The 72,089-nt window shown below is 36.3% G+C and overlaps 1 protein-coding gene across 1 annotated transcript; it reads right to left on the bottom strand.

Annotated features, from left to right (window-relative positions):
- Window positions 1-12,043: 12,043 nt before the first annotated feature.
- LOC142349242 (RNA-binding protein 39-like) lies at window positions 12,044-60,683 on the bottom strand. Its single transcript, XM_075400676.1, has 10 exons — window positions 60,603-60,683; window positions 60,250-60,402; window positions 59,980-60,141; window positions 49,607-49,727; window positions 39,338-39,430; window positions 38,219-38,506; window positions 31,857-32,061; window positions 26,733-27,009; window positions 26,003-26,187; window positions 12,044-12,313 (listed from the first exon to the last, which is right to left on the bottom strand). The coding sequence occupies exons 1-10, from the start codon at window positions 60,665-60,667 to the stop codon at window positions 12,201-12,203; spliced, it is 1,662 nt and encodes a 553-aa protein (XP_075256791.1). The 5' UTR covers window positions 60,668-60,683; the 3' UTR covers window positions 12,044-12,200.
- Between the last annotated feature and the right edge of the window lie 11,406 nt (window positions 60,684-72,089).

Raw genomic sequence — 72,089 nt, 5'->3', positions numbered from 1 at the left:
CCGACAAGCCCGATTCAATTTATTCGGTTGGTGCGCAGTGGTTAGGTGATAAAATTTAAAACAGCGATGAAATCTTGCATGCAGCTAGAAACTGTGTTGACACAGACACCGCAGACCCTGGCAAAGACACAGTATGTGTGGTCATTAATCTTAAAGCCATTCTAGAAGAATACTTTTAGGCTGAACGTCGTCAACCGTTTCTAGCCGGCGTAAACATCAGTTTCTCATAGAACAACTTAAGCCTGCAGAGGCTAAGAAACAAGAGCAAGCTGCCATGGTTGATGTCAAACAAAAACCCGAAATTGACATGCCAAAAGAGCTTGAAATACAAATCGATCAAATGGCATTTCGGGAATTAGAGGAAGGTCACCGCCAGCGCGGTAACGCAGCTAAGCTAAACGGAGCCGAGTTGGTGAACAATGGTTTTATTGTTAAATCCCCACTAAGGTAAACTAAATTTACTATGCAGAACTTAAGTGGACTAAGGTGAACTAAAGAGGGGTTCTAATAGAAGTCAGAAACGTTTAGGGCAATAAGCAAATTCGCTTCCTCCAGGTGAATCTTTGACTGACACAAATGAACCCTGATTGTCGCGTCTTTCTTCAGTAGCTGTCGAACCTCCCGTATAAGATTCTCAGGAGAAAGATATTATCGGTTAATCGAAAACCACAGTACAAACAATGAACTAATCTTCCCAGTTATCTTCAGAATCGGATAACAATTGTGCACAGACCAAAAACTAAAGTAAAGTTGCCGGTATTATAAATTATCTCGATATGGCACCTCAGTAAACACCAGGAGATGCAGTTTCTACTGCTCAGAGAGAAGCTCTGTATCAGGAATACCTCTATTCTTAACTGCAGCAATCTGAAAATGACCAAAGGGTGGAGCAGAAAAAAAGTCTATAATACAGCGGTGTTGAGAATCCAGGGAACCAAGTTCACACCGCCGTGCAAAATATTGCACCTCCGCCACTTCTGCCCCCTGTGCACGACGGCCGGCCTCCAACTCCTTTTATGGCATCGCCGAACGCCAACATTTTTGAACCAGACTTTCAAAAAAAATGCACAAGTGAATCAAATGAAGGGTCAACTCGCCAAACACTTAAGAGCGAGAAGCTCTAGTATGCCCAGTCAGTTGCATCTGCCAATTCCTCATGTTTCACCAAAACAAAATACACTTTAACGTAATTTTCAAAACGTATTAACTCCTACCTCATCCATTAGTAAATCCTCAAAATCCCGTTTTTTCATTTGCTATGCAAAGTGCAGCTATCAGTTTTCGTAAACGTTGACAAGATGGCTGCAGCATTTCCGATAAGACCGTACTCCATGGGTTTGAAAGGGTCTTTCCAGCTACACCCTCAACAAGCAACATCAAAAAATCAAAGTCAAATGCTGGTAGCGCTAAACCATTACTTTTCAACAGCAACCCAGCAAAACCACCACTTTGTCTTCTTTCACAGATGTCAGAGGCCTCCTTGAGGTGACACTAGTGCAATTGACTAATTATCCTGGTACGAATAATACGGCATTTGTTTTAAGCGATACCGCTTGCAGTAATTTTTTGGTGTCCATTAGTCTTGCAATTAGACTCGGTTTGCGGGGTATCGCCTGCAAAATGACAGCCAGAAGTATAAATAAGGAAGAACTCAAAATCACATAATTGGTTCAATTGTTTGTCACACCTCACACTCTTAAAGGTTAAGATTTTGAAGCTTTGACTGTACGTGCATATGTGAGGGACAAACTAAACGTAGGTTCCGACATCATTGATGTAAAGCCCAAGCAAGAAACTCACCCACATCTAGACAACTTAACCACATCCATTATGATACAGCTATGGAGACATTAAGACAAAACCTCAGCAGGAAATGTGCCAACTGCTTGCCAATAGGTTGGTTTCTAAGCAACCCACTTCCTTCAAGTTCAAGTTTTGTCTCAATGTGTTTCAGTGCCAATATTGAACAAGGTTTTAAATTGGCTCGTCATGTTAAGTTTTGACAGAAAATGGAATTGTAGGGCGCATAGAAGCCAGCTGACCCACGATCCGCAGCGGATGCTCTAGTGTTTGAAACACTTGAAACAACAGCCAATCATAATGACCAGAGATACGATGTGGGTATTTGCTGGGCTGAAGATGACATAAAGCTCCCGAATAAGTAATTTCTGTCATCGCTAAAGCCTATGTTTCTCTGAAGTGACTCTCGCGAGACACAATATTGAAAAAAAGTTTTTTAAAAACCATCAGCGGAAAACTTTGATAAAAATTGCGTAATAACAGTTCCTGGTGGCCAAATAAGCAAAGGTACCCACCATATCATCCTGTAATCAACGCGATCAGACCTGGGAAAACGCATACAGTCTAAATTGATGCAGCAGAAATCACTGGCACTGCATTGAACAAATCCTTGCACATTGTCACCAACTTGCTCAAGAACTTAATACATATGCTAACAAGATTCCGTCAACATCAATTTGCTGTGTTCGCAGATATCGAGTGTTTGCTCCTCCAGGTTGTTTTTCCCTGACTGTGACCAATCATCTGTGCACTTTTTGTGTGGGAGTTGGACCCCACAACAAATGGTACAGTGCATAATTTCACGAGCAAGATTTTTAAGGCTGAACATTTGCCCGCATGTGCTAATTATGCACTAGAATGCACGGCCAGAGACATAAAAACCAGTACCCTGAAGCAATCAAAACTGCCCTAGAAAACGTCAAATTTAACAATTACTTGGATTCGGTAGAGTCCCCTGAGAGGGCTCTGAAAAGATTGAAGGAATTGGTGCATCCAGGTGAGCTCAAGCTTACTAATTTTGAAAGCAATGATCAGGACTTTGATGATGAATTTGATGGGTCACCTCAATCTGCCGAACCCAAGGTAATTGCGTCATCTAAGGAGGAATCTTTGCTCGCGCTTGGGTTGAAATGGGATCACAACAATTATACTCTAGCTTTGATTCGGGGACTTCTGGTACGGCAACTAAGTCAAAGACAACTTCTGGTACGTAGCCTAGTGTTGATTGTCTTGGTCTAGTGGCAGCGTTTAAAATTGGTGCTCGACTGTTAGTAAAGTACAAATGGCATGTCAGTGGGCACCACTGAGAAGAAGAATAATCAAAAGGCACTATTGAAAGAATTCTCGACTCTAGCGAATTACTACCCAAGCTTGACGAAATCACTATACCGAGGAGCTTCTCTTCTGGAACCCTTAAACACCTGGAACAACACATGTCTGAGGATGGGTGGCATGAAGTGATAAGTACAAGTGTATTTCGCCGAGCTCAAGTATCTATTTCGAGTGGCCTCCCAAAAGGAGCTTGCATCTGTCTTAAGACATTGTAGCACCTATGAAGCTGATAAAATCCGACGCTTGAACTGCAAGCTGTCGTACAAGCCGCTCGGTTGAAACGAGATATATGTTGAGGCCTTACAGTGCATGTCAACAAGGTTTTAATGTGGACCGACGGTAGTATTGTCTTGCAATGGCTCAACTCTAAGCAATGGACAACTGTTTATTGCCAATCGTGCATGCAAGATTTTGGAACACACAATCGTTGACAAATACAACCACGTTGCCTCGAGCGACAACCCTCAAAACTCTGCTATTCGTTTTATGTCCGCCGAGTTTTTGCAATCAATTAGCAGTCTGAGGGTTCCAGGATTCTAAAGAACCAAACAATTTCCGTTCAAACCAAGCACCGAATCAGCATTAATTTTGGTGTAGTAACCAAAGAAAGTGACGGAACTTATCCTTCATTGGCCGCATCCGTAAATCAACAAAAGAACCACCCCCTCAATTAATTCCCTTCGATAGATTGGGCTCTAATCAAAAATTGCTACGAAGAACAGAATACAGACCAGAAGCTGCTACGCTCTCATGATTGTTACCATTGCGGCAAGGGTATTTTAATAGATCCCACTGAGCTTGATGAAGCCGAGCGTCATCTTCAGAATCCTTTTCAAGGAGTCTTTTAGTTCCAGAAGATAGAATCGCGAAAACAATTCTTTTAAACAGATGAGCCGCATTACTTCCCTCTCTTCCCTTGTCGGACGAAATAATGGCCTATTCTAATCGCATGGCTCCATCAAACGATTGATTGAAGTTGATTTTGATGCAAAAAATCCTATCAATCTAGACAAACGCCACGTATTTGTAAAACTTTTTCTTTTACAGACCCAGGTAAAAAAAATATCATCAAGGCATTGACTACCTACGGGTTAAAGTGTAGGAACGCTATGTACTCAAACTACAACATTCAAAGCGTTCAATCGATTCTAAATTTGTTACGAGCAGATTGTTCTGAGCTGCCATTATTCAGCCCATCATGGCCGACCTCCATGTAGAAGTACTTGTTTGCCATTCTCTTCCATTTACCATTTTTTGGTCAATTACATTGTCCCATTTTACGGCACTCTTGGTAGAAACACCGAGAAGAGTTGGCAAATCCTCTCCACATGTTTAGCTACTCGTGTGTAACAGGAATAGATTGGTTTATCTCCCGGCGGGGTACTCCTGGCATTATCTGTTCGAATAATGGTACTAAATTAGCCTGTACGGAAAAAGATCTCCACGAGAACATCCAAAAATGAAAACCAACAATATTGCTGCTGAACTTGCGCACAAAAGCATTAAGTGGAGATTCAGTCGCCCAGAAAGCTACACCAAGGTGGCATCTGAGGAAAGCTTGTTTGCAGTTTCGAGCGCGTTCTTTACACTATCTTTGGATTGCGGTGCCTCATGGATGAACTTTCAAGTACTCATTTTTGTCTGGTAGATAAAGCAATAAATTAAGGTCCGTTAACGACATTAAATGTCGACCTGCCCAACCTAGACGCCCTAACAACTAATCAGATTGTACTTGGTAACCAAGCAAGCGCAATTCCTTCAATCGCCTGCATTGAAGAGTTCGATCACCGTAAGCGGTACGCCCGCGCAAACTCTTACGCTAAGGCTACTTGATAGAATTGGACCAAAAAATATATCCTGGCGCTGAACCGACGTCCTGATTGGCAGGCGCCCATCGAGCAACGCCTACGGACCTGTGACTTGTTCCGGGTAATTTGAGACTACAGTAAGGTTACTACAGTACTGCTGGGATCACCGAACTGCATTTGTTTTCCGCTTGTCCTCTGAACCGCTCGTCCTCTCGCTTGTAAAATGTGCCCCCAATCTCCCAACATCTTTTTCTGGGCCAGTAGATGTTACTGAAGAAACAAATGTACGATTGCGTAATTTTTCTGGGCCAATCTGGCGAGGAGATAAAGTTGTTTCAATTTACGAGAAGTGTTAATTAACCTAAGGATGAGTAAAAAGTACCACGATATGTAAAATCATAAAGTGTTTTGTTTGTCATAATATGTCTTAATTGTTTTGTGTTCCCCAGAATATTGTTGACCAATTGTGAACCGATTTCGAAAACAGTATTAGACAAAAAGCCGGTTAAAGAGCATCAAAAACGTTGCCGTCTATGATCTCACTTGTTACTAGATACATAGGGATGTTAAAACATTGTGAACTATGCATCCGTTATCATCGCGATAAGTTTCAAATTTAACCCAGTTAATTGAGAATAAGTTTGAATGAAATGAATTTTCGAAAGATTGTTTCACTTTTAAATGGCGCCGCGATCCTCAATCTCAGTTTGTAAATTTTACGTTTGTGCCCCCGTTTATTGGGTGTATGGTTTTTTTCAACTCCAAGATGGACGTGCCCTAACTTTACATAATAGTTTTTTATGTAATGGCGCGGGGGTGCATAGTATACAGTTCAACTGGCCCTCCCTCGCGCCTCTGCCTGTTTAGTCTCGAGAAGCACGTTAGACGCTCTCCACAATTGTTTATCTACATTCGCCCCATACTCCACTGTTTGGTAACCACCCACTTTGCTTATCGGCGGCTTAATTATAAGTTGTTGCTCGGTATAAATCTCACTCCCAACACGTGCCATAGATTTCAACGCCCAGATGCACGTGCCATAACGTTCCATAATTTTTTAATATGTTATGGCGCGTGATCTGTAATTGAGGGATGCATAATGTATTGGAGTGGCGGCAGATGGAAAAGATCCGTCATTTTATATGCCGATGAGAGCACTGAACTTTATTATGGAATTAATTTGATACAAAATTTACCGATTAAATACAGTAATTGATTGAAAAACTGAAAGTATTCATAAGTTAGTTTTCGTTTGAAAAAATGGCTAACTTTTTCAAAATGTTTTTCAATAGGGGTATGTACAATCGATAATTTAATATGCTGCACTTTAATTCTAAACGGTGCGTAGAACCGCGCTATGGTCCACTGAACCAAAATTGAGGCATTTGAATAAATTTATGCTCAGTTTATGCTCAGCCAATGGTTTGTATAACTTTAAAGTATGTAAAGTTATACAAACCATTGGGTCCTTACAAACCTTTAGCAAATTTCTTAGGCAAAACAAACTTCCTTCTCTACTGAAGTTGGCAAATATTACAACTATCCACAAAAAGGAGACACTGAAAATCCGCTGAATTATAGGCCTATTTCTATAACGCCTGCTTTGTCAAAACTTCCTGAGATATTAAACAAAGATCAAATTGAGGAACACCTATCAAAATACAACCTCCTATCGAAAGCACAGTTTGGATTCAGAAAAAATTTTTCAACAATTGATGCTCTTGTTTATCAGACAGAAACTGTAAGACAGAAACTTTATGAAAAAAAAGTAGTCACTGCAGCGTTTTTAGATTTATCAAAAGCTTTTGATTCAATTGACCACTCGCTTTTACTAGAAAAACTTAAACACCTTGGTTTCTGTTCTTCGGCTATCCTTTTCATTAAGAGTTACCTCAGTAACCGACATCAACGATTAGTGATACCGGAAGCAGAATCTAACTGGCCAGAGGTCAGCCAAGGAGTTCCACAAGGCACAGTTTTAGGATCACTCCTTTTCAACCTATATGTAAACCATATATCAAATTTCATCAACTGGAGTTTAATGCAATACGCGGACGATGCAGTTATACTTTCGGCGAAAAATTAATGATTGCAAGCCACATTTGGAGAAATCAATTTCTTCTCTTGTTGACTGTTTTTCATACCATTCTTTAAAACTGAATTAAGAAAAAACTGAATTATAATAAAAGAAGCTGAGAATGTGAAATATCTCGGTGTAATTTTGGACAAAAAGTTGTTGTACCAACAACAAATTAAGCAAATTCTCAGCAAGATGACGCAAGGAGTAAAAACACTTTATGTCCTTAGAAACATAGTACCATACCATATGCGCAAAATTCTACTGAATTCTCTTGTAATTAGTCATCTCCAGTACTCAGCAGTTTTGCTTTCGTCCATTTCAAAAAACCTTCTGAAAACCTTAGAAAAGCAACTCAATTAGGCAGTAAAAGCCTGTTATTTTCATCGATTTAACAATTCTTCAGTTAGTATCAAACTAGATAATTATACACTGCCAATTAAACAATTGCTTGAGTACAGAACAGCACTGTATGTCAATCAACTCTCGACATTTAAGAAACCTGCCTTTCGGAGAATAACAGGACTTAGGTTGCCAACCTAAAAGTTTTCCAGACATTCAAGAACGAAAACTACTTTTCTTGAAGAGAGGTCAAAAACATCATGACTGGACAAAGTATCATCCGAAGAGGCTTATCATTTAATAATTGTATCAAGAAGAGCTTAAAAGGGAATGAGTCAAACAGGTGGGTTAAAAAAGTCTTCAAAAAATACTTTTTCCAACCATTTCAAAAGGACCCAATGGGAAACATTGTCGGCAATGTTTCTTGGAAAGCTTTTAAGTTTAACTAACGCTTCATTTTTGAGTTAGTGTCCTCACATGGGAGCTTAGAATTTGTTTCTTCTACCTATAGAAGAAAATCTTTTATCTGTTACTTATAATTTATGTTATATCTTTACATTGCCATTTGTGTTATTTTTAAGTTCCTAGACCTATTTATACTCATTTGGAAATTCAGTGTTTTTTTTCAGAAAACACAACTCAATTCATGCTGTGAGAGCGGAACAATCAGAACTTAACTGTGAAGAACTGGTTTTGAGGTAAACTTTGAATTTATTTGACAAAATTTTAAGGAGAGAGAGAGAGAGAGCCTATTGGAGGAACCTAGTTCTATAAATACCTGTCTCGAACTTGAGAAGCTGTCGAAGTAAAGAAACTGTAGGTACATCAAGCCATCAAATAACGAATGTGTTTGTAGTTCTTAGTCTGGTAGCGCAAGGGTATTGAAATTCGTTGACATCATGCTCAAGTACAGCCCTGACCTTCAAAAATGAATTAAATTTATGGACAGATAAATTTTGGAAGAATTTGTTTCGAGGTATGTTCAATGTTACATTCAGGGTATTGCGGACTTAATTTCAAAATTTTACTTTAAGGAAAATTTTTTTCAAAATCTATCTTTTTTTCTGTAACTGTTTTGATTTTTCCAAAAACTTTTTGTCAAGTCTTGGAAAATTGTTAAGTTTGAAGGAGGATTCTTGGTCAAGTATCTTTTAACTGCTTGAATTTATCACTTGCCTAGGCATCTTTGAAACCTATTGACAACCTGCAAGTTCTGAGTTGTGCTTGTAAAGAGTGAATAACAACTTTAGATCTTGAAAACCCACTAATTTTAAATAATTTGCGAGTAACCTGCCATTGAGAACTTTAAAAGAAGCTTTCTAGTCATGACAGTTTTAAGAAGAAAAATGTAGCCAACTTTGGCGCATTTTTGAGGTTTAAATAGTTAACAGCCACCAATACCGTATTCCATATTCACGTCTCCAATCAGCTACAAGCACTGACACTGAAAAAAGCAAAAAATTAGGTGCTGACAACAAAAAAGCAACTACCATCCCGAACAACAGCGGACGGGTTGGCTTTGGTTGTAGCTAGCTTAAACTATTGGAGGCCGGCTGCACTAAATATAGTTGGAGTGGGGTCAAACCTTAAAAAACCAGAATTACACGTAAAATTAAAACTGAAAACACACCCGTCACATTGTAGAAATAACAGTCATTGATTCCACAACCCCTATTGAGACTGAAAGAGCAGAAAAAAGAAAATTGTTTTTTGTAAAAAAAAATTGTACGACCAAAATTGATGGAATTTTATAGTTGGACATACTCCTGTTTCTTAACGAAGATCCATGGGCTGGAATCAATACCGATAAACAAGAGATGGTCATTTAAACCTTTAAGAACCAAACTCTAAAAAATTCTAAGAAAAAACTCTAAAAAAAACTCTACAAAATAGAGAGACTTTAAAATTAGAGTGAAAAAATTTCACGCAGCAAAACCACTCGCTTTTTCGCTCCACTTCTTGTTTCGGCGTGACCAAAATCACTACTCCAATTTGACTTCAAAAATCATGAAGATATGTGAACATTTAGAAATCATGAAGACGTGTAAACAGATCTTTAAAAAAAGACAGCGGCCCAATACAATTCAAATTCTTTGAATTGTAAAAACATAGCAGGACAAGTCCTGAAACACAATCCAAGTAATTGAATGAAAGACAGACCTTATGAACCTGACCAGCTGATCAATTGAACAATCCCAGCCAACAAGACAAAATCTCAAAAGTTGAGAAACTAAAAGAATCAAACAAACTAACCAAAAACGATCATTGCTAAAACCCTTGAAGCTTTTAGATTGAAGGCCATATATGACTCATTTCAAAATATTCATTAACTCACGCAAAAATCTTGAAAGAGACGAATCTGCCACTAAAAGTAGATAAACTGGACAAATATGACAAAATGCATCAGGAAACTGAGAAAAAATTTAAAATTTCCAAAAACAGGGCTATAAAAAAAGTCAAAACGTTCTTTTGAGTTTGGAGTTCTGTTTTGTAAACCGTCTACAACATTTAAAAATATTCGTTGGCCAGTAAAGATAGTTAAACTCAGAGAATGACAAAAAAATCGAAAAATTTTAAAACAATCGAAAATTTTAAATTGCAAGCTTTAAGTAAAAAATTCCCCTCAAAAGCAAAATTAAAAAATTGGAAACTATTTTATTGCCCCTAGAAACTATGTAGTAACATGCTAGCAAACCCTATAGGAGGTTCCCTGGCCACTGAATAAAAATTTCAAAAAATTAAAAAAAATTGCACCTTTATCAAAAAATTGGTAAAAGATTAAAATGTTGAATGCCATTCCATGGCCAAAAAATATTCTCAGTAAACTGTTAGCAAATCCTAGATGAGGCTTTCTGCCACCTGGGGCTGGAAAAGTTGAATAATGACAATAAATGTCAGAAAATTTGAAAAAAAACCGAGTTTGATTTAGAAATTTGGTAAAATTCACGAAGTTAAAATGTTTAAAACCACTTCAGTACCACTAGAAACTTTGGAATGACCTATTATTAAACCCCAGAGGAGCTTTTGTGACATCAAAGTATGAAACATCTCAAAAATGAAAAAAAAACAAACAATTTGAAAAAATTAGTATAAATTACCGTGTTTATGTTTCGAGTAGCAATAGATATACCGCTTAAAGTGGCCGTAAAAAGCAATTACGTCTTGCAAAGGACCTTTATCTACTTTAATAAAACTCTATTTCAGACTGCTCTAACAAAAATCCAAAAAATGACGAAAGTGCTAAAAATTTCATTATTTTAGGCTCAAAAACTCCCAAAAATGACCTTTTAACCTTGAATTACGGCCTTCCCAGTAGCTTCACCACTCTGAGTACTTGAGGGACTACTAAACGCGGGCCTATAATGAAACTTGATGCCCGCTGAGCTTTACCTGTTTATCCCGTTTTGAAAGCTCAAAGTCATGAAAACAGGTGTGAAAACATCTTACAAAAATAAAAACAGCTGGCAGATTGCCAGAAAATAGCCGCAATAGATTCGTAGATCGGCAGTCTAAAAAACAGTAAAAAAGACAGACCAAAAAAATTCGTCTTTTCATTGAAGGCTGATCTGTTATATTTTGATTAAAAATCTGTATAAGTTGCCTCTATTAGCTGATCTCAAATCCTTATCTCTTTGAATTAAAGTAAAAAAAAGTCAATTTCAAAGTGAGGAAGTCATTTTTGAGTGAGGTAAGTCAAATGTGACCAAAAATTTAATCACGCTCATGAAAAAAAACTCGCTCCACTAAGAGCGAAAAATGACGTCACACATGCAATTCAGTTGAAATTGCATGAACGAATGAACAACAAGTGGCTGTGACGTCATATGATCGTAACAAAAATCATGACGACGAAATAAAAAAAACCAAGAGAAGGCCAATAATAGCCCCAGCTATCGCTGTGCGGCTATTAAAAAAGACAGAGCACCAATACAATCCAATTCTTGGATTGTAAAAAATAGGAGCGCTATAATAGCCGGCTGAGAAGATGAGGGCGGCTATTAATAAAACTAACCTAGAGAAGTCAAAGATTTCAAGTAAAATGTTGAACCAGTTATAAACTACGGTTTAGTGAAATAAAATTTGTTCGACGAAGTACAAAAAATAGGCGCGCTATAATAGCTGAAAAGCATGAGCGTCATTAGAGGTTATTATAAACCACTATCAAGATTTAAAGTGAAAAAATGGCTTCAAGAGGTTACTATTTATACCACTAATAAATTTGGAATGAAAAAATGTACGCCAATTTCAGCGCACTTTTCATTGCACTTTTAGTAGCGAAATTCCAACACTTTGAGTTTAACTGCTGACACTTGTGAATGAGAGAAATTTAGACCACTCAAAACGAAGTCAAGGGCGAAAAAAATTACTCGAAAAGTCAGAACAAAGATTTTGCATTGAAAAGACCAAAACCAATGCTTCAAACTTCAAGAACACCATGAAATACTGCTTCCTCACTAGCTTCCATGGAGCGTACATTTAGGGATTACAGAAGCTCCAGCGAGAGATAGAGCTACAGCGGGATAAATGATATTTACCCCGTTTTTGACAAGTTAACTCCCTCAAGGCGAAAATTTTGCATAAAAGACGCACATGGCTAAATTGATTGCTTCAAACTTCGTTCGATTGAGAGCAATTACAAACAAAGTTCACATTTATTAATCTATAAAACTGCGTTGAAAACCAATGGATAAATAATTTGATATTGAATAAAAAGGCAGCGGTATAGTTACAATTAGATTGAATATGATAGCTAAACAAACCACACAGAGGTAAAAAAATTATCAGGAATTAGCATCAAAAGAAAATCTTGGTCAGTTTCAAAAAATTGTTAGTTTGAGTGATCATCGGTAGCTGGAGTCTCTCTTAATGAGGAGTGTATCTGTTGCACTTACTGATTGTGGGAATATTTTACCATAATTCACAAGGGGAATGTACGCAGCCTTCACCTGACGACCTAAACACAACAGGCACACAGGTTAGTTAAATATCAAAGACAAAAAATTGGTCTTCGTTTTTAAGTCTACTGTCCATTTTCAGCGCTTCGAGTTACTAAATTAACTTCCCACCCTAATTTGTTTGGTCAGACTAAAATTATATGAACTGACATATATAATTCGCACAAAGTAAGTAAAGTCAGTCAGCCATGGAGCGTCATAAAAACCTTACGCGAGAAGCTCACACTAAAAAATCAAGTGACTTCAGAAGAAGAAAAGTACGCAGCACTAAGTTTTACAGCACCGAGAATCAAAGTGTCGAAAAAAATCGATGTTTAATTACAGCCATATGGGGGGGGGGGGGGGGGGGGTGGAAGGAGGGGGTTTAAATTGGAGGGGGGTCAGACTGTAAGATCCACCCTTCACACCTTGAATTTATGTCTCTTTAAGTTTCGGTAAATCGCTTACTTAGATACTTATTAACTAGTGAGCCGTAAATAACTAGTGAGCCGTAAGGCTTTAGGAGATTATGTTAGACGAAAAAATGCTCATTGGTAAAAGTTGCTGAAAAATTGCAAAAACGACTAGCAGGACTAATATAATGGCTACAAACTTCGTTTGAGAGCATTTAGTCGTGAAATTATACATCCTCCGCAGTTTAGGTGAAAGGTATACTTAAGAGACTAGTAGAACTCAAAGAGCACCGAATAGAACTTATTGCCCTTGTGCTTTACCAGCTTATTCAGTTGAAGACAAGAAGTCAAACACGTCCAACGAAAAAAATAGCCGGCAGACTGCCGGAATATAGCCGCGACAGACGCTTGTGGCCTTCCATGGAATTGAAACAACTAAAGAAATAAGATAGACAGATCGCACACCAGTGCTTGAAAAGACCATTAGGCTTTTTGGGTTAGATTCAGACTGTCATTTTTATGAGACAAAAACGGTCTATAAGGAAAAAGCCCTAATAGAGCTTTTTCGAAACTAATATTCGAAATAAAAAACTCAAGACTAACACTCAAGAATTAGGGCATATACGTTTGGCACTACTTAGATGCACACTATTGATCTTTAACTCGAAAATGTTAAAAAAATAAAAGTTCATTATATGAGTTCAAAAAACATTTTTTCAGTGAGATAAGTCACGAAATTGACCTAAAAGCAGAACAATTGACGTCACGCACACAAACTTTAACTGCAAAGCAGTAGAAGTAACTGATATTGAAAAAATCAAAGGTCGCAAGAATCATCGATGGAGACAACAAATTAAAAACACATAGCAGGACAAGTCCTGAAACACAATCCAAAGAATTGAATCGAAAGTTAAGAATTATTGTAGCTGACCGGCAGGACAATTGAATAAACCCAGCCAAAAAGACAATATCAAAAGTTGAGAAATAAAATAATAAAACAAACCAAACAAATAATTATTGCTAAAACTCTTGAGCCTTTGCCCTGAAGGGCAAACATGAGACAACTCAATGAACGCAATAACTCAAGCAGAGGCTTTGAAAGAGATTCATTATCCACGAAAGGCAGATAAACTCGAAAAATCTTTCATATGTTTCACACTGAAAATTGCAAACAAAGAAAGTTTCCAAAATTTCGCAAAAGTTAAACAATTTCATTCTCGAGAGTTCTGTTATGTAACCGATCTGCAAGGCTTGATAAAGTTTTATTGGCCAGTAGAGATTGTTAGCTCAGAAAAGAACGAAAGACTTCAATTTAAAAACATTCGCATATTTTAATAAAATCTTGCTAAAATTCGTGATATTAATATCTCCAGAACCATTTCATTGTCTCCAGGAACCATCTAGTATTCCTACTTTAAGCCTTAATTAGTTTAATTGGCTCATAAGGCTCGTTGAATTCGGATCATGACAATAATTTCCAAACTTTGAAAAAAAAATTTTATCAAAAAATTGCTAAAACTCGTGTTAATAAAATATTGATAACTAGTCCATTACCTCTAGCTACAATGGAATATCTTATTATCAAACCCTGGAGGAGATTCCTGGGCACATTGTGTCGAAAAAACCCACTGTTTGAAAATTTTCGAAAAGCTTGCATAAAATACAAGTTTTATATAAAAAAGGCTAAAATTCGTGACATTAAAAATTGAAAACTTTTCCATCGCCACTAGCTGTGCAGTAAACAATTATCAAATCCTAGAGAAGTTTCCTAGGCCCTTAAGTCTGGAGAAGCCTAAAAATTGACAAATTTAAACCTATTATCAAATTCGTTGGGAGGTTTCTTGGCACCTGGGGCTGGAAAAATTTAAAAATGACAATGTCGAGAAATTTGAAATTGCAAGTTTTTGTCAAAAAATTGCTGATACTCGTGATGTTAAAATGTTGAAAACAATTCTATTTACACTAGAAACAATGCAGTAATAATCAAACCTTATGAGGTTTCTTGACACCTAGGGCTGAAAAACTCTAAAGAACACAAAAAACATTAAAAAATGTAAATAAAGCCGCCAATTGCCGCAATAGCTGCAAAAGAACAAACCAAACCACCGTGCCGTATAATAGAGATAGAAACAGATACAGGTATAAGTTGAAAAAGTTATCGTCGCCGCCTAAAAAGCTTTGTAAAAAATTAAGCGATAAATAAATAAAGCTTGTTAACATTCATTGCGCAGCCTTTTCATTAGGGACCTTTTTTTACACATATGAGTTTCTTTAAACTAAGCCTTAAATTAATTCCTCTAAACTAGTACCCTAAACTAAATCAAAGCAAACTTAAACTTTAAAGTGCAGAAGTAGTCGTATTGAGTGAGGTAAGTCAGTTATGATCAAAATCTAATCATGCAGAAAACATTTACTAGAGAGAGTGAGAAATGACGTCACGCGAGCAAAAGCCATTAGTTAGAGGAAAACGTCATTCAGAAAATTTGACTTTTTCAGCTTTGCTGTGTGAACAAATGTAAAAGGAAAAAGAGCGTCAGACGACGAAACAAAAAAAACCAAGAGCACCGCAACATAGCTCCGCTCAGCTTACAACTTTGCAGCTAAAACAATATATGAAAAATTGCGTGTTTGTTTTTTAGTACCAAAACATATAACTCGTAAAATGCCCGTAGAAAAAAGATAATTCTTGACAAAGGCCGTTATCAACTTTTACAAACCACAATTCAACAAGAAAAATTGAAAAATGACGAAAAAACTCAAAAATTTGCAACATTTTGGGCTCAAAAACTCCTAAAAATGAACTTTTAACCTTGAATTGAGGTCTTCCCAGTAGCTTAACCGCTCTAAGCACTTGAAGTACTACTAAACGCGGCTAAGGGTCTCTAATGAAACTTGATGCCCGCTGAGCCTTACCCGTTTATCCCGTTTTGAAAGCTCAAAGTCATGAAAAAAGGTGTGAAAACATCTTACAAAAATAAAAAAAAGACAGAGCACCAATACAATCCAATTCTTGGATTGTAAAAAAAACTTCGATGTCCCCGATAATATCCGCTATCGCTTCGCGGCTATTAAAAACCTTGAAATAAAAAAAAGAGAACAACTTCAAAAAATTTGGGTCAAAACGTTTTTTGTCCTACAAAGCCAGAGACAACACCCAGGGGAAGGTGAGGACTAATAAAAGATCCATACATGCAGTTTTCGTTTGAAAAATAACTAGTCATTGTGCTTTACAAAAACAGAATTGCGCTTCTCAAAAAGAGCCGATAGATCGCCAAGAAAACCAACTCGCGTCAAAAGAATTGATCTGGAACTACTGATGGGGCTCCTTATCTGTTGTAGCATGCTTCATGACGTTATTACATGTTATTATAGACCACTAATAAGAAAAAAGTGGGAAAATAAAACCAGAGACACTTTCAACTGACAAGTAGTAAACTGCTCCCGATTGAGTTCAACTGCTCAAAATTGGTAATAACCGTGATAATAATAGCCGGCAGATTGTCGGAATAACTGCAAAATGAATAGACTCGCGTGCCGTATAATACAGATAGAAACAGATACAGATATAAATTGAAGAAATCGACGCCGCTCAAAAAGCTAGGTAAAAAACATTCAGCGATAAAATAATAAAGCTTGTTGAAATTCATTCCGCAGAAACCTTTTATTAGGGACTTTTACTGCACATATGAGTTCCTTTGACCTTAAACTAATTCAAATTAAACTTAAGTTTTAAAGTAAAAAAGTCATTTTATTCAGTGAGGTAAGTCAGGTATGATCAAAATCTAATCACGCAAATGCCTTTTTCTAGAGAGAGTGAGAAATGACGTCACGCGCGCAAACGCTGTTAGCGAGAGGTAGATGTCATTCAGAAAATTTGACGTTTTCAGCTTTGATGTGTGATCAAATGTAAAACGAAAAAGAGCGTCAGACGACGAAACAAAAAAGCATACCAGGACAAGTCCTGAAACACAGTACTCTACCTTGCCAGCAGAAAAATTGAGAAACTAAAATAAAACAAACTAAACAAAAATATACTCATTGCTAAAACTCTTGAAGCTTTTACTCTAAAGGCAAAAATTGATCCCTTTTACCTATTTCAAAAATATGTTCACAACCAATTTTTGTTTCTGAAATCGGTCCAGTATTATTTCTGCAAGACCTGAAAAAAATTCATTGGCCATTGAAGATCGATTAACTCAAAAATGACCAGAAATTTTTTTCAAAAAAATGAAAAACATACCCGGCAGATTGCCGGAAAATAGCCGCCGTTGATTCCAATAAGCATGATTGGGATTGAAATAACAGAAGATATTGAAAAAAAAAGATTTTTGTACAAAAACATTTTTTTAAGTCCGATTTATTTTGATGGCATTTCATAGTTGAACATACCTCTGTTTCTTAGAGCGAGGCTACAGGGGCTACTATCAATAACAAAAAGCATTAGAGATGGTAAAAAAGACTTATAGGAACGAGGTTCAAATAGCGGGCATCTAAAATTAGGCTTTATGGGTTTATCCCGTTTCTATTTCTGACATCCATTTTTGTACTAACTCTGTTCATTTTGAATTGCTTTGCTGAGCAACTGATGTTCAAAATCACTTTTCGCAGAATGAGAGAAGAGAGAAACTAGCCTAGAGAAGTCAAAAAGATTTCACGCAAAAATGTTGAAAAGGCGGCAAAATGAGGTAAAGCGAAACATTTTTTTATTCGACGAAGTAAAAAAACATTGCAGGACAAGTCCTGACGTACAATTCAAAAAATTTTCATTGACTAAACAGAAAACTAGACCTAGAACGGACTATGAATGGATTGGGAAAACCATTTAGAAAAAAATCCGATCTAAAAAATCGAAAAACAGTAAAAATCAAAGTGAAATTGCCGCATGTGAACAAAAAACCACCAGCGAGAAGGCGAATTTTTGTTCAAACACCGTTTTCTAACTACTTTAAATTTAGAGCGAAAAAATTTCACGCCGCAAAACCACTCGCTTTTTCGCTCCACTTACTTTTTCGGCGTGACCAAAATCACTTCTCCAATTTGACTTCAGAATCATGAAAATGTGTGAACAGATCTCAAAAAAAAGACAGCGCCCCAATACAATTCAAATTCTTTGAATTGTAAAAAATAGGAGCGCTATAATAGCCGGCTGAGAAGATGAGGGCGGCTATTAATAATTGTAAAATTTAATGAAATATTGCTGAACATTGCGATTTTAATATCATCAGAACCATTTCTTTGTCTCTAGAGGCTATCCGCTAACCCAATTCCAAGCCTCCAGAAATTCATTGGCTCAAAGATCGATAGGCAATAATCTTTAGAAAAAATTTCAGACTTCAAAAAAAACAGAAATTCGTGCTATTAAAGTGTTGAAAACTATCATACTACCAAACCTTGCATGAGGTTATCTGGCTACTGAGACAAGAAAAACTGAATAAAACAAATGTTTTGAAAAAACTTGAAATTTGAAATTTTATCAAAAAAAATTTTAAAATTCGAAAAGCTAAATTGTTGAAACTAATCCATTGAAACTAACGAATCCATTGAAACCAACAACGATGCAGTAAATTTTTTTTATCAGAACGTGGAATAGCTTTTCTGGCATTTGAGAATGGACAAATATCAAAATTGACAAAAAATTTGAAAAACCCTAAATTGCAGACTTTATCAAAAAATGCTTTAATTCGAGACATTAAAATGTTGAAAACCAATCCATTGTTACTGGAAACTATACAGTGCCCTATTATCAAACCTTAAAGGAGATTAACTGGTCCCTGAAGCCGGAAAAACTCACAAAAATTTTCAAAACATTTGAAAAAAAAATGGCAAAAATTAGAATCATTTTGGGTGTTTGTAGTACCAACACATATAGCGCATTAAATGGTCATAACAAGTAATTTTGTCTCACAAAAGGCCTTCATCAACTTTTAAAAACTTCAACCTAGAACTCGTCAAACAAAAGACTGAAAAAAATCGCAAAAACATGTAAAATTGCACCATTTTGAGCCCAAAAACTACTAAAAATGACCTTTTGACCTTAAATTAAGGCCATCACAGCAGCTGCACCACTCTAAGCACTTGAAGGACTACTAAACACCATTTTGGGTCTCTATTGAAACTTAATGCCCGCTGGGCTTTACCTGTTTATCCCTTTTTGAAAGATCAAAGTCATTGAAATATGTGTGAACACATCTAACACAGCGCCCCAATACAATTCAAATTATATAAATTGTAAAAAAACCAAGAGCACCGCAATATAGCTCCGCTCAGCTTACAGCTTTGCAGCTATAAAAAGAACAATTTAGACCACGCAAAAGTCAAAATGACCAGAAATAAAACAGCATAAGACACACATGTTTACTATAATTGCTTCCAACTTATATTTTGGGAGCAATCAAATACAATTGGAAATTCACATATCCTTGCTCTGATATCAAGGTATCGAAGTTTGCTAGCTCAATTGCTCAAATAATAGGTTCAGAATCACACAATAAGTTCAGATGCACTCAATTTAGCTTTAATTAGTGCGTATTTCAAGGTAAAACTAATCATCAGAGGGCAGAACTAATTCTCTCGAGACAAAAATCAAACAGATGATTAGACTAACAGCTTCCGTTATGCGGCTATGAATCAATGATGAAAAACCACACGCAATCTTTATTGTCAAAGCTGACCGCAAACCTGGGTCAGAATTAAACATCTAAGGATCAAAAGGTATAAATTATCAGACTTTACTGCAAAACATAACCGGAATTACTGCAAAAATAGAATGAACCAAAATTTATTAGAGACAAAAAAAATGCTGAGACATTTTTTGAACTTGCGAAAAAACTTCTACAGTTTTCGGAATAGAAACTTTATCGGAAAGCATCTCATAATTTCGGAACTAATACGATTAAGAAAATCGTCTCATCATCCACATAATGACTTTGGCTTTGACAGAAGGCGCAATTGAATATAAAATTTAAAGTAAAGGCTTTGTCACTGTTTTCTAGGAACATTGATTGATTCTATTTTAAAAATTTACCTGTATTTGTCGTTCTTTTTGTAGTCGTATGACATATTCTCGATACAGAAAGGTCTCAATGGTTTCCTCTGAAGGTACAAATAAAGTTATTTAACAATATCAGTTGATAACTAATGGTTTTAATGACTTTGAAACCGTTCTCGAAAATACAAACTAATTTTTGAACATCTCGTTCTTCTTTTTGTCAGCTTGTTACTTAGTCTCATTAATCACAGGTCCCATCCACCTTCTTTTGAAGCAAACAATAATCTCTATCGGTTTCAGGTCCTAATTGTTGGTTTTATGGCTTGACATTGATTTTACAGAAATATTGTGAGTTCTTGATACGTAGCAGCATTTGTAGTTATTTTATTGTCTGCTTCAGGTAATCCCTTTGAAAATATCACCCATTGATAATCAAATGAAACTTAAATGGATATTTATACTTTTTTCGGGTAAATATCTTATGGTTTAAAGGGCTTCAGCACTGGTTTCGTATTTGGTTTCAAAAAATTCCATGGCTTTTTGAACTCTTACCCTTTTCTTCTTGTTGTCTCATGGTTAACTAATCTCTTCGATGACAGGTTCCATCTGCTCTTTAGCGAAACATAAACCGAATAATGTTGGAAGAATTGCTCTCGAACGACAGGCGGGTGGAAAAACATTCGACCCCGCCGGGATTTGAACCACTGACCTCCCGCTCCATAAGCAGAAGCACTAATCACTCGGCTATCCGTCCCTTACTTTTTGTTTGCTGCACTCGATTTTATATTAGCAACAAGACTTAGTGAGAACAATAGATATTACTTAAAAATGAAGAGCGGAAGCGTGAAAAAGTCCATTGAGAAGTCAAAGAATGTTCTAGACGAAAAGCGCAAAGTGGTCAAGCGAAAAATTTGCATAAAAAGGCCAACACGTTTACAATAATTGCTATGAATTTCGTTCAAGATCAATTACTAAACATACCCAGCAGATTGCCGGAAAATAGCCGCCGTTGATTCCAATAAGCATGAGTGGGATTGAAATAACAGAAGATATTGAAAAAAAAACATTTGAAAAAAGATATTGTACAAAAACATTTTTTTTAAGTCCGATTTATTTTGATGGCATTTCGTAGTTGAACATACCTCTGTTTCTTAGAGAGAGGCTACAGGGGCTACTATCAATACCAATAAGCATAAGAGATTGCAACTAAGACTTAAAGGAACGACGTTGAAATCGCGGGCATCTAAAATTGGGCTTTATGGGTTTATCCTGTTTCTATTTGTGACTTCAGTTTTTTATTCTGACTCTATTCATTTTGAATTGCTTTGCTGAGCAACTGATGTTTAAATTCACTTTTAGCAGAATGAGAGAAGAGAGAAACTAGCCTTGAGAAGTCAAAAAGACTTCACGCAAAATGCTGAAAAAGCGGCAAAATGGTAAAGCGAAAAAAAGTTCGACGAAGTAAAAAAATTAGGAGCGCTATAATAGCCGGCTGAGAAGATGAGGGCGGCTATTAATTACATAATTTGTTAGTTTACGTTTCATTTGATGCTATTATTGACTTCGTTACTAAACGCTTTTGAAAAAATGTATCGAGTTTCATCATTATTTAATGTTTGTTGTTTGTCTCTTCTCCTGGTCTCATTAATGGAGTGTCTCACCGACGCTCTAATGTGGCATCAATTAATTCGTTTACTGGTTTCAATTCAAAAACGCTTCCTTTCCATCATACACCAATTATTTTCGAAGTTTATGTAAGAATTTTGTGAAAATTTATGTATCCATATTTGGTAGACAATTTATTCAAAAATTGAATGAGCAGGATCTGAACAATATGCGCGCACGCACATTACCGAGCTTCCTTGCATTCCGTTGCTTTCTCTCAATTAGATTCCCTTTCAATAATGGCTGACAAAGTGAATAAAAATAGCCAGCAGATTGCCAGAACAGCCGCCAAATACACATAAATGCGCGGTACAATATAGATGACAACAAAGAATCGTGATGGAGTTTCTGAAGCAAAAGTTAATCCCTACTCAAAAATATTGCGCAATATATTTTCACTTGCCATCCTTTATAATTGACAACCTTTATAAAAAGGCCTCTTTTAATAAAAATCGAAACGGTTTAGAGTATTCTTACGTGACTTTACATTAAGTTTTAAAAGTCATTTAGCGAGTGAAGTGAGTGAAAAAGTTATGGCACAATTCAGCCGAAACATACTTTCAATTAGTTCAAGAAACCAGAAACCATTCGTTCAAAAATGTAGGAAAGCAGAACAAGGCAAAACAAACGGGCTTGATATATAAGAGGCAAGCACAGGCAAGGAGAACAAAATAGAGTAACATAGCCGGCAGATTGCCGGAATAGCTGCGAAAGTATAGACCTGCGTGCCATATAATAGAGATAGAAACAGATACAGATCTAAATTGAAAAAAAAATCGCCACCGCTCAAAAAACTAGGTAAAACATTCAGCGATAAATTAATAAAGCTTGTTAAAATTCATTCCGCAGAAGCCTCTTATTAGGGACCTTTACTGCACAAACGAGTTCCTTTCACATTAAACAAATTCAAACTAAACTTAAGTTTTAAAGTAAAAAAAGTCATTTTATTGAGTGAGGTAAGTCACGTATGATCAAACTCTAATCACGCAAATAACCTAAAAACTTTTGCTAAAGCGAGTGAGAAATGACGTCACGCGCGCAAATGCCGCTAGTGAGAGGAAGAAGTCATTCAGAAAATTTGACTTTATCGGGTTTGCTGTGTGAACAAATGTAAAACGAAAAAAGAGCGTCAGACGACGAAACAAAAAACATAGCCGGAAGAATTCCGGAAGCGACTCGAAGCATCAGAACTTCACTAACAAAACCGTAATTGGAATAGAAGCCACAACTTTTTGTATTAAACCATAAACTCACTACCTCTCCAGGTGTTCCCTAAAAATTGTTGAAACTTAAACCACTGTCAACAAGAGAAACAAAATGCAGCAAAATTTTATATTATTGAAAACGTTTGTTAACGTTAAAAAATCCAAAATATTTAAGTTGGCCAAAAACCCGATAGTCTGAAACAGCTGACAAGGTTGTTAATAGCCCTCAAATAATTCATGATTCTAATCTGAAAAAGATCGCAAAAGCAAACGGCAGATAATAATCTTAGAAACAAAGTTAAATCTTTTCAAAAAAGAAAGCTCAAATTAAAGAATCAGAAAACACCAATAATCAGACTTCTAATCACTGCGATTAAGACAAAAAACAACACACACCTGTTCCTTGTTGTACATAAGCTAGAAAACATGATTTCATACCAAATCAAAAATAAAATTGATCATAGAAAAGACATAAGCAGCAGAAGAATATTCAAAGGCAAAAAATCGTTTAAATTAATACCAAGGCCGGAAGAAAGATGTAGTAATTAGTCATAAGTAAAATTTTGGAAAAAGCTTCCTATCAAACTTTCAGTACTGCCTTATGTTGAAATAAATCAATTGCAAACCAAAGAAATGACGAAAATCTAAGAAAAAGCTGAAATTCATTTTTTACAACTGAAAAAATCAATATACCGAAAAAAATGTAGGTGCCAGCACAAAGCTAGAATGATACTAACTAGAATGCAATTATGGGCACATTGTAAGGAACACCGTAACAAAAAGACATTCTTGATTTTTGAAAGTTAAAAATCAATTTGATTTTTGAAAGTTAAAAATCAATTTTAAAAATTCAAGAAAAAAGGATACATTTCATTGTTCAGCATTCAAGACATAGAAAAGATAACTAGTCATTCGATACAAAGATCTATCCTCCTGAAGAGAACAAAAAATAATAAAAAGCAGAATTCATAAATACGAAACATTGAAACATTTTGCAAAAAATGGTCAAAGAACTTTTAAGTTAAGACTGCATTTATGAAAAAGTTTTAACTGTTTTTTCAGACACTTAACGCCAAAAATGATTGAATTTTTATTGAAACGAAATTAAAGTTCCCCATGTTGCACAAAAAAACTATTTCTAGCCATTACAAACAAAAAAGACAAAAGAAAAACTGACGAAAATCGGAAAAAAACTACCAAAATCGGATTAGCATATGTACAATTTTATGAAACAAAATTACATCGAGGTAAAAAGAGGCAATGAGTATAGGAATTATCAAAGAGAAGTTGACATATTAACTGATTTTTGACAATAAGACGGTTAAAAGATCCAAAAATGAATAAATTAATATAAAAAAGCCGAAAATTAACTAAAAAATCAAGAATTATGTGCCAATTTTCAAATTGAAACGCATTTTCAGGCTCTGCAAAACACTGTGTTATCAATTTACGAGGTTGACATTTCAAAACAGCATCAAATAAAAGTTATTTCTACACGAAACCAAATTAAAAGCAAAAAAATTGGGGCCCTTAAACGAAAAAATGGCTAAAAATGGTCATATATATGTGCAATTCAGTCAAAAACTACTTTTCAAAGTCAAAAAGTCATTCAATAAACGCAGCGCATGATCAAAAAAGTTCTCTCACTTAGCGAAAATCTGTTCACCAAGACAGCTTTTTTCACTTTCGCTTTTAGGTCAAAATGCCGCGTGAACAAATCTACTTCCTGTAAAAAAAAAACCGAGAGAAAACCAATCCTCCTCTTCGAGTCGTAAAAACCAAGAGCACCGCAATATAGCTTCACACAGCTTACAACTTCGCAGCTATAAAAAGACTCAATATTTCAAAAGAATCGCTCAAGCTTCGCTGAGCTTCTGCTTTTCAAAAACAAATTCAAACTTTAAATCAAAATTTACGGATAAACGCAGCACCAAGCTCGAAAAAAAAATCAAATTTGTCTAATTAATCAAACCTGTCTTCAAAACGAACTTCTCATTGCCTAAATCTACAGAACAAATAACTTCCAGGCTAGCAGAAAAGCGGCTGCACGAAGAAGGCAAACAGAAGCAAGAACTAGAAAAAATGGAAAAGTTAGACAAAAGTAAAGAAAAGTTGCTCAAGTTCTCGACACTCATGTCCCCAAAACCTAATTTGAGCCAAGGAATTTTAAGCTTTAACCAAAACCCATGCATAACCTTTGAAGAATCTTCGTTGGCATGAAATTTTTAAAAAATAAACAAATTTTTTTAAAAAATGTGTTAAGAAATTAATTTAATATTCTTAAAACATTCATTAACGCCTTTAAGGCTTCATTGGCCCCTCGAGATCGAAAAATGTCAAAAACTTTTAAAAATTCAAATTTCATCAAAAAACGTTACTTAAAATCGATATAACAATATCTTTAACAGCATTTCATTGCCACAAGAAACTAATCAATTACCTATTTGAAACCCTAAAGAACATTGAATGGCCTCTAAAGATCGAAAACGAACATAATTTTCAAAAAAACTTCAAGCGAAATAGCACGTTTTATTGAAAAGTTTCCCAAATTTGTAATAACAATGTCCTCAAATCAATTTCCTTGTCCGCAAAAACGATGTAACTCATTTGGAAATTCAAAAGAAGTTTTACTGACCCTGAAGATCGAAAAACGCAAACAAATAATCGAAATTTTCTTAAAAACAACTTAAAAATGCACATTGCCGAAACTCGTGAAATTATATTCAAAACTAGTAACAAATAAAACTATATTCAAAACGAGTTAAAAATATGACCGGCAAAAACCTTCATTAACTTTGACAAACGTCAATTTGAGACCAATCTAACAAAAAACCTCAGTGACAAACCTCAAAAATGTGATAAATTGCACCACTTTGAGCTTTAAAATGAAATTTTCACCATGAAGTCACGCGTTCCCAGCAGCTTCATTGCTAACGATTGAAACAGTACTAAAGCCAGCTTCAGTACTAAATCCTCTAATGAAACTCAATGCCCACTGGGCGTTACCTGATTATCTCCTTTGAAAGTACTAAGTCATCGAAAAATGTGTAAAATCTTTCACAAAAATACAGAGCACCAAAACAATCAAATTCTTGGATTGTAAAAAGACAGAGCACCATTAAAATTCAATTTTGGATCGTAAAATTGTTGGAGCGCCTATATAAGATATTTAAACATAACCGCCTGACGTCGGGCGAATTGCTCAAACAGGCGCGCGGGTGGCTTCGTTAGCAGCTAGCTACGGTTTAGGGAGGCTAACTTTTGCTTAATCGAAGGAGCATAGGAGGGAACGTGGCATTCGGGGCGCATGGTCGGGGGGGGGGGGTGAAATCGCCCTTCACATCATGATTTTATGTCTCAAACACAGTTTCGGTGAATGGCATACTAAGAGTCTAGCAAGAAGACTCTAAAAGAACTTAATGCCCTGCGTGACAGTACCTGAGAAGTATCTTCCGTTGAGGCTCTTGATGGCACTCTCGGCATTCCTGACATCTGGTGCCTTAATGTAGATATTGCCTAGTGGGTTCTGTCTGTCTATGTACAGATGTACTGCCCCTCCATGAGGAGCCAGTGCCTCCAGAACATCATCCCGGATCTCCTCATCCCATCCTGGCTGGTGCTCACTGAAAGTACATGTTTAAATCGTTGTAACTAATTGCCTCAGTTCCATGTGTCTCTGGACACTTTGAATCCATCAAATCTTGTATTTGCAGCAAAAGGTCAATTCGTGCAAAAAAGACTATTCTCAGCCTTCACGCTAAAATTAAACGTATATTATCCGTCCATAAACTATTCAGCACTAACAAGTGCACTTTCTGGTTGCCAGATTCTCGTTCGTATATTTTTGTTCTGGGAGATTTAAAGACCCCCCTCACCTGAGTCTCACCGTCTCAGACAACCTTCAAAGGAAGGTCAGATTGTTCTGATCATACGGATAGCGTGTACTAGACTGCTGCTCTAATATGTTAATATGAATTATGAGCTAATAGATCACATCATCGGTGATTCACCCCGAAGAATTTTTGAAATTATCATTTATTTTCGAATTTATCACAAAAAAGTGCTATATTCCTGATTATTTTTCCGTCCGTTGAGTTCTTCGAATGCTATAAACGTTTACCTACTCTCAGAAGCTACTTTGAATACCGAGTCCACATGCACTACTTACAGTTGAGGATTGAACATGTTCTGCAGGAGAAAACACTGGCTCTTCCCGTCATTAGAAGACCCTGCCTTCCCCTCAGACGAAGAGTGTGATGTACTTCCTGTTCCATTGGAGTGTGGTGTGTTTGGGTTCGAATTGCTCTGGCTGTTCTGTGTGTTGGGTGATCTATACTGGGTTGAGCTGGAGGCAGCTGCCCTGGTTGCCTCCATCTGAGCCTGGATTTGACGCTCTCTGATATTTAGAGCCTCCTCAGCACTTTTGGGAATTTTGAAGCCAGTGCCTAAATGTGCATGCAAGCTATATAGCTGCAAAACTGTATAGGTTTTCATCGGAGAGCAAATTGGTTTGTTTCACTTTCTTGTTATCAGTTCACACAAACAAAAACAGCCGTTAGATTGTCGGAATATAGCCACCCTTGACCCCAGTCCGACGTTCCGATTGAATCAGGAAGAAAAATGAAGTGATAAAAATTGACAGCTTAATTAACGTATCGCAATTTGTTACAACGTGGTTCCCTGCTTCTTCAAATTCGTTGAACATGATTATTCCAACATCAGTGGGAGGACATTATGCTTAACACTAATACCAGTTAGCAGCATGCTCGAAGGAACTTTGCCCTAACTCATTATATATTAAGCCTTGGGCCTGTGGGCTTTATCTGTTGCTTTATCGTTGGCTTATGATTTCGTCTTATTTTTTTTTACCATGAACGCATTTATGAATATTACCACACGATTGTTATCGCCACCGAGAAGCTACCAAACTCCGAGGCGAAGCCGAGGTGTTATGATAACTTCGAGGGCGATAACAACCGTGTGGTAATTCTTTTTAATCAACACCTTTTGCGATCATGTTGGTTTTTTAGACTACAAGTTTATCAAACTGTTTCCATCATTAGACTACGAGTTTATAACCACTCTTTTATCACCACTGTTTACTTAGTAACAGTGGCGATAAAGGAGTGTGATAAGCTGGTAGTCTAATGCTGAAGTGTTTTTCCAGAGTCGATCGGGCATTAAAATTTATTACACTGGCAGTTTATTTAACAGCTATTATCGCAACAGGTGTTGATTAAAGTCAATTCGATGGGATAAGCCAAATCAAGTCTTGACTGATTTAAAACCAGCCATCATGCACACAAACAATTCAAAGAGCAGAGTTGAAAGAGATAACTCCCGAAGTAACAAACAGAAAAATTGAACATTACAAAATTGACAAAAATATAGTTTCAAAAATTAGAGATAAAAAAGTGCTATTGAATTAAAAACAATTTGAGGAAATGTCTCCTGTAAAAACGAATTAAAAATCGATGTCTCCTATCAAAAACAGACGATAGCTGGTCCACAAAAATTGGCATATAGGAGAAGTCTTACTTGGCATAAAAGCGACAAGTAGAAGCATTCAAAAGCATTAAAAATTCAGAAGAATAAACCTGGCAAAAAAACATCACTGTAACAAAACTTACGCAATAACCCAGCTGGAAAATTCCAAAAAGTCACGGATAACTTATTTCAAGTTTTGATCTTAATGTATTCAAAACATCGTTTTGCCCATATCAAAAACACAATATGCAGGCTACCAGAATTCTGGTTGAACATATGAGAAGCAAACAAAATCGGAATCAAAATTGAAATAAACTAAACAGAAAACATAGCCGGCAAAATGTCGGAAAAGCCGCCGTTGACACGCACGACGCACATTGGAATTGAAACAGAAAACGGAGATAGAAATAGACAGAATTTTTCTAAGTGTCAAAGTGTTCTTATTTGGTGTGCAAAAGGTGTATATTCTAAAATTACACTTAATTCAGCCTCTAAACTGAACACTATTAGGCATGATACTAATGCCAGCTAGCAATCGCTTTAATGAACTTTGACAATCCAATGCATAATTAGGGTTTTATATGTTTATCCCGTTTCTTTTGATTTTGCTCTTTTGACTTTGACTGTATTCACATCACGTATCTCGATGCCCGAAGGAATTTAAAATCGATCTAGATGAAACTGTGAGTGAGGTAAGTCAAAATTTGACCGTGAAAATCGTGACTTATGTAAAACGAAAAACGTGATCAAAAGGTAAAGCGAATTAAAAAACATAGCAGAAGAAGTCCTGACGTACAATTCACAGAATTTTCATTGACTAAACATAAAACTTTGCCTCGAACGGACAATAAGGCACTTGGGAAAACCATTTAGAAAAAAATCCGATCCATAAAACCGAAAAAACAGTAAAAATCAAAGTGAAATTGCCACATGTGAACAAAAAACCACTAGCGAGAAAGCGAATTTTTGTTCAAACACGGTTTTCTCCGTTGAGCAAAAAATTTAACGCCGCAAAACCACTCGCTTTTTCGCTCCACTTACTTTTTCGGCGTGACCAAAATCACTTCTCCAATTTGACTTCAGAATCATGAAAATGCGTGAACAGATCTTTAAAAAAAGACAGCGCCCCAACACAATTCAAATTCTTTGAACTGTAAAAAGGAGAGCGCCTAAATAATAGCCGTTGAGAAGCTGACGGCGGCTATTAAAAACTAATATAAAAGATGCTAAAAATCTTGAAACCAATGTCATCTAAGTCGTTTTTGTGCTGCAAAAATTCAGCTAAAGCTTCAACCTACAAAGAAGTTTCTGAAAAGTTTATTAGGCCCATAAAAGTTATAAAAAATGCAAAACGTCAAACATACCCGACAGATTTCCGGAAAATAGCCACCATTGATACCATAACTCAGGCTGCGATTGAAACGTCAAAAAACGAAATTAATTGTGGAACAAAAAATTATATTTTGCAAGCCAATATGATTGGAACTCGTAAACAGATATACTCGATGAGAGGATACAGAGATTGTATTTAAAATGGTATCTACCAGAGTTCAAATACCGGTCTTTTGTGAATTTATCCCGTTCATATTTTTGATATTGTTTTTCGATAGTGACTCTGTTGAGTTTAGGCCCCTTTGCTGAGCAACTGCTTTTTAAAAGCACTTTCAGATGAAACTAGCCCAGAGAAGATTTGAGGGAAAACTCCCAAAAAAAGAACTTATTTTCACACTTAACTTATGTCTCCACAGCAGTTTTAGTGAATCGCGAATTGAGATGCCTTTAGAGAACGGAGATAGCTTTACCAGTTTATCCCGTTATCTAGAAATTTTTTGGCCAGACGAAAAACTGATTATCTAAAAAATTGGTAGTACGAAAAACTGTATTTAACACACTAGCAGGACTAAAAGAACTGCAGCAAACTTTGTTCAACCTAATATCTCCTATATCAATTAGCAGCATATTCGTAGGAATTTTACAAACCAAGGCGCAAAGTCTCAGTCATTAAGGCATAGTCTTAGTTATAGTGCCCGGAAATTATTGGCTTATCCTGTTTTTATTTCACTTTTGACCTTGAACGTACTTGCGCACATGTGGTGGGTGACTTTCAAATTCCATTCAGTTCAAACATTGAGAGATGTAAGTCAGAAATCACAACAGGAAGTTGACTTATGTAAACCGAAAAACGTAATCGAAAGGAATAACGAATTTTCAAAAACGGAGATTGCCTCAATAATAGCCTTTGAGAGGCTGACGGCGGCTTGAACGAAAGCGTATAAAAACAACAAAACGACAAAATTCCCGGCAGATTGTCAAAAATACGGCTATTATTACCATAACCCCGATTGGGATTGAGGAACAGTAAAACGAAAATTGATTTTTGTACGAAAAGTTTTTTAAGTGCGAACCATTTTGATGTCACTCCGTAGTTAGACCTACTCATGTTTCTTAAAGAGGGCACAATGGGGCTAGTATGAATACCACTAGGCATCAGAGATGGTAACTAAGACTTTAAAGAACAAATAGAGCAGCGGGTATCTGAATTTGGGCTTCTTTATTTCGTTTATGTTTATTTTTTATCTCGCTTTTGAAGCTGACTATAGATTCTAGATTATTTTGCTGATCTACTTTTGCTTTAAATCACTTTGAGCAGAATAAGCAAAGGAAGAAAAGTCAAGACAAGTCAAGAAAAATTTCACGCAAAATATTGAATAAGCCATGACTTACAGTAAAGATAAACAAACTTTCATTTTACGATTTAAAAACATAGCAGGACAAAAAGTCCTGATCTAGAATTTAAAAAATTTTCATTGACTAAACGAAAACAAAGACCAAGAATGGGGAACGGACAATGAATGGATTGATTGGGAAAACCATTTAAAAAATATCCCATCAAAAAATCCAAAAAACAGTAAAATCAAAGTCAAATCGCCGCATATGACGGTACACAGAAACGAGAAAGCAAATTTTTGTTCGAACACCGTTCTCTCACTCCAAAATCAGAGCAAAAAAATTTTTCCAAAACCGCTCGCATTTGACGCCACTTCCCATTTCGGGGAGACCAGATTAATTGCTTCAATTGAACTTCAAAATCATGAAAATGTGAACAAGTCAGCGCTCTAAAAAAGACAGCGCACCAATAAAATTCAAGATCTTTGAATTGTGGAAACAAAAAATAGAGCCACTATAATAGCCCGTTGAGAAGAGTGCTGATATTTAAAATAGCTAAAAATTGCATCCAAAAGTACCACAAAAATACCACACTTTGGTTTAAAAATTTAAGGCTAAAACAAAAAAATGCTTTGAAAAAGCCAGACGAAAAAAATTCGCTCGATCAACAGAGATTTTTCCCACCTTTCTTTTTCGCTGTCTTTAAAAAACCAATATGAACAAAAACACTGATCTCTTTTCTCTTAGCTCTTCAATTTTGCTCTAAAACCAAAGGAAAGCTACTATTTGATGCTTCCGTTTCTGCGTCGTTTTACAACAACTCGAACAATTAAGAAAAATCGATCAGCATAACTCTTGGAGTCGTACAGACAGAACCAACACAAACCATATTATTTGAATTTTAAAGAAGGCGAGCTCCCAAATAATAGCCGTTAGAGTAGATGACGACGGCAATAAATTATGATTAAAAAAACGCTCTAGCTATAAACGTCATCACACTCTAAAATGACGCTCTTTCAATTCAACCGTTTGGTTAGTTTAATCGCTCATGACCTGTTAAAAAGGTCTTCAACATAACAGCTAATGGAATTCATTGAATTTTATTAATTTTGAGCAGAGATGAGATTGTAGCACTGACCTTCGGCCAATTTTGCCATTAGTCCGAGCCTGCCTGTTTGTCCCAGTTCCACTCCACTCTTATCAGCATCTTCGTTATCCAGGGAAGACATTGGGTTGGCAACCTCCTGTCTAGCAATAACCGCATTCACTTTCATCGGCCTACCAGCGAGCTCAAAGCCATTCAGCTGCTCCATTGCCTTCTTACCACACTCACTGTCGTTGAACTGAAACCCAGATCAAATTATCAAAAAATAGCCCCTATTGAATCTCAAAACCCTGATTGGCATTAAAAGTGACTTATAAAAATGACTGTTGTACAAAAACACTTTTAAAGTGCGAACTGTTTATATTCATCTTGTAGTTAGACATAGCCTTGTTTCTTGACGTCAGGATACAGGAGCTAGTATCAAAACAAATAAGAATTAGAGATAGCAACTAAGACTTATAAGAACGTAACCGACTAACGTCGTAAGAATTGGTCTCAAACGACTAGTGGGAGCTGTAATCAATTCAATTGCAGCCTGAGTCAGTCAGGGGACTAAGAAATTCACTAGGGGGCTTTAAATAACCTCATTAGAGGATAATACATACCACTATTAAGATTTCAAATGAACAAATGGCACCAGTTTTGGCGCACTTATCATTCGACTTTAGTATTAAATTGCCCGCAATAGAGTTCAACTGCTTGAAATTGTGAATGAGAGCGAACTTTAGATCAAGCAAAACGAGTAAAGTCAAAGGCGTAAAGTCACTCGAAAAATCAAAAAACGGTCAAACAAAAATTTTTCATAAAAACATGGTCGGTAGAATATCTCTGAAACGACTCAAAGAGAAAGAAAAAATCAATGTACAACTAAAAATTTAGTAAAGAATGGGGGTAGATGGGGGGGGGGGTAGGTGTGGGATGGGGTAGGTTCGAGGGGGGCTAATTGGGGGAGGTAAGTAGGCTAGATAGGTTGGAGGGACTTGTTTTCAGAATGAAAATTCTCAGAATGATCAATTCTCAAAATGACCTTTTCACCTTGAAAATTACCATCAGTTCTTAATTACTATACGACTCAAAGAGAAAGAAAAAAAACAATGTACAACTAAAAATTTAGTAAAGAATGGGGGTAGATGGGGGGGGGGGGAGGGGTAGGTGTATGTGAGGGGGGGGGGGGTGTAGGTGTGGGATGGGGTAGGTTCGAGGGGGGCTAATTGGGGGAGGTAAGTAGCCTAGATAGGTTGGAGGGACTTGTTTTCAGAATGAAACTTCTCAGAATGATCAATTCTCAAAATGACCTTTTCACAATGAAAATTACCATCAGTTCTTAATTACTATACATTGAAAACTAAGCTACTTTTAAAGTCAATTGTTCGAAAACTGAAGTGAACGTTCTAAAACAGAAGTTAATATTCTAAAACAGAAGTCAACATTCGAAAAGTTCAGTCATGACTTTACCTTAAAAAACCTGTAGAAAACAAGTACTCCCCTTCGGGTCGTTCAAAGATACACACGTTTACAATAAGTGCTTCTCTTTGAGAGCAATTCAACAAAGTTCAAGTAGCGGGAATCTGGAAATGAAAATTGGGCTGTATAATTTTTTATCCCTTTTCTATTTTTGATTTCGTTTTTCGACACTGACTCGCTTGATTTCAGATTATTCTGCTGAGAAAGCTTAAGAGCATTTTGAGAAGAATGAGAGAAGATTAAAATGAGCCTAAGAGAAGCCAAAAGATTTCACGCTAAATGTTGAACAATCTGTGAACTATGGTAAAGTGATGTATACTTTTATTGGATCTTTCGTTTGCGCCCCCCCCCCCAACGCTTAGTGGGCGCAACCCCCAGACGCGCGTGCTTAAGTTTTACATAAAAATTACTATGTACTGACACGTACTCTATAAAAGGGGGGTGCATGACATAACGTACAGGGGCACAAACGGAAAATATCCCTTTTATTAGACGAAGAAAAAAAAACATAGCAGGACAAGTCCTGACCTACAAAGGCTAACAATTTTCCAATGACTAAACAAAAACCTAGAACTAGAATGGAGTATGCATGCAAAGGAAAACCACAGAAAAAACTCCAATATGAACGGAGAAGTAGTAGAAATCAAATTCAAATTGCCGCAAGTGATAAAACCACTAGCGAGAAAGCAAATTTTCGTTTCAACAACGTTTTCTCAATATATTTCAAAATTAGACTGGAAGAAAATTACGCCTTAAAAACCGGTAGCTTTCGGATTAACCAGAATCACTTCTCCATTTTGACTCCAAAAAATAGGAAAATGTGTGAACCTATCTTAACAAAACATAACAGAACAAGTCTTGAATTACAATCCAAAGAAGTGAATGAACTAATGAACTAAACATCAAAGTTTTTACCAAATCAAACTTTATAGTAAAAACAGATGACTAAAGCAGTCAAAATCATCGTAAAACAACGCTTTAAATAATTATTGACACTACGCATCCTTAGGATGCGTACACCAAACAACTTTGCAAAAATCAATTACACAAAAAAAGCACGAAAACTAAATTTGACAAAAATCAGAAAGTTAGGGGCATGAAAAAAACATAACCAATATAAACGGCAGATTGCCGGAAAAAAAACCGCGATAGACGCTTGCGGCCTTCCAAGGAATTGAAACAACTGAAGAAATAAGATAGACAGATTGACGACCAGTTCTTTAAAAGACCACTGGACTTTTTGGGTTGGATTTGGACTGTCATATTTATGAGACACATACGCTCCATAAGGAAAAAGTCCGAAGAAAACTTTTTCGAAATTAAAAATTCGAAACAAAAATAGCAGGCAGACTGCCGAAATAGCTGCCAAAGAATAGATTTGCGTGCCGTATAATAGAGATAGAAACAGATACAGATATAAGTTGAAAAAGTTATCAACGCCGCTCAAAAAGCTATGAAAATAAAATCAGCGAAAAATAAAGCTTGTCAAAGTTTATTGCGCAGAAGCCTTTTCGTCAGGGACCTTTATTGCACATATGAGTTCCTTTGACCTTAAACTAAATCAACATAAACTTAAGTTTTACAGTGAGGTAAGTCACGTATGATCAAAATCCAATCACGCAAAAAAATTTTGCTAGAGAGAGTCAGCAACAGCGCAAATGCAGTTAGGGAGAGGAATAAGTCATTCAGATAATTTGAATTTTTCAGCTTCGCTGTGTGAACAAATTTAAAACCAAAAAGAGCGTCAGACGACGAAGCAACAAAAACAAAGGACACCGCAATATAGCTCCGCTCAGCTTACAGCTTTGCAGCTATAAACATAACCGACTAACGTCGGGCGAATTGCTCTCAAACGACCGGCGAGCGGTTGGCTTAGCCACGGTTTAGTGAGGCTAGCTTTAGATAAATGGAAGGTGCTTAAGGTGAGCGCAGCAGGGGTGCACCACAGCGGGGGAGCAAAAGTGGATTGGGGGACTGATGTGGGGGCAGTGGGTGAGTTGGGGTGTGGAATGAATTTCTAAGAACAGCCCTTCACACCATAAGTTTAAGTCTCCAAAACTGTTTCTGTTAATCGCATACTTGATGACTAGTGGCCTGAACGGCTGTACAAGAAATTTACAGAATCTGGGCGCTACCTCTTTATCGAGTTTCTGAAGACGAAAGTCAAATGGACCACACCAAAAACCGGCCAACCGAAAAATTGCATAAAGGAGACTCTGCATGGGATTCGACTCCACGACCTCAGAAAAGGCCACAAATATTGGAACTTTGCAAACAATTGCAAATTTTAAAAAAATCTTGCTAAAATTCAAGATAATAAAATCTAAAGAACATTCATTATCTTAAGAGACTATCCAGTATTTCTGTTTTAAACCTGAAACAGTTTCACTGGCCCATAAAGATTCATACACTTGGAACATGATAAAAATTTTCAAAAAATTTGGAAAATTTTTCAAATTTTATACTTAAAATTACTAAAACTGGAGTCATAAAAAATATTGATCACCATTCCATTAACTATAGAAACTTTGCAGCAGCTTATTATCAAACCTTGGAGGAGGTCCCAGGGCCCTTGGTGCCCGAAAAAAAAAATAAAAAACATGAAAAAATTGCAAATATTTTAGAAAAGTGCTTCAATTCGCGAAATTAAAATAATGAAAAACATTCCATTACATCCATAAACTATGCAGTAACATACTATTAAGACCTAGAAGAAGTTTCGTGGCTCTTAAGGCTAGGGAAAATTGCTAAGACTTGTGATATTAAAAAGTTCAACATTGAGCCATGACAAACAAAAATTTTCCAGTAACTTATTATCAAACCCTAACGAAGGTTTTCTGAACCTTGAGGCTCAAAAAACCTGTATATTGACTAAAACTTTTGAAAAAATGCCAAAAATTGTCAGAAACAAGATAAAAATCGTGATGTTTAAATCCTGCAAGACATTCCATTACATCCAAAAACTATATAGTAACCAATTTTCAAACCATACAGTATGTTCCTTAGCTCTTGTGGTTGAAAAAAACGAAAAAAACCTTAAAAAACGACAAATTCTCAAACTTGAAAAAAGCAAACTTTATCAAACAATTGCAAAAAATTGTGACAATAAAAAGTTGAAAACCTATTCCATGGCCAATAAAAATTTGTCAGTAACTTATTATCAAACCTCTTAGAAGGTTTTTTGGCGCATGGATCTGGAAAGACCTGAATAGGGAAAACAAAAGTAAAAAAAAATTGAACGTTTTGTCAAAAAAGGCTAAAAATCGTGATGTTGACATCATTCCATTACCACTAGAAACTATGCAGTAACCTACTATTAAAACCTAGATGAGGTTCCTTGACACCTAGGGCTAATAAAAATCAAAAATAATAAACATGCTCAAAAAGCCGGATAAATATAGTGCAAAATAGTATAAATTTGCGTGTTTTAAGCCAGCGGTTGTTCGTCAGTAGCTAGAAACGGGGGGGGCACCGAGGGGGTAGAGGGTGGGGCAACAGTGGGATGGTCGGGCGTAATAGCGCAGGGGGTGGGGAAACAGTGGGGTGCAACAGGAGCGATCTTCAACCTCTAAGAACCGCCCTTCACACCGAAAGTATAAGTCGCTAAAACAGTTTGAGCTGAAAGAGCAGAAAGGCTCTAAGAGCACTTAATGCCCGCTGGGCGCTACCTATTTATCCCGTTTTTGAGGACGAAAACTCAAAACATACCCGGCAGATTGCCGGAAAATAGCCGCCGTTGATTCCAATAAGCATGAATGGGATTGAAAGAATAGAAGATATTGAAAAAAAAAAGACTTTTGTACAAAAACATTTTTTAAGTCCGATTTAATTTGATGGCATTTCGTGGTTGAACATACTTCTGTTTTAGAGAGAGGCTACAGGGGCTACTATCAATACCAATAAGCATTAGAGATGGTAACTAAGACTTATAGGAACGACGTTCAATTAGCGGGCATCTAAAATTGGGCTTTATGGGTTTATCCCGTTTCTACTTCTGACTTCAATTTTTATACTGACTTTGTTCATTTTGAATTGCTTTGCTGAGCAACTGATGTATAAAATCACTTTTAGCAGAATCAGAGAAGAGAGAAACTAGCCTGGAGAAGTCAAAAAGATATCACGCAAAATGTTGAAAAAGCGGCAAAATGAGGTAAAGCGAAACATTTTTTTATTCGACGAAGTAAAAAAAAAATAGGAGCGCTATAATAGCCGGCTGAGAAGATGATGGCGGCTATTAAAGAATCAGACGAAAAGGTCAAGCAAAAAATCTCATTAAAAAAGACCGACAGGACTAATATAATTGCTACAATTTCGTTTGAGAGCAACTAAAAAACTCAAGAGGGGGCATATACGTTTGACACTACTTAGATGCACTCTATTGACCTTTAACTAGTAAATATGCATGAAATTTAAATTTCATTAAGCGAGTTCAGAAGTCTTTTTTTGAGTGCGGTAAGTCACGCAATTGACCAAAAAGCAGAACAAATGACGTCACGCACACAAATTTTAACTGCAAAGCAGTAGAAATCACTGAAATCGAAAAACATCAATTCTAAGGAATCAGGTCGCAAGAATCATCAATTGACACGACGAATAAAAAAAACCATGATGTCCCCAATAATAGCCGCTATCGCTTCGCGGCTATTAAAAACGATTGTAATCCAAGTGATCAAAAATCATAGCCACAAATTTTCCATAAAAAAGACCAACACGTTTACAATAATAGCTTCAAACTTTATTCGAGAGCAATTAAACACACAGGTTTGATCAAATTGTTATAAAACCAATACAAAATGCACTGTTCAATTGACCATAGGAGACATTTATGAATAGGCAATAGTTATGAAATATTTACTATCCAATATATATGAAACTAATATCAGCTAGACCTTTCACGCAGCAGCGGGTTACGTAACAGTTTCTATGCCTACCGTGACAAATGCGTATCCTTTAGATGTCCCGCTCTCGTGATCTTTGACCAGTTCAATCTTCTCCAAATTACCGTACGGTTTGAACAGATTTTCCAACATACTCTCAGTAATATTCTCATGGAGAGATCCTACAAAGAGACGCATTGGACCTGACATAGATCCGAAGACAGAGGTCCCAGTCCCACCAACAAAAGTCTGGCTCTGGTTCACCACTCTGTTCTTCTCGGCTTGACTTGGCTGGACAATGATTGGCACTCCCAGCACTTTCTTGCCAGTCATTGCGATCGCCTAAAACACTCAAAGTTAACTAAACCACGCAAAAGGAACAAACTACGGAGCAATGTCCATTTAGCTCCCGAAAGACGTGTCCACAAACACCTGAAAACAATAGAAAACGAATTTTCACCCCAAATTTACTTAATGTCCACAAGTAGACCTGCTGAGCAATCTAAATAGAATTAATAATGAAAATAATGATTGGAGAGTCAAAAACGGAAAGCTGTTTTTCTTCTTGCTCCTCCATCGGCCACGCGTGCCCTTCCAGTGTGCATCTAGGCAGTCTTAATTCGTTATTTTATAACACTAAGTTCTCGTCAAATGATGATTTAAATGCTACGCCATATCACTCAATCAGAGTTATATCATGTCAGCTATTTGATGTTTACCAATTTTTGCAATCCATTGTTGGTATTATTGATAAGCTTACCAGCCAGGAGCCATAGAATAAAATTCAGGGCGGTTAGCTCTCCAGCTCTTTGTTAGAGAAAACCTAAAACATGGTCTTAATCGAGAGATTTCTCTCTCTAGGAGTGAGTTTGTTTTGCGTGTGTGATTTGATTGCTGGCGCTGAGAGGAAAAGCAAGCGACTACTCTCGTCGAATGACAACCCGTTCCGCTTCATAGACTCACCAATCTAGAATAGCAAACAACTCCTTGTTACCCAAGCTTTCCACACAACACACCCCACTAACATCTCTTTAGTTAGCTAGGCTTGCCTTTATTGCTACAGACACTATTGTTTTGCTCGACTCCTTTAAGTCTCGCAATATTTATGATCGCCGAGTTTTAAAAATTGAAGAAATGTTACCATCTGTTGCTTAGTTGCATGCATGCTCATACCTTTTGGACTGATTCTATCTCCAGGAATTCCACATAGGCGATCCCCTTCGATCTGCGACCATGTTTATCTCCAATGAGACGCACGTCTTGAACCTAAATCAGAACTAGTAATTAGCAAGAAATTAAGCACTCAAATCAAACATCTCGATCAATTCTCGTGTTCGGTCACAAAATCAGAACAACAATTAAGACTGAAAGACCTGGTACAAGAGACAACAGGGTTTAGATTCTAGCTTCACTAAGCCAGAGATTCAACTTAATTTTAAATTTCGACCGGCTTGAAAAAATAATACACGTAAGCTTGCCGGCAAATAGTCGCCAATGATTCCCAGAACCCGTTGGGATTGAAAGAAGATATGAAACACAAACCGAGTAACGTCGGAAAAAATGCTCTCGAATGGCCATCGGGGCAATTTAATTTAGGGTCTGTAGCCGAGGAATTTTTTATGGGTGCAAAATTATCAGAATATAAGTTAAGGTTCAAACCCCCACCTCCTGGGTCGCATTCCGTCACCTCGACAGAAGCATTAACCGCTCGGCTATAAGAACCTTGTCATCTCCTCTATAACAATCGGTTTTGTTTTAACAACAAACTTTATTTCGAGGTGAGAGCAATTGAAATCACTCAAAAATCAAGAAGAGGTGCGTGAAAAAGTTACTTGAGAAATTAAAGATTATGCTAGAAAAGCGCAAAAACGGTCAAGCACAAAATCTACAAAAAAGACATGTTTACAAAAATTGCTTCTCATTCGAGAGCAATAAAAAATGATTTACACAAAAATATATTTAAGTGCATTTCACTTTGATTGGGCTTCGTAGTTTTACACACTCCGGTTTTTATATGAGAGGATACAGGGATTAGTATTAATACCAATAAGAATTAGAGACGATAGATAGGACTTATATGAAAAAGTAGCTGGCATCTAAACCTGCACTCCAAGAGTTTATCCTATTTCTATTTTGATATCATGTTCCAATACTGACGCCGTCATTTTCGAATTCTTTGCGGAGCAATCGCTGATTAACTAAACTTTAAGCAGAACGAGAGAAAACTAAAATAACCCAGAAGAGAAACTATTTCGCGAAAAATATCGAAAAAGCGGCAAAATAAGGTAAAGAAATAACATTTGTTTGACGAAGTAAAAAACATAACAGGACAAGCCCCGAAAAAAAAATCCAAAGAAATGAATGCAAAACAACTGACATGACCACCAGAATAATTGACAATTACACGAATTACAAGCCAAATAACAAAAAAATTCACAATAGTGAAAAAACATCAAAATTAGCACACAAAATGTTTTTGGTTTTAAAGTACTGAAAACCAATAGATAATATCAGAAACAAAAACGCACTGTTGAACATGAACAGCTAGATAGTAACTGAGAACTTGCTTCACAAAAAAGAACAGGGAAGAATAAGAGCAAATTAAAAAATTTTAAAAATTTTAAATTAAATTTGCAAAAAGGTTTCTTGAAGTTTGTCTTTCAGATCGAATATGTGTAGGTAAAAAAACGAGTAAACGAGTGCACGTAAATAAAAATCAGAGCATAAAAAATTATTAGCTTCTTGAACTAAACAAACACAAAAAAGATATAAAAGTTTCTTAAAAACACGGAAGTTGCTCGAATCATTAAAAATCCTTGGTAATATTGTCCTAAAAAACCAACTAATTGTCAGCTAAATTAACAAAAACAACTAACTTTAAAGCTAGCGGGGAAATGGCTGGGCATATAAGAGTAAACGCAAAAAGTAGTAAAAATTTTAGGAACTCCATAAGTAAAAATCAGTTTTAATATTTTGCCTAAATCTACCCAATGTAAGAAATGTAGAAAAATTTGTACAACATCGCACACAAAAATCAAATCAAAACCTGAATGAATCATAGCTTATTTGGAGAAAACCATAATGAAATCCTGGCAAAATATAAAATTAAAGCCGGTACAGATCTATATCAAAATTCAAATAATTCCAAATAATTAACTCAGCTGGCAAAATGCCAGAAAAGCTGCGATAACTTCGAAATTGTATCTCACCAAAATAATGAAAAGGGAAAAAAGATGAGAAATTTCAGTTATTTTTCTATTTGCTGAAATCTCATTAATTCAGTGAGAAAAACCTGCATATTCTTCGGTTCTTTTAGTTACATTTCAAAAACTTTCAATTAGAGTGAGATATCCTCAGTGGAATTTAATACCTTCTATTAAAGTTAGCAAAAATCAAGTTGAAACTGATGTGATTTTTGAGAGTGAGAGGGAAGTCACGTATGACCAAAAATTTCAAAATCAGTCGCATCAGAGTCATGAAAACACGTAGTTAAGGTTTCATATTTTGAAACAATAAAACTATTCTTTATTTAGAGGCATAGAAAAACTCACTGAAAAATTTCGATAACGAAATGTTTCGAAGTCAAGAAAGCGTTAGCTATAAACTGAAAACACTTGTCTTCACTGAAAAGTATATGATACCTGTCAATGCTGTGACTAAGCAGCTAGACAAGGACAGCGTGAACGCAATACACTTGAAAAAATGAACAAGAAAAAATGGCTTTACTTTAAGAGGAAAAATTATGTTTAAGTCGTTAAAATCCTCACAAAAGAACCACAAATATTCACAAAAAAACTAAACCTCAACATGAAGCCACAGAAACTTGTTATTAACGAGACTGAACGACAGGACATCAAAAAATACACGAAGGGCTGTTGTGTGTGTGTTTGGGGGGGGGGGGGGGGGCTTGAACCGCCTTCCACACAATAAATTTATGTCTCCAAGAACAGTTTCGCTCAATCGCATACTTAGAGAGAAATTAGTGCCATCCGAGCGTTACTTGTTCATCCTGTTTTTGAGAATGAAAAGTCAAAGGGGTCAGACCCAAAATCGGCCGCGCCAAAAGCTGCTTTAAAAAAGACCGCATGACAAATAAACTTCGTTTGAGAGAAATTAAAAACATTAGATATGACATTAAACGGTTAGATAGGGTCATTTATATCCCATTACTGTGCCAAAGAGGCCTGTCGGTGACGAAGCTGTTACAGGAGGATCAAAGAACTACGAAAACAGACCTAATACAAAGAATCACAAAATACCTTAACCACCGAAAACTGCTCAAAGAACAATTTCTCACTTCACAAATAGTTTGACAAAAATTTATGCCCTAAAACACTCTTGCTCCTTTTGCTACTTCAGCTATAAAATTCAAAAACTCTTTGAGTTGTAAAAAATCCCAGAGAAGGCCAATAACAGCTTGATTTTGCAGCTGTTAATCATCAAGAAAAGTAAAATAAACTATTTGAAATATGGAGGAAACAATTTTTGGAAAGCAATTGTGAAAGAACAGTGAAGAAAAACAGTGAGACACCAATCCAGAGTTCTGTATGAGCACAGAAGAATGCCAACGAGAAAAAAGCCATTCTCTTGCTCTAAATTTCAGAAAAATTACGGACCTAAAACTCATGTTTCCACTTTTTTTTATTACTATTTACCGTCCCAATAAAATCAAAACTCGAACTTGACTTCTAACTTCACAAATAATAAGAACGAACCGATCTCAGGAAAAGATAACGCCACAGTTTTATAACCTATCTGTAAAGTCAATTACACAAAAATAAAAAAATGCAAAAAAATTAAACAAAAAACTAAACATGATAAGACCAGACCCTAGCAAAAACCAGCTAGACTCCGAAATTTGTCAGATAGATAAAATGCTGTAAAACCGTCTGAGAGTTAAAAATATCAAAACAACAATGGTATAATAAAATCAAAAGTTAACAATGATATAAAATCCCAAAATTCTTCCAAATGCTGCATAAACTATTTCGTAAAACATAAACCGACCAATGTTGGTCGAATTCATCTCGAACGACAGGTGGGGCAATTTAGTTCAAAGGGGCAGTATATTAAATAATTTCAATGCGTGCAAAACATTCCGACCAAACTTTACCCCCTAAAACTCTGGCTCCTTTTGCTACTTCGGCTACAAAATTCAAAAACTCTGAGTTGTAAAAAATCCCAGAGAAGGCCAATAACAGCTTGATTTCGCACCTATTAATCATCAAGAAACGTAAAATAAACTATTTGAAATATGGAGGAAACAATTTTTGGAAAGCAATTGTGAAAGAACAGTGAAGAAAAACAGTGAGACACTAATCCAGAGTTCTGTATGAGCACAGAAGAATGCCAACGAGAAAAAAGTCATTCTCTTGCTCTAAATTTCAGAAAAATTACGGACCTAAAACTCATGTGTCCACTTTTTTATTACTATTTATATAGCGTCCCAATAAAATCAAAACTCGAACTTGACTTCTAACTTCAAAAATAATAAGAACGAACCGATCTTAGGAAAAGATAACGACAGTTTTATAACCTATCTGTAAAGTCAATTGCACACAAATAATAAAATGCAAAAAAAATTAAACAAAAAACTAAACATGATAAGACCAGACCCTAGCAAAAACCAGCTAGACTCCGAAATTTGTCAGATAGATAAAATGCTGTAAAACAGTCTGAGAGTTAAAAATATCAAAACAACAATGGTATAATAAAATCAAAAGCTAACAATGATATAAAATCCCAAAATTCTCCCAAATGCTGCATAAACTATTTCTTAAAACATAAACCGACCAATGTTGGTCGAATTCATCTCGAACGACAGGTGGGGCAATTTAGTTCAAAGGGGCTGTATATCAAATAAATTCAATGCGTGCAAAACATTCCGACCAAAATTTACCCCCTAAAACACTGGCTCCTTTTGCTACTTCGGCTACAAAATTCAAAAATACTTTGAATTGTAAAAAACCCAACAGCAGCCCAATAATAGCTTGCTTTCTCAGCTGTTAATCAACGAGAAATGTAAAGAAAACTATTTGAAATACGGAGGAATTAATTTGTGGAGAACAATTGTGAAAGAATAGTGCAAAAAAAAAAAACGGTGAGACCAGAATCTAGAGTTCTCTACTAGCACAGAAGAATGCCAATGAGAGAAGGGAGCCGTTTTCTCGCTCTAAATTTCAGAAAAAATTAAGGACCAAAAACTCATGTTTTCACGTTTTTCATTACTATTCACCGTCCCAATATAATCACAAATCGAACTTAACTGCTAACTTCAGAAATAGAAAAGAAACGAACTTTGGAAAAGATACAGCCACAGTTTTATAACCTATCCGTTAATTCAATGACACTATCATCAAAATGCAAAAAAATTGAACAAAAACAACATAATAAGACCAGAACCTAGCAAAAACCAGCTCGACTCCCAAATTTGTCAGAGACATAAAAGGATGGAAAACCGTCTGAGAGATAAAAAAGCAAAAAAAACAATGGAATTATAAAATCAAAAAATTAACAATGATAAAATATGATCCCAAAATACTCCCAAATGCTGCATAAACTATTTCGTAAAACATAAACCGACCAATGTTGGTCAAACTGCTCTCGAACGACAGGTGGGGCATTTCGATTCAAAGTGCTGTAGCCTTGATAATTTCAATTGAAAAAAATTCCGACCAAAATTTACGCACTAAAGCTATTGCTCCGTTTGCTACTTCGACTACAGAACTCAAAAACTCTTTGAATTGTACAAAAACCCAAGAGAAGGCCAATAATAGCTTGCTTTTACAGCTGTTAATCATCAAGAAAAGTAAAATAAACTATTTGAAATATGGAGGAAACAATTTTTGGAAAGCAATTGTGAAAGAACAGTGAAGAAAAACAGTGAGACACCAATCCAGAGTTCTGTATGAGCTCAGAAGAATGCCAACGAGAAAAAAGCCATTCTCTTGCTCTAAATTTCAGAAAAATTACGGACCTAAAACTCATGTTTCCACTTTTTTATTACTATTTACCGTCCCAATAAAATCAAAACTCGAACTTGACTTCTAACTTCAAAAATAATAAGAACCAACCGATCTTAGGAAAAGATAACGCCACAGTTTTATAACCTATCTGTAAAGTGAATTACACACAAATAATAAAATGCAAAAAAAAATTAAGCAAAAAACTAAACATGATAAGACCAGACCCTAGCAAAAACCAGCTAGACTCCGAAATTTGTCAGATAGATAAAATGCTGTAAAACCGTCTGAGAGTTAAAAATATCAAAACAACAATGGTATAATAAAATCAAAAGCTAACAATGATATAAAATCCCAAAATTCTCCCAAATGCTGCATAAACTATTTCTTAAAACATAAACCGACCAATGTTGGTCGAATTCATCTCGAACGACAGGTGGGGCAATTTAGTTCAAAGGGGCTGTATATCAAATAAATTCAATGCGTGCAAAACATTCCGACCAAAATTTACCCCCTAAAACACTGGCTCCTTTTGTACTTCGGCTACAAAATTCAAAAATACTTTGAATTGTAAAAAACCCAACAGCAGCCCAATAATAGCTTGCTTTCTCAGCTGTTAATCAACGAGAAATGTAAAGAAAACTATTTGAAATACGGAGGAATTAATTTGTGGAGAACAATTGTGAAAGAATAGTGAAAAAAAACGGTGACACCAGAATCTAGAGTTCTCTACTAGCACAGAAGAATGCCAATGAGAGAAGGGAGCCGTTTTCTCGCTCTAAATTTCAGAAAAAATTAAGGACCTAAATCTCATGTTTTCACGTTTTTCATTACTATTCACCGTCCCAATATAATCACAAATCGAACTTAACTGCTAACTTCAGAAATAGAAAAAAACGAACTTTGGAAAAGATACAGCCACAGTTTTATAACCTATCCGTTAATTCAATGACACTATCATCAAAATGCAAAAAAATTGAACAAAAACAACATAATAAGACCAGAACCTAGCAAAAACCAGCTCGACTGCTAAATCTGTCAGAGACATAAAAGGATGGGAAACCGTCTGAGAGATAAAAAAGCAAAAAAAAACAATGGAATTATAAAATCAAAAAATTAACAATGATAAAATATAATCCCAAAAAACTCCCAAATGCTGCATAAACTATTTCGTAAAACATAAACCGACCAATGTTGGTCAAACTGCTCTCGAACGACAGGTGGGGCATTTCGATTCAAAGTGCTGTAGCCTAGATAATTTCAATTGAAAAAAATTCCGACCAAAATTTACGCACTAAAGCTATTGCTCCGTTTGCTACTTCGACTACAGAACTCAAAAACTCTTTGAATTGTACAAAAACCCAAGAGAAGGCCAATAATAGCTTGCTTTTGCAGCTGTTAATCAACGAGAAATGTAAACAAAACTGAAATACGGAGGAATTAATTTGTGGAAAGCAATTGCGAAAGAACAGTGAAGGAAAACAGTGAGACCAGAATCTAGAGTTCTGTACGAGCACCAAAGAATGCCAATGCGAAAAGGGAGCCGTTTATTCACTCTAAATATCAGAAAAAATTAAGGACCTAAAACTCATGTTTTCACCTTTTTCATTACAATTCACCGTCCCAATAAAATCACAAAACGAACTTAACTTCAGAAATAGAAAATAACGATCCTTGGAAAAGATACAGCCACAGTTGTATTACCTATCTGTAAAGTCAATGACAAATATTAAAATGCAAAAAAATTAAACAAAAAACTAAACATAATAAGACCAGATCCTAGCAAAAACCAGTTAGACTCCTAAATTTGTCAGAGAGATAAAAGGCTGGAAAACCGTCTGAGAGTTGAAAAAGCAAAAAAACAATGGTATAATAAAATAAAAAAATTAACAATGATAAAATATAATCCCAACATACTCCCAAATGCTGCATGAACTATTTCTTAAAACATAAAACAACCAATGTTGGTCAAACTGCTCTCGAACGACAGGTGGGGCAACTTGGTTCAAATTGCTGTAGCCTTGATAATTTCAATTGAAAAAAATTCCGACCAAAATTTACGCTATAAAGCTATTGCTCCGTTTGCTACTTCGACTACAGAATTCAAAAAATTCTTTGAATTGTACAAAAACCCAAGGGAAGGCCAATAATAGCATGCTTTCGCAGCTGTTAATCAACGAGAAATGTTAACAAAACTGAAATACGGAGGAATTAATTTGTGGAAAGCAATTGCGAAAGAACAGTGAAGAAAAACAGTGAGACCGGAATCTAGAGTTCTGTACGAGCACCAAAGAATGCCAATGCGAAAAGGGAGCTGTTATTCACTCTAAATTTCAGAAAAAATTAAGGACATTAAACTCATGTTTTCACCTTTTTCATTACAATTCACCGTCCCAATAAAATCACAAAACGAACTTAACTTCAGAAATAGAAAATAACGATCATTGGAAAAGATACAGCCACAGTTTTATTACCTATCTGTAAAGTCAATGACACAAATATTAAAATGCAAAAAAATTAAACAAAAAACTAAACAAAATAAGTCCAGATCCTAGCAAAAACCAGCTAGACTCCTAAATTTGTCAGATAGATAAAATGCTGGAAAACCGTCTGAGCAGAAAAAAAAACAAAATTAAAAAATCAAAAGTTAACAATGATATAATAATAAAATTCCAAAATTCTCCCAAATGCTGCATAAAATATTTCAAACCATAAACCGACCAATTTCGGTCAAATTGCTCTCGAACGACAGGTGGGCCAATTTGGTTCAAAGGACTGTAGCCTAGATATTTTCAATGCGTGAAAGAAACTCCAACGAAAATTTACGCCATAAAACACTTGCTCCGTTTGCTACTTCGACTACAAAATTCTTTGAATTGTAAAAAACCCAAGAGGAGGCCAATAACAGCTTGCTTTCGCAGCTGTTAATCAACGAGAAATGTAAAGACAACTATTTGAACAACGAAGGAATTAGTTTTTGTGGAAAGCAATTGCGAAAGAACAGTGAAGAAAAACACTGAGACCAGAATCCAGAGTTCTGTACGAGCACAGAAAAATGCCAATGAGAAAAGTGAGGCGTTTTCTCGCTCTAAATTTCAGCAAAAATTAAGAACCTAAAACTCATGTTTTCACTATTTTTAATATTATTGACCGTCCCAATAAAATCACTACTCGAACTTTACTAACGTCAAAAATTGAAATGCATGAACCGATCTTTGGAAAAGATACAGCGAGATTTACAACCCACCTGTAAAGTCAATAACACATTATTTTTAAAACGCTAAAATCTTAAACATAATAAAACTGAATATAATATGACCAGAACCTGGCACAAACCAGCTAGACTACTAGATTTGTCCGATAGATAAAATGCTGGAAAGCCGTCTGAGAGTTAAAAATAGCAAAAAACAATGGTATAATAAAATCAAAAGTTAACAATGCTACAATAAAATCCCAAAAATGCTCAAATGCTGCATAAGCTACTTCTTAGAAAATAAACCCACCAATGTCAGTCAAATTGCTCTCGAACGACAGGTGGGGCAATTTAGTTGAAAGGGACCGTATATTAGATAATTTCAATCTGTGCAAACATAATAAAACTGAATATAATAAGACCAAAACCTAGCAAAAACCAGCTCGACTCCTAAATTTGCCAGATAGATAAAATGCTGGAAAACCGTCTGAGAGCTAAAAATAGCAGAAAAACAATGGTAAAATAAAATCAAAAGTTAACAGGGATACAATAAAATCACAAAATTTTCCCAAATGCTGCATAAACTATTTCTTAAAACATAAACCGACCAATGTTGGTCAAATTGCTCTCGAACGACAAGTGCGGCAATTCAGCTCAAAGGTGCTGTAGCCTAGATAATTTCAATAGGTGAAAAAAATTCCGACCAAGGTGGGGCTCGATCCCGCAACCTCCAGGGTAACAGACTGCAGCATTAACCACTCAGGGCCTTATAATCTCTAATACAATCAATTTTTTGATAGTGTCAGACTTAACTTCTGAGTAAGAGCAAATTAGGTCACGCAAAAATTAAGTGAAGCGTGAAAAATTCACTCGAGAAAAGAAATCGAAAGAATTATCCAGAACTAAAGCGCAAAACGGTCAAAGCAAAAAATTTTACATAAAATGCGACGCGTTAAAATAATTACATGAAACTTTGTTCGAGAGCAATTAAACAGTCAGAGTGTTTATATTTCAGAGTTTGCTGACCTTGTGAAATATGTTAACAAAATTATCTGTTTACGGATAGGGGAAAAATTGCATCAAAGCCGTTGAGTTGGCTGATATTTGCCGAAATATAGAGCGGAGAGGCATTTTAGTCAGTATATGCAACTACTGCCAGATAACTGTACCGCTAGTCGTTGGTAATAACTGCTACTACGTCAAAAAAAAGTAATCAACATAAAGATGTATCTATAGCTTGAGGCAAACGTTGAAACAAATTTGCGTTGTTAACTTTAACAAACTTACTGTTCCGACACATGAAAATGCTTTCTCCAGATCTCTAGGCGCAATATTTGCTGCCAGTTGCATGCAAAACACTGTACGCAAATCTCTGTCTTCTTGGGTCAGCTGCACAATATCTGGCTTCCTAAAAAACAAAGTCAATTTTCATTTTTGCGATAACTAAAAATGCTAATATAAATTTAATTAAAACCCATTCACAAGCAAAATTGTTTAAAACTTTCAAATACCAGCTTAATGTTTAAAACTTCTGACATATATTGAGAATTTCAATTGTGCACGCGAAAGCGGGAACCAGAGGAAACTGCTCGGCAAGATATTTCATTTATAATTGCCGATTGTTCGTGCTAATCCCCGCTTGAAAAAATAAAACCTGCTGCATGAAAACTCGCATCACTCAACAATCCCACAACTGTGAGCATCCTATCATATTATTGAACCGTTTCCTTTCAATGTAACCAACATTACCAACTCACAGATTGTCTGAAAATAGCCGCTAGTAATTCCCATAGGCCCGGTTGGGATTGAAAGAGCAGAAAAAATGACTACTTAACAAAAAAAATTAAGATTGATTGGATTTCGTAATTAGACAAACTCCTGTTGCTTAATGAGAGGATACAGTCATTGGTACCAATACCAATGAACCTTATATCAGGAAAATAAGACCAATTAGATTTTTTCCGTTTGATTTTTCTTCTCTATATAGACTCTGTTCATTTTAGAATGCTCTGCTCAAAAATTGTTGCTTGAAAGCACTTTGAGCAGAAGGAGAACAGTGAAACTAGCGGAAAAGCCAACAAAATTTCAGGCAAAATGAAAAAGCGGAAAAGTGAAACAAATGTATGTCTGATGTAGAAAAACATAACAAGACTGGTCCTGAATTACAATCCAAAAAATTAACTAACTAATGAGCTGTCAATTGACATTTTTACAGCAATGTCAAACTAAGACAATCAACAAAGCACATGACTTTATATGAGGAAAATGAAAAAACATTGAAACAATTAGCATTTGTTTTTCCTCCGAGATCTAGTAACATAAAAATCACTAACAATAACAACACTATGAGGATTGCGAGCATACGCAACCTTAAAATGAGTACACATTAAAAACATAACCAACTAAACGTCGGAAGAATTGCTCTCGAACGACTATTGGGAACTCTAATCAATTGCAGCCTGCTTCAGTCGGGGGGGGGGGGGGGAGGCAGGAGAGCCTAAATGGGACTAAGAAGTTCAACAGTGGGCTTCAAATAACCACATTAGAGGTTAACATATACCACTATTAAGATTTAAAGTAAAAAATGGCACGCACCACTTTGAAATTGTTCAGCTGCTTGAAATTGTGATTGAGAGCGAAATTTAGATCACGCGAAAGTCAAAAAGTAAAAGGCGTAAAAGTCACTCGAAAAGTTGAAACACCCAAGCAAAATTTTGCATAAAAAAAGACACACACATTTACAATAATTGCTATGAACTTCGTTCAAGAGCAATTAACAATCTTGTGGTATTCCATGACAAAATGAATAGCAAAGACTGAGGAAATGGACAAACAAAGCCAAACTATACGCCAACAGCTTTAACAAGCGCAGGACAAAAAATAGAAGTCATGAAAAACCTTAGCAGATATAATGGCTGAAGACACAACTTACAAGTGCACTTCACCCCTCAATTCGGAAAAAAAAGCGGTATAATTGAGACCAAAAAATCTGTCGCCCTAGAAAACTAATCAGAAGTTATTTTTGAGACAAAGCAATATGACTGAGAAAATAGCAGGACCAATTAATTAAATTTTTGAAGAAAATGTTTAAATCAAATAAAACGACTCCGGTCTCCAACAGATAAAAAGATGCACTTATCTCTCATTGGTAGCCGACAAAACAAGCAATGGGACGAAGTGATAAGATAACAAAAATACAACCAACTTTTCCAAGAACTTAAATCCTCGCTATTTTAAACAGTGTACACGTCATAGAAAGCGATAGTTACGGAATGGAACAACTTTTTCGATTAACTAACCCCAAATTAGCAAACAATAAAATCTCCCGTAAATGAGATTAAGTAACAAGACAGCAATAGGTACAAATACTACCAAAATTAATGTTTGAAAACAAACAGCGTATAAGCCATTGAAAGCAAAAATTTCGAATTGAAACTACAAAACTGAATGATTCAAGCATTCTCTACTAAATCGATTGATTCAAGCATCCTTAGCAACCGATGAGACTATCAGACAACAAAGTAGACAAAAAACCTCACCAATTTGATATTTCCAGAAAAACCGGTAAAAGCCATAGAAAGCTCTAACTTTGAACAGAACCTGTTAAATCGACTAACTATCTGCATGAGCAAACTATGAGACCTATCGTAAAAGAGATTAAACTATAACACAACAAAAAGTACAACAAGTAATTGGAAAATTTAAAAACCTCACAAGGAGAGTTAAAGTCATGAAAATCACTAGTTGGAGCTCAGAAAAATCAAACTAAGACAACAGAGATAAAAATCGATTAAATGGACAAAAAAATAGTATCAAAGTAAAAAAGAGCATTAGCCGCCGATTAATAAAATCAAACAATTGCAATTAAGCAAAAAAAACATGTATTATATTGATAAAACTCAAAAAAGAAACACGGAAAACAGAAGTCGAACTGACGCACGTGAAAAAATGCCATCTCATAAATCGAAAATTCGTTAAAACAAGTTCAAGCACCACATTAAAAGTAGTTTGAGAAAAAATCACTCTTCAAACCTATTTCTTTTTTCGCTCCCCTTACTACTTCAGTGTGACTAAAAACACCGCTAATATCTCTGGCGTGAAATCACCGCATAAAATCAGAACACCTCTTTAAAAAAAAGCGCACCAATACAACCCAGATATTTTGAACAGACATTTTTCATGACCAAGATAAAGAGAAAAAAGAGCAGAGCAGGTCTCAAAAACTTGAACTTTCTAAAATACTGATCATACTTTCTGAAATTTGTCTTCAAAGGAAACATTTTGTAAGTTAAAAGAAAAACAAAAATCACGCTGAAATAAACGATAAAGGTCAAAACTTCCAAAAACAGATAATTGTAAAATTTACTCATAAATTGTCAAATTCTTTGGTCTACAGAGACAACTAGTTTTCACATAAATATATGAAGCACCAAATTTTAACACCTGCATAAACAAATCTGGACATGAAATTTCTTATAAAATTCAAAAATTTGACGACACTCGAAAATAAATTGCGGAAGAACTCGAAGTTCATATCATATAGTGTGGTCTACTAATTAAAGAAGGAAAAAAACTTCTATTGCTATTTATTTCAATTTATACTTTAATCAAAATTTTTGAAGAAAACAAAAAGAGCTATCCTGTAGACTGACAGAAGCTTAAACATATGAGAGTAACAGAAAAACAAACAAAAAATTCATAGGAAGAATATATAGAATGCAGAAGACTCATATGAACTTTCACTCACTTCGAATTAGAACTCTGAAAAATCGAAAAATTACGAAGTGAAAATTATTTTTATTTTGCGCGCAGGAACTCAAAATGACAATTTTGACCTTGGATATTGGTCTTCCCGTCAGCTTCAGCAGACTAAGCACATAAAACTACTGAAGCCAGGTTGGGGCCTCAAAAGAAACTTAATGAGCAATGGGTACAGCTTCACAATTAAAACAAAAGCTCTGGTAATGTACGCGGTGGCTATACTTCTACTATGCTTAAGATCAAAATTTTACTCAAAAAGGGAAAGCAGATCCCGGTAACTTGCTGGTAGCCTTCGATCGATACGAATCCAAATAGATAAGCTCAATGAAATGTCAGTGCAATTGGCTCGTGTTTTTGGTTCAGTTGTTTGTTCTAAAAAGAGCTGCTATGATTTCATAAAGTACAAGTTAATTAACTATTCTGGCATGCTTAACAAACTCCCCAAATATAGTGAGCTGTGATCTCAGAATTTGTACGAATCGTTAACAAATGCAGTGTAACATAAACTGGCTTTTATTGCACGGAGTACTCCACAAAATCTGACAGTATGCTGCATGAAGACAAAAATTATGTTGAAAAAATATTATCGCTTCAATGTTGATCGATACATATTCCAAAAATAAATAAGGAAAGCTTTCTCTTCCAATTAAAGAAGATGGCCTGAGCATTCCTCCAACTAAAGACAGCTAATCAATCTGAAAGATCTATTCAGAAATGAGAGCCGTTACTGAATCATAACGCTGTAGATGCATGTTTTCAGGAGGAAACCTTTGAAAAAATCAGAATAGAAAAGCAGGAACAGGCCCGCGCAAAAAGTTGCCGTTAAAAGAACTGATAAATGAAAGAGGCATGCACACTAGATTTGGCATGCTCACTAGATTGGTCATTTCAGTGGAAAGATATTATTTCGATCAAAGCAAGGTGAGTTTAGAAATGGAAATGCAGTTGAATATGGACGGGTTAAGTGTCCATCAATATGCGGATAAAAAACCGCTAAGGCAGCACACGCTTTTCAATTCCTAAAAAGTGGATAGATACATCCAACACACTGAAATTCGTAATTCTTATACCAACCTGCTCAATGAGGGGATATGCTTAGAGCCCTATCTTCAGACTTCGCGAGGTGAAACCTTCGCAAATAGAATTACCACTACTGATGAGAACGCTCGACTAGATTTCAAAGCTATCGGCTTCCTCCAATGACTTTTAAACACAACCTTATTTTGTGAAAGTTTGAATTGTATGCTAAGAGTTTCCCAAGAAGCATACCGGATTCCTACAAATATCAGGACTCTCGAGAAGCTAAAGTACGACAAAAAGATAATCGAAGTTGAGAAACTACCTTCTTGCTAATCTTCCTCTGTACAGTAGGAGGCGGTCAATCTCCATCAAATACCATACAGAGGTTGGCTACCAGGATCAGCGATACTTACAAAGCACGCAGATTGCCGGAAAATAGCCGCGATAGAGGCCGGCGGCCTAAGGTGGAATCAAAAAAACTAAAACAATAAGATAGACAGATTGACCACCAGTCCTTTAATCGGCCATTTTTTGGGTTCGATTCGGACTCTCATTTTATGAGACACATATGCTCTATAAGGAAAAAGCCCTAATAGCTTCTAAAAATCAATATTCGAAATCAAAAACTCAAGCCTCTAATACTCAAGAATTGCGGCCTATAAGTCTGGCACTACTTAAATACACACTATTGATCTTCAAATAATAAATGTTCAAAAAATTAAAGTTCATTAGGTCAGTTCAGAAGTCATTTCTTGAGTGAGCAAGTAACGCAATTGACCTAACCGCACACAAAATGACGTAATACACATTAATTTTAACTGCAAAGCAATAGAGGTCAATGAAATTGAAAACTTCAATTCCAAGTCAGTTCGCAAGATTCTTGCGAACTAACTTATTGGAAATGAATTTTTCATTTTCATTGACTTCTATTGCTTTGCAGTTCAAATTAGTGTGCATTTCGTCTAATTTTTCCGCGGTTAGGTCAATTGCGTTACTTACTCACTCAAAAAAATTACTTCTGAACTGATTTAATGAAATTTAATTATAATGAACATTTAATAGTTAAAGATCAATAGTGTGTATCTAAGTAGTGCCAAACGACTTATATACCCCAATTCTTGAGTATTAGAGGCTGGAGTTTTTGATTCCAAATATTAATTTTTAGAAGCTATTCGATGGAAACGACGAATTGAAAAAACACGATGTCCCCAATAATCCGATAGCTGCTATCGCTTCGCGGCTATTAAAAGTAGGTCTCAATGTTTTGCGTACCTCAATACTCTGCCTCCGTGGCGCATTCACCATGCGCCATGTAGTAAAGCGTTAATAGGAACCATTGTAGAGGAAGGGAGGCTGCTTTCTTAAATGTTTCTAAGCTTATTTCAAATATTGATTCAAAATCACCACACTTTATAAATTGATTGCTATTTCCCAAATCTATTTTGTTCATTCTATATAGAGGTTGACTTCCCACCACCAAGTTTCCCGACAACCCTATTAGGGGAGGAGCTTTTTTATTTGATTTTCATGTATGCAAAGCTCATTCTTTTGAACAGTTTACATACTATCAAATGTCAATTCAAATCTAATAAAATATACCTTCAATTAATAATATTCTCTTCACGCAAAATTCTTTTTATGAAAGTAAATTGAAACATGTTCCAACCAAACATATCACTGTTCAATATAGAGCAGGTTTTTCAAAATTCTTTAGTCTTGGATAACTCTTATAGGTTAAAAATTGTTCTCAAAAAGTTTTTATGTCAGTACCCGGAGCAAAAACTGTTGCAGACCACAATCACTATTGTGTATAGTTCAGAGGATTCCGTCGCAACTGATTTTACAAAAAGCAAAGAAAGACACAGTCCTTCGATGAAAAAAAAACAAATTAATAATTAATCATATATTAATCAAATAAACTAATCAAGTATTAGTATGACATGTGAGTAGGCTCGTTTGAAAATAGTTTAATAACCAAAATATGCAATAAAAAAAGCCAAAAATCACGCTAATGTCGTAAAACAGTCTCTCAAAAGAGAAAACTCGACACACCTTTCGAAAGTTGAAGATCAACGATTTTTGAAGGTTTTAAAAATTCGAGTTAAACAAGTTGACCAATTCCAAGAACTCAAAAACTTTGTTATAATTGTAGATACATTTTCATTTTGGTTGAAAATACTCATAGAATAAAGTTGATAACCTGACAATGCTGGTTATAGCAAAAACCTTCGTATTTAAATTTAGAATAAGATTAAATGGCTCTTAACTTCCTTTAATTTCTATTAAGTCAGTTCATTTGTAAATAGCCGAACAAAACGCAGTTCTGAAGATGTTATTTTAAAATGAAAAATTTTTAGACCATCATGAAGATTCTGTCGGCAAGTTTCCCTTTTCATGCAAAAAATACCATTATCCCAGGCCTGAATCTGAACGCCTACGCTTACAACCAACTGAAGAACGTGTAGTACCTAAAACGCCACAGCAGGAGGTTGAGACGTGCCTTAGTTATTTGGCACGACACGATTAACAAAACGCTAAAAAACACCGACCAAACAAAAAAAACCCTTTCACCTGAAAAGCAGTGCAACTACTTGAGAAGGAGCAGCTTTCGATTCCGGGTTAGTATCTACTGTCGAGGAGGCGCACCAGATATACTAAGACACTTGCTTATAGCTGGAACCCTGATAATTCAGGCAACAAAGCAAGCACACCCCACGAAGGAAACAGCGATTCACGTGGTGTCAAAAGCAGTACACAGCTCTGCATCAGGAGGCATCACAAGACTAACGCACACTACGTTGTGTGGAATCACTGAGAAGGCCTAACATGCCTCAAAATTTTGAAGACCAATTTTATGCCTCCAGTGGGTTTAACGAGGTTTAATTAGGCTGCTGTTAAAATATGACAACTGTAGCCGAAATATTTTTGTTTTTAAAGCCCATTTCATTTTTCTCTTTTTGTTATCATAGGAACCTTCACTTTGATCATGTTTGTACGAGTCAATATTTACGTTTATTTTTTGTACCTGTTGTTACTTATTTGGTACTTGATCAAAGAATAAAATTATTTCTTTCTTTCTTAACACGATTGTTAAACAAAGGTAGATGTAAACCAAAAGTAGTTTAAGAAAGCGAAAAGCAAGACAAAAGCCTCAAGCTAAGGAGGCCTACCCGTTGCTCAAGGACGGTGTTGTGCGTAGTTCTGTTGAACGTCGTATGCGAGATGCAGATGTCTGCGTCATATGCCGGTGGTTTGGATGCGGTTTGTATTACGAAAACGTAAAAAATGGAAGTACTTTAGAACACGCCTAATCTTTGGAAAAAAACGTGTGCTTGAGAATACTTTTTTGTTGAACGTTGTTTGAATAACGATTTGATTCCCGATTTTCTCAAATCTCGTGTTCCGAAAACAAACATCGTGAGAAAGCCGTGCATAGTTTCTAAGATTGTTAATGGAAGAGCTACGGAATTCTAGAAAAAGTTGAGAAAGCAACGGGGAACGTAGCAAATAGCAGGGTAACACTAATCAAAAATATCGATCGCATATGGTTGTTACCAATCGCTTTCACAAAAGCGCAAAATGTTAATCCCTAATGGCAGTACAAAAAATGCAAATGCTTTTGAAGCTGCAAAAACTTTCAAAGAGTCAACATAAATTGCCTTCGTACAGAAACAATTTTGCAATAAGAAAACACGATGGTATCGAATTTCCCGTTTTTGTCAAATAAATTCTCCCTTATGGCCCAAAGCATCCAGTTTAGGACAACTTCAATAAGAATCATTTTTTGGCGGATGTGGATACGCTTGTCCGATCAACAAGCGAAAACGGAACTTCCGGAGAAAAATGTGCGAAAGTTGATAAGCGAACGAATGTGCTACAGACTCCGAAAAACAGGAGCGCAACCTGATCGTCTGTATGCTTTCGCAAAAGTTCACAAAATCGGCACGCCACTGAAACCGGTTCTGTCGATTCCTGTGAGTAGTTATCACAACTTTAAAAAATTCCGTACACCACTTTTTGAGAAGTTACCCGGAGCAAATATTAAAATATCCACACTTGATGCACGTAAAAAAAACGAACTAATTTGTTTCGGAAGGGATAGAACAAACTAACATGCCTCTATTCAAATAACCACGGTCCAGATATAGAAAGATCAACATTAAAACTTCTATAAAAAGTGGCTGTGACGAATGTCCATTTCAAATGTAACAATAAATGGTATTGCGAAGTAGACGGCATAGCAATGGGCGCATCTTTGGCGGTCATATTGGCAAACATTTGAATGAAATCGTCCAAAAGACAAACGAAAAAGTTGTGTTCCTAAACCAGGCTTAAAGAATATCCCATTGGCAAATGGCCCGATGGCTCACGAAAAAAAATTTGGAATAGTACAGGAGTTGAATGTGAACGATGTGGAAATTGGTTTCACCCGAAGTGCCAGAAAATAAGCAATAAAGAATACAAAATAATGGGGGATACTCTATTGGTCTGTAGTCACTGCAACAAATTACCCAAACGAGAATGCAGGTTAGAGAGAAAGCGTTTTCCGCGATATGTTGACGAAGTGTGTACCACGACAAACAAAGAACAGCTCGAAAAATTGCATAAAAACTTTCAGCTTACATTAAATGTAGATGCAAACGGCGAACTGGCTTTTTTGACATGAATGTGTTAGCAAGGAAAAAAATTTTCATGCACATGGTACCGTAAGCCTACCGATACCGCTTCGATTCTAAACTTTCGTAGTTGTGTCCCGTTGCAGCAAAAGAAAATATAGTGCAGGGCACTGTAAAGGATTTTCTGTTGCACAAGAAATTTGAAAAATTTTGACGAGGTACTTGGAAGAAACACGATTTGTTTGAAAAATCAGTACATTGAAAGTTGGACAGCGAAAATGTAAACGAAACTCACAAAACGCTTATTGTAGGAAAGCCCCACTTTTTAATGTAATACAGGCAATTTAAGTGTGCAATTGAAACAAGAACTACAAAATATAGCTCGATTAAATTTCATTCTTAGGACTAGGAAAATGGAAACTTGCTTGCTATCGCTTAAGTCGAGTTTCGAAAAAAAAATGAAATCACGCGTGGTTTATGAAATTTTTTGTAATGGATGTGCATCCAGCTATGTCGGTCAAAGTTGCCGTCATGTTACCACGAGGATGAGAGAGCACCAGAAATTTGATTCACAGATCGGGCTGCACGTTAGCGACTGCTGTAGAGTATCGTTGACCAGTGTAGGGACACTGAAAAATTGATTACCGTAGATTACCGTAGAAAAATTGATTACCGAGGTAATGCACATAAGGCAACGAAAATAAACACGCGGTACGAACACCGGGGGTGGGAGCTGACACTAAAGTATTAGTGTGACATGTGATGAGTCCCCTTGTTCGGAAATAGTTTAACAAACATATGCAATAGAAAAAAAGCGAAAAATACGCTAATGTCGCTAACTTCAATCGCTGATGTCTCTCAAAAATTTAAAAGTGAAAATTAGCGATGTCTCTCAAAATTTCAAAAATGAAAATTAGCGATGTCTCAAAAATTTAAAAGTGAAAATTAGCGATGTCTCTCAAAAATTCAAAAGTGAAAATGTTTCGAAAGTTGAAAATCAAAGATTTTCGAAAGTTTTAAAAATTGGAGTTAAACAAGTTGGTCAATTCCAAGAACTCAAAAACTTTAATCTTTATAATTGTAGATATATTTTCAATTTGGTTGAAAACACTCAGAGTAAATTTGATAACATGACGATGCTAGTTATAGCGAAAACGTTCGTTTTTCAATTTAGAAGTAGATTAATTGGCTTCATTTAACTTCTTTTAATAAATTAATAGTGTCCGCATACAATGTATCTGTAATTTGCGTTTTACGAAATACCTTCTCCAAGGACTTGGCGATCTGGACCTTCGCCTAGGAGGAGTTCTGGAATAAGCTCTGCCCCTCTGATCGTACATCCTGGGATCATAGCGCGGAGGTGACCTTCGTTTTGGACTCCTGTCTCGATCACGTCTCCCTGATCTCGACCTTTCTCTCCTGGGACTGAAATCAAATAAGACAAAGATTTAAGCTGCTGCAAATCACCAAATATTTAGTACTTTTATCATTCAGAAATAATGAAGATGAAATGAGGCAATAGCAAAATCGTACCTTGATCTTCGATCTTTGGAGCGAGATCTCCTTTTAGGAGATTTTCGTCTTGAACGACTGCGTTTTCTATCTCGACTGTTTTTTCGGTCCCGCGTCTTTTCGCGACTACTGCTACGCTTCTTCACTTTCTTTTTATCCTCTTTTTTCGAGTTGCTAAAATAAGAAGTCAGTGATGTAAACGGCATAATTGACATGGAACTAAGCTCGAATTCTTAATATCACATGCCACGGTACATTATTGTCAACTTCGTGCCTATTAAATGAGTCTAACTCTACGGCTGTTTTCCCTCTAATTATGTCATTAAAGAATATGATATTGATCTTTTCAAAGATCACTAAATTTCAGAACTAACCTGCTGGCTTTCTCTCCACTAAAAGCTTCATCAAGCAAGCGTTCAACATCAAACTCATCGTCCATGACTATTCTCAATCTGAAATTTAACCACTTCCACATTTAAGTTAGTTTTCTCAACCGTTAATGGGTCTTTCCCATTATAGCCCCCCATGAAGTTATAGCCCCCCCCCCCCCCATTATGGTATAATTAGCATGATTGGGGGGCTATAGGTTATCTGACCACTAAGCTGAGGGGGGGGGGGGGGGGGCGGCTATAATGGGAAAGACACCCGTAAATAACGACGAGAATAAAAATAAAATTACCCGGCAGAATGCCGGAAAACAGCCGTCATTAATTCCCATAACCACGTTTGGGATTGAAAGAACAGAAAAATGCGATGTTCTATACACGTATTCTGATTTCTTGATTTGACTATTATTTTTCCCTCAGCTTCATCATGTACAGATCTTAATGTGTTAATGTAAAAATATCAGCTTGGTAAATTCAGTCTTTTCCTCCTACTACTATTAAAAATTTAAATCTTTTTAAACGGATAAGATCAACTCTTTTTTAAAAAAAAAAGTGCTGTGACAATAATAATAATAATAAAACATAATTTAGGAATAAATCCAAGGGTTATGCATTAACCCCAATTTGTGTCGTTCAGTTTATTAGATAACAAAATTCTTTTGCAGTTGTTGCACCCACACAATTCGCCAAGAGCACGTCTTGTTTTCATCGTAACACAGCCTGAAGTAGACAAAATATAGATCAAGAAGTTTGGCTTTGTGGTTTTCATGAAATATGATATCGTATTTGAAGAACTCGTTGAAGGTGGTCGCAAGGTGGCAGGCCCTATACCAATAATCGGATTAACATTTTCTGAGTTTTGGTTGTTGACAGATGAAGCTACGAGTCGTTTGGTATCGAGTTGTCCTGGGTCTGTTATTGTTACATGAAGTTTCCAGTTTAAATCAACTTTCCCCGTCAAAATTTTGGAAATAACAACACGACATGTAGCTCATGGTATAAGGATAAAGGAAGTAAATTGAGTTACAAGAGTCGTTCTTTGTAAGGAATGTTGGCACCAGTGATCCAATTTGCTGCTTTCTTCTGTACACTTTCAGTTAGACTGAGTTCAACTTTGCCTGGTTTCCACACACTTGAGCCGCAACTGATAATTGGCACAATATAACTGGCATACGAGTTCTTCCCGTTTGCGTAATTTGCCAACGAAAGGTTTCTCTTGATAGAGTAAAGAGCGTTTAAAGCCTTTGAGTACGAGATTGAGAATGAGTGGTCCATGTATAGCAGCCGCCCGTGCGCAATATGTATTATCTTTTGTAATTGAGCGTAGTACTTGTTTAAAATACAAGGATTGAAGTTTAATTAATAAGTAGATAAAATCAGAGGAGAATGGTTTCAAATAAAGTGATTAAAGTGATAAAAGTTTCTAATTGAGTGATTAACTCTGAAGGTAGTTTTATTGTTCAATGAATGAGTTTTATCCGCAGTTTTGTCCGTACCCAATATCGGTTCTATCACCGTGGTAAATTAACCAAGTAAATACTGATATGTCACAATTGTTAGTATTGCTCGAAGCCCGAGCTTTGTCTATTTCAATCTGTCGACACCTATCAAGATTGTGTCAGTCATTAATCAGGTAATAAATTAAAATTTAAACTAAATCTTTGACCTTGAAACCCAAGGTTTTTAGAACAAATTTTTTTACATACGTTCGACACTCACACTGCCCCGCTCTCAATCAGAATAGAGTGTGCCACTCACTAACATAAAATCAAACAATTTTTACAGCTTTTGATGCATGAACGTTTCAAAATACAAAAAGTTTGTACTTTTCATATAAAAAGTTTAGGTATCAGTTTTCGTCATTCATGACTTTCTCTGCCTCATCCAACCCAAAATATTTGTACGCTTCTCGCGCGCCATCGTTCATCAGTATTTGAGATGCTCGATTAATGGTCTTGAAAAACTCTTCATCTCCACCAGCATCAGGGTGCGTCAACAATCTCATTTTGTGGTAGTGTTTTTTGAAGCAGAACTTTTTACCAACAAAATCTCGTACAAAATTGCAGGCCGATTCAATACATTTTTATTCCGAATCTCGAATAAACACTTTTCTTTGGCCTTCGTTTTGGCTTTCTCGTTCTTCAAAGAATGCTTTTGTTTATCAATTATAGTGTCTTTCCTTCGGCACTCACTCGCCAAGTACTGGTTATAGTTTTCCAACTGCTGAAGTTCTGACCTCAATTGGTCATTCTCTTTCTCCATTTTCTCCATGGCGTCGCTTTTTTTTATCACAATTGACTTTGAGATCGGCCAACTTTTGCTTAAGTAAGTCGATTGACTGCTCTTGTTCGGCATTTCTAGCTGCCGCCGCCTTTAAGTTATCTCTTAGCGCCTCACACTCGACGCTCAGTTTTCCCAATGCTTCTCTTGTTGCCCCTTAGGCTTTGTCAAAATGTTTGTCTAGTTTCTGTCGAAGCTCGACAAGATCCTTTTGGAGTAAAGAGTTTGTACTCTTCAATTTCTCTAACTGCGCGCACTGGTTTTGCAGTTCCACTTCAGTCTGCAGAGCTCGGGACCCAATATTGGCGGGTGCCAGAATTTCTAGTGTAGACACCTTCCGAGTCCGTGACAGACAAGATTCCACTCAATACACTCCCGTAATAACTTTCCACAACTCTGGCATATAGTACACATATTCACCAATTTGTGGGGTCTCACTGCCTGCTATGTTTAATAGAAACCATTTTTGCTTCTAAAGTTTCTCAATATTTTCAGTCTTGATCTCAAGATTTTTCCCTTATTTTTATTGGTCTTGACCTCAAGACAACTCTTTCTCATTTTTTTTGGTCATGAACTCAAGACAAGTCATTTTCATTTTTTTTTTCGTCCTGAACTCAAGACAAGTCATTTTCATTTTTTTTACACAACCGATTTTTTCAAGGACTCTTTATCATCAATCATTTTCTTTTGTTCTCGGCGCTCATTAATTAACTTGAGTAATTGATTATTCATACGTGTTCCCGTTACAGGGTCGAGATTCCACAACAGTTGTTGCCAGGAGGCTCCATTAATGATTAATCCTAAATAGATGAACAATTTAGGAAAATTTTTCACATTTTGGAATATGAGGTAGACTGTTAAGACTGACACAGCAATGCCCTTAGCTTTTAACCAAACGTATAAGCTTTCAGTTTTTAGGTTACGAAAAATTGTTATTTCATTTGTTAGAAAAAATTGTTCTTGGAACTGAGCGTTCCAATGAAAAAAATTTTCATGACTGTATTTTCCATCCGAATCTTGGAATGCTTCCCGACTGATATTTCCTTTACTATTATGGCGAATTGTTGGAGCAATTTGACTCTGTTTTAAGTCTGATATTGAGAAAAAGCTGCGATGCAGGTTTTCATCACTTACATTTAAGTTATTATTCATCGACCACTGATATATCTCACGATTGAATTTCTTCAGCGTTTCTCCATATTGTTGAAAACTGCCGTCTTCTAATTTCACAACATTTGGGTACAGCGGGTTGCATGCAGCGATTGTTTAATTCTGATACAAAATTTTTGTAATAGGGTCCATATATCTAAAAGAAGAAAAATTCTGACCCTCTACTAACACAGGAACTTCTTCTGTGCAAAAAGGAAGTTTAGTTATTGTTGCTACCATCTTTGCACATTTATGAACATATAACACAGATCCTGCTCTTTTGACGTGAGTTCCTTTCTCGAAGAGCTTTACCGATGGACTAACAATGTCTTTTGATATTTCAATCATAGTTTGAATTTTTAGTCGTTGAATCTCGCATTGGAGCGGTCTAATTTTAATAAAAAAAATTTCTCTCTCCTTGAGAAGTTCGAAATTTAAGGTGTCAACAACGCTTGAAAGAAACATTTCCATGGTTATTTTAAGATTACCAGTTTTCAGTTCTGAAATTTCCTCGGAGTAAAAAACACTCGGAACTCCGGTTCTTTTCAGCTGCTGTCCTCACAAACTAATTGCTTTTTCCTCTAAGATTTCTAATGCAAAATCTTCTTATTTGTTTTTGTGTAAAATTTTTTCGTTGACAAAAGTGGTCTTGTTGTTACCAAAAATTTTTCCGGTGTCCTCCATATTAAAGTGTTTGACCGTTTGACATGTTTGCTCACCTTGATTTTCAAAAAAATATTTTCCTAATTCGTCTTCAAAATATGTGGTTTTGATAAAAACAGTTTTCGAGAAACCTAGGGGATCCTTAAATCTTAAGGGGTTTCTTTGTATCCGCTTTCCTCAAATTAATCTGATGTTAAGTTTTGCATTGATCATCACATTTCCAATAAGTTTTACTCCTGTAGGTGAAATACACTCTACAGGCTCTGCATACATAGCACCTTCACGATTATTTTATTCATGAAGCTCTGGCTATGCTCCTCGGCCAAAGTAGTTTCACTTGCTTGTTGTAAAATCTTTTTCGTTACTAAATTGTTGACCTTAAAGTTTTCATCTCCAAAACCTGGTAAAGCAAAGTTTTTGTTTTGCCAAATGCTCCTACAGGTTCCCTCGTTTAATGGATAAATAGATTTTAGGAGTCTTGAGTTTTTGGTAATAAAGACAACATGGTCATATACATTGCTCTTTTTAATTGCAGACACAGTATATGCCGCTTCATACATGCAAAATCTTAATTTTATTTCGGGCTGAACCTCAGCACATATCAAACTACCTTCTTCTATTGTTTTCGATACTCGAATTTTGTTATCACAGTTTGTACTGTGATCCAGAGAAAATATTTTTGTTGATACGATATTGTCAAAATCATAGCCTTATAATTTAATACAAAGTGAAGGAGAAGCAAAAATTTCTAGCAATGCCAGATACAAACATAGTGGTATTCCATCACACGATGCTCCAGTCAAACTCGTCCTTCTTTTCGATTCCATTATTTCTTTCTGGATTTTCCTGAAACAAAACATCATCCATTTCCTGGCTGCTAGAGTACTCCTCATCTTGCTCAGTAAAGTATTTTTTTATTTTCTCAGGCACCGATTTTTATCGACTGCTAGAGCTTGTAGCCATTTTTGGTGCTTTGGGATTACTATTAATCTTTTCTTTAGTACTTTTTGTTTTACTACTAGATTCCTGTTGCTTTTTTTCTGGTTTTGGAATTTTTGTTTCTGCTGGTTTTATTTCAGTGTACTCTGTAGCTTTTGATGAAGTTGCACCTCCTCCCTCGGGAACATTTTGTGCCTTCTCTTGCCTTTTAGAGGTTTCTTGCTCTGATTCTTTAGTTTCTTTCTCAGAAGTCTCATTTATAACATTCAGTGAATTGTTAGCATCCTCAGCTTCGGATTGATTTTCTGTGTTTAGATTGCTTTCACTGTCTGTTGATGATTCTATTTCAATTGTATCGCCATCGTCTGAGCTGTTCAAATCGCTTTTCTTCTGCTCCTTAATGGTTGTTTTTCGTTTCGCCTGAGACTCAGGCGTGAATGTTTTTCTCGTGTTTTAAATTTCTTCAGTCGGTCATAATGGAACTTGATAGCTTTCCTCGTCTTTTTAACTTCTACCTTGAAATTCAAATCGTTTATATTTTCAACAATTATGTATGGTCCTCTATAGAAAGAAGTAAATTTTCTTGTTTCTCCTTTTTTATCCGTTGTGTTGAAAATTAACACTTCTTCGCCAACTCTATAGCTCGGCCCATACTTACTGCGATCATAATACGACTTCTGGCGTTCCTGTTTGACATCCATAGACTCTCGCATCAACTGATGCGTTTCCTGTAGTCTCTGATTCATCGTGAAAACATAGTCACTTGGTGTTGCATATATTGTGGTCTGTGGTGTGCTATAGATGCAGTCTATAGGTAGCGATAGTCTATAGGTAGCAGAATATTACTATCCGGTGTTCAACAAACGCTTTTGCCACAGTTTTTGCCTCCTGATTGGGTAACGCTACGGCTTCGTACCACTTACTGAATTGATCACCGATATGCAAAATGTACTTGTTTCCCTGAGACTCGGGAAGTGGACCCATGATATCAAGAGATACTTTCCAAAATGGATGACTAGGTTTCCATTTTGTGAGCGAATGCCGATGTTTCTGCTTAGCGCATTTCCTTTTTAGGCAAACGTCACAGCTTTCTATCCAGTTTCTTACGTTCCTCCTCATGCACGGCCAATAAAACCTTTCGCAAGCTCTTTTTTACGTTTTCTCTATACCAAAGTGTCGTGCGCTAGGCGAATCATGCAACAGCTCGAGATCGTTGGACACTGTACCCCAGGGTACCAGCATTTGGTAAACAGTTTCAAAGTTAGGTCCAGTTTGATGTTTTTGATACAAAATCCCTTCTATGAGAAAACGATTTTTATACTGAACCCAGTATTTCCATAACTCCTTTGAAGCTCCGTTTCTCATTTGCCGTGGTTCGAGTCATTTTTTGTTTATGACCCATGAATATACTTCTTTGAGTATATTGTCACTTTGCTGCGAATCTCGCAGTTTTACTCTATGTAGTTTGTGTAATTGCTTACCTCGACTACTATAGTCGGTATCGTCTTGCTCTACTTCTAGCGCAATAGCGTTATCAAAAGCTGTTTGTTCATCATCTTCTGAGTTTATGCGCGAAAGACAGTCAGCGTGTGGGATTTTCTTTCCTGCTCTATGTTTGATGTCAAAATTAAATTGCCCAAGTTTCTCTATCCATCTTGCGACCAAACCGTCTGGTTCTTTAAAACTATAGATCCACACGAGAGCCCTGTGGTCCGTTATAATTAAAAAATGCTGACCCATCTCTGTCGCCACTATAGCAGCCGCCCGCGCGCAATTTGTATTAATTTTGTAATTGAGCGTGGTACTTGTTTAAAATACAAGGATTGAAGTTTAATTAATAAGTAGATAAAAGCAGAAGAGAATGGTTTCAAATAAATGAAGATCAAATTGAGTAATTAACTCTGAAGGTAGGTTTATTGTTCAATGAATGAATTTTATCCTCAGTTTTGTCCGTACCCAATATCGGTTCTATCTCCGTGGTAAATTAACCAAGTAAAAACTGATATGTCAATATTGTTAGTATTGCTCGAAGCCCGAGCTTTGTCTATTTCAATCTGTCGACACCTATGAAGATTGTCTCAGTCATTAATCAAGTAAAAAATTAAAATTTTAACTAACTCTTTGACCTTGAAACGCAAGGTTTTTAGTACACCTTTTTTTACATACGTGTGACACTCACACATGTAAGAGTGTCGGCTAGAACTACTCCTAGGTCTTTCATTGAAGTTAGATTGTCAATAGTTCTTATATACGTGTTATTTACGTGAAATCAGATGTTATTCCAGTGTTATCTTTTTTCTTGTTTCAGTTCGTCGAATGTTTGTAGTTCTTTGTGTGGTCTATCCCTTTCAAAAAGAAAATCTGCGATTCAACTTTCTCTTTCTTCTCTGCTTTAAATCTGCTAACATGGAGTAGGTCATAGTTTATGCTTTGAATCAATCTGATTTGGGGTTTGGGCCCTTCACTTCACATTTAAGTTGACTCTCTGGATTGGGTCGCAATTTCCGCAATTGTACATGAAAGTCAATGAACATAAATTTGCATCTTATTAACTCTTGGTAAAGGAATTCCAGTAGATCTAAGTTAATTGAGATTTGTTGTGCTCGCTTTTTAGTGTACATGTCTGTTAAGAAATCATGAAAAGACAGTACAAGGAAAGACAGTAAAAGAAGGACGTCATGAAGTTCAAAAAACATTGAAAGTGGTAAGATCTTGAGTTTTTCTAGCCTTGTCTTATAATTAGGCTCCAATCAATCAAATCAAAACCCATTTTGTAGCTTTGCGCTGATTTTTTTCAATATCCTTCATTTCAGCTTGTTATTTTGCACAACCGACCTGGGAAGCATAGCTTATTACCTGTTCAACATAGCCCTCATGCATTTAATTTTGCATTAGACTTGGTAGAGAGATTTTGCTTCAGGAAATAGTACGTTTTCCAGTCTTTTGTGCAGCGATTTTCTTAATCAGATTTCCAGGGCGAGTTTGATTGATATTGCCACGCCTTAATCTTTCTGTTCATTTTTGACTCGAGTGTTTTGCCGCTGTGGTGCAGTGGTTTGATACGCTGCGCTAACCGCTCTCCGGGGTTTCAATGTCGCGATGTAATTCAAAACCAGTGCATGCTGATCGCAACATCCCCATTACAGCCTTGCCCAATAATACCCATGCCAAAAACCAGGACCATACAATCCCCTCATTGCCACGAGGAACTCGTGTTGTCGCTGATGATGCAATGATTGACCCAATGTCACAAGGAACCCCCAGAACACAGCGTAAAAAAGAGCATGTTCACGAGACGCTCTGGCATACACTGGCAGGAAATGCCGATAAGATTTACAAAATTCGTAAAGCAACTTGCTACTGACCCGGCGAACTTCATTTTACTGAAAAAAATTAAAGCAGGTCAAAATTTAGTTAAATGCTTTGATGAAATTCTGAAACAGTTTGCAGGAAGGGGCATCTATGAAGAACCTACATTGAGGGTTGCCACTAACATCCCCCACCTGGTTCTCCCTAAATTGAAACTGATCAAGGAGGGTTCAAATACCAAGAACCTTGTCCAAAGTCTACAGTTATGGTGCCGAGGTCGCCTCAAAGAGCGTCTTCTGGAAGCTAGAGTTCTGCAGTATAAACTGTGTAAGCCCCCTAAAAACTGAAAATTGATGAAGCGAAACAATTCAACAGATTCATGGGAACGGGAAAAACTTTGTACGCCATCAAGTGTCTCACTGGCAAATTATCATCCGGATATCTTTACCAAGCGATACAATTAACTGAGAGAAAAACTGAATACAGAATTGCTCAAAGAGAAGCACCCGACTCCAGCCCAAATAAACTTAATTACATAGCTGACGGAAGCAAGTTTTAGTCAATCTCGTACCGCCCTGTAACCTCCGAACACATAGGCGCATCGGCACTTAAAAAGGCAGCTTTGAAAACACATGGCAGCCACGGACCGTCTGGTTTATGCGCAAACCAATGGAGACTAATATTCACTTGTTTCAGCAAACATATCAAAAACGGTAGCTAAAATTGCTACTAGTCTGTCAACTGAAAAAGTATCTGAACAATCTGTTGAACATACAACGCTTGCAATCCAATTCCCTTAAAAACCCGGTGTTCGACCTACTGAGGTAGAAGTTGTTCGTCTCATCAAATGCATCATTAGGCGTATAGAAAACAACCTTCGCTTTTTCGGCGGCAACACAAAATTTTTTGAAAATTGCGGGATTGAACACGCAAGTCACTCTCTGCGCTCACAACGTGCAAAACTGAAAATGAAAATGTTCTTCTAATAGACGCCAAAAACGCCTTAAACGACTTCTACCGTAACTAGGCCGTTGTAAATATCAATGGAATTCGTCCCGTCTTGATTTCTGCTTTTCAAACCTCATAATCATCCCCGTCCAATTCATACGCTGCAAGTAAAACATTGCAGTCACTAGAGGCAACAACCCAAGGGGACCCCATTGCTATGGCTATGTATGGAGTAGCCACCATTCCCTTGCACAGGCTTCTCCAGAGCACCACGTGTCGCAAAAATGGTAAGCAGACGACGGCAGTGCAGTAAGACGTTCGGAGGATTTACTCTTGTTCTTCAAACATATCACTGAAAATGTTATCTGTTTTGGCTGCAACGTAAACGCCCGAAGTTTCAATCAATATTAAAAAAGGCTTCAAAGATCAAAGCTTTCAGATTGTTTGAGGGGTAAGCAATTGAACGCTGCCGCTTTCTGGGATCTGTGGTAGGCAACGAGAAGGCCTGTGAAAACTTCACGGCAACCACAGCTGGAAATTATGTGAATTCGTTGAAAAAAATAAGGCAAGTGGCAAAAACCTCTTCTTGTAACGAATAAGCACGCCACACAAGAGGCGTGCAACAAAAATTAATTTTCGTGTCTAGGACAACGCCAAACTAACTGAATATCTTCATGGACGCCGAAGCCAACAAACGCACCTCCTACTGTTGTTCTTCGGCTCTCCGTTATATCAATCAGCACGGCAATTGTATTCGCTTGCAACCCGGGCCAGCGGTTTCAACATCAAGGCGCCAATAGATTATGAAACAGAGTATGCCACTTTGCTGACCACATGGGCCTTTTTTAAAATGAGAATAAAGAAAGTGCTCATCTCACCCAAGAACGCATAGCGCACGACTTGCAAATCCCATGCATGAGTAAAACTCAATCACCTAAGAAGGATCTTATGGAGAGCTTTGAGGCCAAGGAGCGCCACCTAATAGAGATGGCTTCAACAAAAGTTTCGAACTGACTCACCGCTCTACTGCCTAAACGTTACGGTTTCCCGCTAACGAAGTCCGAGATTAGAGACGGGCTTTCTATTAGAAGTAATATCGAGGCCAATGATACGCCCATCAATTTCCCATGCGGTGAAAAGTTTACACTATCACATGCTCTCCACTTTGCGAAGTAAGGTTATATTCACTTGAGACATAACGGGATCCGAGGTACCCTTGCTAAGATCATGAAAGACGTTTGTGATTATGTCGAGGTATAGTCGCCGCTTCAGTTGCTTCAAGGAGAGTCCCCTACCCACGTGAAATTCTTTAACTCACTTGCCACGTCATGCCTGAAAACTCCTTAGAAGTGAACAATTATCATGAGTGGTTGAAGTGCCTCAAGTATGAGCAAAAAATACTTAACGTCAAAAAAGCAACTTTGTTCCGCTCGTCTTTTCCTACGTGGGGTTGTCAACAACGCGTACTATAGAACAATTAGACAACAAATTTGCTGAAAAGAAAAGAGAATCATACTCGGACCCAATAACATACATAAACACAAAAAAAAGTTTTGGTCTCCTTCACGTGCCGTGGTTCCAAACGGCCAACTGACATTAATATTACATACAATGAAATAGTGCGGGAGGGGAGACTAGATTCACAAGTTAGAAATTTATACAGAAACTCAATTCTCTTGACGCATTTCTAAAGAGTTATATTGTCTTGTCTTTTAAATTATAAACGATACAGTAATATCTCAGTTCATATAAAAACTTGTTTCTCATGACGTATTTCTGAAAAGTTATTATTCCTAGTACTTAAAATAAAAAACAATGCAGTAATATCTCAGTCCATATAGAAATTCGATTTTCATGGCGCAGCTCTAAAGAGTTTTAGTGCCTTGTCTTTAAAAGTTATATACGCTGAATTCTCATAGTAGGAATTCTCAACTCTTCCCCCGGATTGCGCTGAGCGGCCTAAGAGCAAACCCCTAATATTTTATATCATTTAAATTAAAATATAAAAACTAAATTATCAACCTCCCCTACTTATTTTTGGTAAGTTATATTCCATCAAATTTCAAGCAATTTGAATAGCAAATCATATTTATTGAATTTTGAGCGATTCAAAGATATGCGCCTCTACTTGCAAGACATAAAGGTAGCACATAAACTAGCCATATCAAAATTACTTTAGCATCTTGT

This window comes from Convolutriloba macropyga, chromosome 11, assembly GCF_964194025.1.
Source record: "Convolutriloba macropyga chromosome 11, txConMacr16.3, whole genome shotgun sequence".
Classification (NCBI taxonomy): Eukaryota; Metazoa; Xenacoelomorpha; order Acoela; family Convolutidae; genus Convolutriloba; species Convolutriloba macropyga.
This window is presented reverse-complemented; position numbering and strand designations above follow the sequence as displayed.

Coding starts and splice junctions, on each gene's coding strand:
- LOC142349242 (XM_075400676.1), bottom strand. CDS start 60,667: ATGGACGATGAGTTTGATGTTGAACGCTTGCTTGATGAAGCTTTTAGT. Junction 60,142..60,249: donor TCCAAAGATCGAAGATCAAG/GTACGATTTTGC, acceptor ATTTGATTTCAG/TCCCAGGAGAGAAAGGTCGA. Junction 27,010..31,856: donor AATGGCAAAATTGGCCGAAG/GTCAGTGCTACA, acceptor ATGCACATTTAG/GCACTGGCTTCAAAATTCCC.